This window comes from Cebidichthys violaceus, unplaced genomic scaffold, assembly GCF_023349555.1.
Source record: "Cebidichthys violaceus isolate CVI_PGR_0920_01 unplaced genomic scaffold, fCebVio1.0.p SCAF_11, whole genome shotgun sequence".
Lineage (NCBI taxonomy): Eukaryota > Metazoa > Chordata > Actinopteri > Perciformes > Stichaeidae > Cebidichthys > Cebidichthys violaceus.
In genome coordinates this window covers 6,454,166-6,526,254 of record NW_027176274.1, presented here as the reverse complement: position 1 = coordinate 6,526,254, position 72,089 = coordinate 6,454,166, and the positions used below count along the sequence as shown (strand labels likewise).

At 41.7% G+C, this 72,089-nt stretch overlaps 2 protein-coding genes across 2 annotated transcripts; both read left to right on the top strand.

Moving 5' to 3' along the window:
* Positions 1 to 15,279: 15,279 nt before the first annotated feature.
* LOC137866327 (SH3 domain-binding protein 4) lies at positions 15,280 to 47,975 on the top strand. Its single transcript, XM_068702146.1, has 5 exons — positions 15,280 to 15,446; positions 31,754 to 31,980; positions 32,808 to 35,161; positions 45,841 to 46,029; positions 46,307 to 47,975. Exons 2-5 carry the CDS (start codon positions 31,857 to 31,859, stop codon positions 46,529 to 46,531), a joined length of 2,892 nt encoding a protein of 963 aa, XP_068558247.1. The 5' UTR covers positions 15,280 to 15,446; positions 31,754 to 31,856; the 3' UTR covers positions 46,532 to 47,975.
* Positions 47,976 to 66,869: 18,894 nt separating this feature from the next.
* Positions 66,870 to 68,754, top strand: LOC137866316 (ADP-ribosylation factor-like protein 4C). The gene has a single exon (XM_068702136.1). It carries the CDS (start codon positions 67,431 to 67,433, stop codon positions 68,007 to 68,009), a length of 579 nt encoding a protein of 192 aa, XP_068558237.1. The 5' UTR covers positions 66,870 to 67,430; the 3' UTR covers positions 68,010 to 68,754.
* The last annotated feature ends 3,335 nt before the right edge of the window (positions 68,755 to 72,089 follow it).

Genomic DNA, 72,089 nt, shown 5'->3' with positions numbered 1-72,089 from the left:
CGTTTGCCAGCAGATGCAGGCCTTTGTCAGCAGCTGGACAAGGCTTCACCTTCGCCAACTTAATTAATTCAAAGTGGCCTGGCCCTGATCAAAGGCTGAGCCTCTGATCACGTTTTATTTAAATCGTCTGACGTGTTGATTGATTTTATTGATCTCTGTGAGGACGTTTAGATTTGCAGCAGCATAAAGGTATTAAACAGCTTGAAATAAAAACACAATACACAGCATGTATTCAGTTGCCGCTTTATAAGGTACAGCTAGCTGAAGTGAAGGCTGTCTAATACAGCACTCACAGAATAAATCCACCTTCATGGCGGTTAAAATGTTACGTTAATAACTGTTTCAAAAGGTTTTGATTCAAGAGTATCCACAACACCCATCAGCTTCGTCTAAACCTAACTTCCTGTGAAGGAGGTATATTTTGAAAAGACACTATGCATGTAATGAGTGGAAACTGACACTACGTCACTGCAACATCTAAAGTCTATCGTATGAAGAGCTCCATAGCATGAAGCTTAGAACCACTGACCGAGCATTGGTATTTGAAGATTTGGGAGTGTTTGAGGAGGCACAGCAGACATCTGATCGGGAGAACATTCCCTCTGAAAAGACAGACCAACAGGTCAACAGACCAGAAAGCTCTATTAGACTTGAAATGACTCTTTCTTTGCCACCAAGATTGGAAATAAAAAAAAAGGTCATAAAGGATGTCAGATTCATAAGGTGCGATCAAAGAGAAATGCCCCCGAAGCCATGTTCAACCAGCAGGCTGAATATCGACTGAGGTAACGCCTGAACAGTCATGTTGAGAAAAAAAAGGAGGTTTTTGCGGCTCGTTCAGCTCCAGTGAGCAAACGTCTTTTCCCTCTCTAGTCTGTGATTCAATGGTCGAGCAGAGAAGCAAGGTTAGAAAAATCCTTTTGTCAACCCGGGAATCTCTTTATTTATATGAAGGCTGTGAAGCAGCTGGAGCACAAAGGCAGCGCATCACAAGGAGTTTGTGCAACAAGACATGAAGATGTACCTGCAGCACTGTTTGATATTCCCCTCATGAACGTGGTGAGTGAGTGGCCACCTTCAGAACTGTTTAATTTTCTTGTTGTCGAACATTTACCGGCATTTGACTGGATAAAGAAAATCCATATTTTTTTACTCTGTGCACAAAGTCAGTAAAAGTGAAGTTTTCATCAGACAGATGACATTTGGTCAAATGTTTCACAAAAAAAATTCAATAATCCAGCAATTTTTCACAAAAATCACATTAAATAGAAATTAATGATTAAAATGTAGCTATAATATTAAATTATATACACAATATTATAGGGATGTCAGTTGTCCCTCAGTCCACCACTGTGGTATTTAAATATCTAATGCAACTATTAGAGGGATTGCCATGTTTTGTTATTTACAAGCGTTCACGGTTCCCAGAGGATGATTCCTTATATCTTTGATTAACTTTTCCTCTAGCGTTCTCAGTGAAACTATTGGATGGATTGAAATTTATTTCAGACATGTATGTTCCCCTCAGGGTGAATTGTATGAACTTTGGCAATTCTCTGACTTTTCATCAGGTCAAACTGTACTGAGGCGTTGTTGTATTGGACTGCATTGCTCTGAGGCGGTTGCTGCCCTCTCTCTGCCTCCAAACAACAACAATCAGATCCCTCACAATCATAAACCAACTGTTCCACAATCGAAATGAAGCCACTTCTCTGCTCCATTTGTTGACCTCCATTATTACTGTGCTGCTGCAGGGTGGTGGTTCTGAAATGGGAGAGGGTAATCATTTGGTGCTGGAGGAAACTAAAAATACCTGCCAGCGTAGAAAACAACTGATGGCCAATATGTTAAGAAAATATTTTTTAATGAAAAAGACCACTGGCCTTCAAAAAATCATCAAAGTGCCGCCTGTTGCTCATTTGTGTGTCTGTTCAGATGTGAATGAAGCGTCTGTCTCACTGTCGACACTCAGTGTGTCAGCTCTTTATTTGGGTCGATGGCGTGGCAAATGCCATCAAACTGAGAGGGAGGAAGGGACCTCGCCACACTGGGGATCATAATAATTGGATTGTGAATACAGTCATTTAGTTTGGGAACGTCATTAACTGTGCTTGTTTCATCACCCAAACCTAAACCCTGTTGGTGGTGAGGAAGAGGTGCAGCTGCATAAATTACACCCATCAGGGTTTTTGTCACCAAAGACAAACCAACCCTTCTTCATCTTGTCCTTTATTTAACTGGATACAAGTATAAAATAAATAACTTTTTAGACCAGGGCAACATAAAAACAATCTTGCAACAATAAAGACAATACAGACATCATAAACAGGCAAAAAAAACCACAACACTACACAAAAGAGCATAATCTCAATTTTAACCTCAACCCAAACGGAGACTAGGCTTTACTGTCATTGACTGATGGAAACGGACATGCTTCTCCGAGCACGTAAGCGAATGTGCACGGGGGTCACTCGGAGACATTTGAGTGGTTTACTCTTTTCCGACTCGAACCCGACTTGACGAACACACTGTGAAGCATGAGCCAATGGTGAGATTTGGAGGTGTGCCTACCCACAATACCCTTCACTGCGTAGCTCTGCAGAGAAGTTTACATTTGTCTTTGCAAAACTGTAATTCCAGCCTGACATTTGTGACAATGTCAAGCGATGTCTGAAGAAGTTAAACGTCAAATTGAGAGAGAAAAATTGTCTTTTGTTGAACTTTCTAGTGGAATCTGTCCTCCATCTCTGCCAGAAATGATGTGTTTGGAGATGACCGTTATCTGGTGGGAAACACTTCCCTAGTTTTGCTGATTCACATTTGTTTATGGCACAAGTGGTGGCCGAGAGAGCTCAACAGTCAGAAAACACAAGCAAATAATAGAATCTTCACCACTCTGACAACACGCACAGAATACAGATATTCACTGTAAATACAGAAATGCTGCAAGTTGTGCACAACAGGAGGCTCTGACCACACGCCTGGATACGCTGCTCCTTGAAGTAAGTGTCATTTCAAAATGAAGTGACTTGCTGATATGCTAGTATTTAGTAAACGCCTGTTTTTGAGCATGTTCACAGTTTTTAGTGTCAAATGGTGTCTTGATTTCCTTTATTTGTCCATTAAAAGAAGGGTTGGTAATCTTCAACAACATTTCTTATATTTTGTATGAATTGTCATTACATCCTTACATTAGATTAATCAAATGCACTGACAAAAAAAACAAAAAAACATCTACCTCTGTCGTCGAAATAAACGAAAATAAAAAGATAAAAAATAAAAAAATAATAATAAAATAAATAAACCAGTTCAACCAATTAATTCAGCCCGATTGAAATGATTGGAGGGGTGACCTGGCTGTTGGACGTATTCTGCCTGTAATCGGAGTCTTCTACAAGCTGCTAGCTTGACAGCTGTGAGTACTAACAACAGCCATGTTTGTTGTTTACATTCATCATGATCTAATTATTCATTTTGGTGGAGTGGTGTGGAGTGGTTTTAAAGGACTTTCTGATGATTGAACAACTTCTGGAGCTAGTGCTTGCTAGCTACTCTCATTGGAAAACCGTTGGCAACACTTGGCTGGGTTTTTCTGTTAAATGATTTTTAAAATCTAGCGTACTCTTTTGAGTTGCTCAAGATTACAAACCCTGCCTTTAAACGTTCTACAGCTAGTAGATGGTTACCCACAAAATTATGTTTTTACTTTTTAGCTTTGTACAGAAAAAATATAATGTGTTAATAGCTCTAGAGGTGCTGGAAGACAGGTTTCATCATTTTACCAGACTGGAAATATTGGAGTGTGATATCAATCTTCTCATTTAATGTAACTGATCAAACTATTCCTTTAGGTTGATGTGTAGCTGTAACAGAAGCTTCCATCGCTGCAGAGCTTTAGTGGCAATTTGACAAAAACTGTGATTTGCATTGTTACATAAAATACATTCCCGTGGGAACATGATGGCAGGATTTTTAGAGACTGAATGTGTTCTTGCCAGCATGCATTCGTCAATGTGCCCAGCAAGCAAGCAGAAATGCATATGTGCATGCATGCTAATGAGTGTGTGTGTGTGTGTGTGTGTGTGTGTGTGTGTGTGTGTGTGAATGATGTTTCTGGGCGTGTCTGTTCTGTTCGGAGGAGTGAAGAAAAAAGTTATCTCTTTCACCAGAGAGAACACCTGAGCTCCGGCTCCCTGTGAGACTTTCTGCAGTTCTTCATCTTCACCTGTGAGCTGAATTCTAATGCGTAGCCTGCCTGAGCTCCCAGACGTGTGTCATATCACCATTCACCTTGGCTTATGAGTAGACAATGAAGAGCTGCTTGGGGAGTAGTGGACTGTAATGATGATGTGATAGACACAGAAAAACGTGGAAGCACTTCATTTCAAAGCAGATTGAGATTTTACATTGCAGCCGCCGCCCGAAAATGCATTTGTGATGGGGGATCGATGGCAGCACATCTTCACGACAGAGGACAGTCTCTGTGACGTTAAAATGCCTCTAACTCATCTGTTTTATACTGTGACACTATGAGAATACACTGGATCTTCTCATCAAATCTTCCATCAAATATTTATTATCTTTCTGTTATGTGCTGAAGTCCCACATGATATGCAGAGAAGGAGAGTTATAACCAAAGCTGATTGAATTTGTAATTTAGTTTCTATCTGGTGTAGATTCGATAAGCCAGTGCAGTAAGTTGGACTGCGTACGTGTAATGAGCTCAGCTCCCAGAGTGTGTACTCCATCCTTCACATAGATGATCTGTTGTTTCCTTTATACGTCTGGGAAGGAAATCATGAAACAGACGCGTTGTTCTGATACTAAGGTGAGATATGCAGTCTCTCCGTCCACTGCTTTCACACCTGCCACCAATGAATGTGATTTGATTTTTGTTTTAACATTCTATCATTTTATGAATTCCCCATTCTCGCACAGAAGCTTTAAGATATGAAAATGTAATTTTTTCCCAACCAGGGGAAAGAGCAGTAGATTGAGGCAAAAGAAAAACAGTTGACAGAAAGGTTTACATGTCCTTAACATGGGATTATATTGGTAAAAGCACATCTGATTGAATAAGGAAAGAAGTTATAATGTAGTACATATTAGATTATTTAGCCCAGAATCATGGCAGGTCGTGAAATAGTCTTGAAATGTAATCTATTGGTTTCATGTACACAAATAGTTTTTTTTTTTCTTTTCGTGAAAACAATGCAATGGAAAGTTAATTAAGAACAAATTAAACACATCCACGTGACAACGGTCAGAGCTACGTAGTATGTGATCTCGGAGGGGATTTGTTGCGTAAACATAACTTTTGTTTTGTAACGTAATGTCGTACTGGAAAAAAAGTTGTTAGAGTGACACAAAAAAAATTGACAATTTGTGTAAAAGAAACCAACAGATTGCATTTTTTTTTACTATTTCACAAACTGCGGTGAGACTGTGTTGATTAATGCACTTTAATTTATTGTAGCAGCTGGCTGCAAACAAACATTGTTCAAACTCACAGAACTTTATTCAAAATGTGAGTGGAGCTCGTTGTTACGGTTCTGAAAAGTGAAGCCAATGTTGAAGTCCTCTTTAGAGTCAAATAGACCATAGAGCAGAGCATGCTTCAGGGCGGGGCTACCTTGTGATTGACAGGTCGCTACCACAGCCGTTTGGGTCGTCTCTACGTCATTCCTCCGCAGTCCAAATATGGTCAATAACATTTACTGATTGCAAAAAAAAAGATGGCGACGGCCAAAATACAAAATGTGGATGGCCAACATGTCAAATTCGAGGCTTCAAAACGACATCACGACAACTACGTCTACTACTTATATACAGTTTGTGCAAAAACATTGACATTTTACATTTAACGTATCTCGTTGTTGGAGAAATGTCTGGAGACTGAAATACCAAATCAAAAAGACAAAAAACATAGTCAGTGAAGAGGAACAAGTCTATGTATCAATTTTTATTTAATTTTTTTACTAGAAGCTACTTAATTGTAAAGCAAACAAAAGGGATGAACTGGATGTTGTGAGCTGTGTTCTCGACAAATATAAAAGGAGCTCTTAATGTGCCGCCATTGCTGAAAGATGATGGCTTGAACTGGATGACAAGCAGGAGAAATGGTTGCTCCTTCCTCAGGTGGGCGTTTGTTTGTAAGCAGCGGGTGTTTTCTGTCTACTGTCTGATGATGAGAAGAGAATATCAATCACTGGGTTGAGGAGCAAAGCAGCACATTTGATAAGCCACAGCAGAGGTGAGTTCATGTTGTATGTATGAGTTCCAAACAAGTGAGAATTTTTTGAAAAAAAACCCACACAAGTGCAAGACTTCAAAGAGGACAAGGTGAGAGAGAGAGGGTTGTAAATAATCGTCCTCAGAGGAGCAGCTTCTATTGTAACTTGAACAAAGTACTGCTTTGTGACGAACCAGAGCTCTGACTTTCTGAAGAAAAAAAAATGAAAAAATCAAACATATCCATATTCTTTCTATTCCAGTGTTTCAAGACAGATTCACCAAACTGAAATGCACATACGTGTCATAAATTCAAAAAAATACACCAGAAGCGTAAAAAGAAGAATTTCCTCTCCTGCTGTCATAAATCTGCAAATGAAGAAATGAACCGTTAATATTGTGAGTTACGCCTGCGTTTGACCAACCCTTTCTCTTACAAAACTACGCTCCCATACAGCTAAACTGAATCTTAATTAAGTTTCTCCCACAACAAAACAAAAAAATGCTTCAAAACGACTTGGTTGTGTTTAAGCAACAACATAACTTGGTTGTGTTTAGGCAACAGTACTTCACACAGGACACAACCAGTCTCCTGGGTCCATCCACCACCCTGACCCTCCTCTCTACGCAGATCTCCAGGGACTCATTGGAAAATTATTTGTGATACGTCAAAAGCAAAGATAATCCACGACAAAATACGTTTACCTCAATGTAATTCATAATTCAGTTTCATTGTAAGAGAACGCCATCTTTTGCTTAAATCTCTCAAGAACAAATTTGTTGGTACGAGTGTTTTTTTGCCAGAGGCCCTAATGTGTGTTAAGCAAGAACACAGGTGTGTTGTGCTCAGTGTGTACATTATAATGGATTTGTGTGCGGTATCAACCCCCTAACAGGAAGAAATGAACATTGTATGTGTGTTTGTATCCGTCCCTGACACAAACTGAAGGTTAAGACTGATTTGCCTTTGAGGAGGGATGATTTCACCATTTTTCAGAACCATTATCAGTGTTTTTAAAAATATTAAGCCCTCGCCCTTATCTCTGACTTTCACAACCACTTGGCAGCTGCATGTGCATTCATAATTATGCCTCATATGTCACAGGAATCTTTAAAGCAACAGAACACTCAGCTAATGCCAAATTCACTCCAAAAGAGCTGGACTGAGACAACGACACGGCCGGACCTTTAAAAACCGTGTAATCATAATTATCATAATAATGTGAGGCTGTAATTTTACGCCTGATGAACTCTGACAACAGAGGCGACATTTTGTGCACGCTGACCTTTTGAGAGACAATCTGACGTGGTGGAAACTCTCATCTCATTATTTTGTACAACATGGTTCACCAGAGCGCACAGAAACAGCAAATCTGGAGCATGACTCGAGGTCTGTCATGACTGAGGGAAACCCTCCAGACTCTTTTTAAATTCCTTTCTCACAGCAGACATTTTTGACTTGGTGTCAGTGATATCACTAATAATAAATATCCACATTTCACTCAGGTGCAAGCGACATGTTTTGTACCTGTAGGCTCACAAGTTATTATTAATCTGCTAAATCAAAATGTCAAAGTTGGGAGAGAGTGAGATGATTGGCCGTGTTAATGCTCAACTTCTGTCGTATTGTAATTTAACGTCCTCCAGAATGTATTAGTAAGGAAAAAGGAACCACCATTTGCAATCTGTGTGTAAGCAGCTCTCCCAAATCAATCTTTTTGAGACAGACCATTATTTTTAATGTCTCACTGTTATTCGGAGAAAATTAATTTGTTCATTTATTAAGGCTCTCGACAAGCCATTAGCCTAACAATGAGGCTGACTTGTCACTTTGTTTCACTTCATTATTCAGTCTGACGTCATGTTGCTGTTGGCTATTTTCTTTTGTTTTGTTGTGCTTTGACCAATCGATGTCAGTCAACACAGACAGTGTTAGTGTTACACTGTTCAAATCACCAGATTCTCATCTGGTCAAAACATTTCTGTTTTATTGCAAACAATACAGACATTTCCTGCAGCAGACATTTTGACTCGTCACAGATGCTACGACCAACACTGCTGGCAGTGTAACTGTTAATGCTATTATTCACAACCCTGTTTCCTACAAAATTATATTTCGATAAAACTAAACTTCATTCTCAGTTACGTTTCGAGGGACATGTTTAGGTCTCACTTATGTTTAGGCAACAAAATGACTTGCTTTGATTGAATCAGCATGTTTGTTACGTTGTTTAAGTTACAGACATAAAATAAGTGAATGTGGACTTTTGGTTTCACAATTTATTATTTGTCACTATAATGTAATCCGGGAAAATAAATTTCCCTACAAAAAATTGAAAATGCAGTTTTGTTGTATGGAAACGTGATTTTTAGGACTCCAGTCCGGTTTGAGTCATAATGTCGTCCGTGAGAAAGCTGTGTTGATCGATCCTTTAAAGAGCTTAATCCAAGATATTAGGGTTTTAGTTTGATTTCTATGATACATATTTGTTTGCCTGCTGTTTAGCGAGCTGTGAACGACCAGGATGCTCAAAGTGTGTTTACATTTCCTCTTTCCAACAACAACGCGACTGATTGCTGAGGGATTGCTTGTTAAATATTTAAAGTTGTTTTCCGCAGATTTCCTTTCATGCAGACACAGATGAGAAGTTCTCCAGTGGAGTCCTGTGTCAATTAAACTTCTTACACAGCGTCCCAACCGCAGGGTTACTGTCGAAGTCTTTCCACAGCGCAATCCTCACTTTGATCCAGCAGAATATTTACTTGCACTCTGTCCTGCAGCTGTGGTAAAAACAATCATTTCTATTCATCAGGACTTTCTCAGTTATCATTATCTGTTCACACCAAGACTGATTTGGTGCTTCAGCAGATTGATTCTTGAGTCGGCCCCGAATCTTTCAGGTTTTTAAAATACCTTCAACTTTCCGTCATTTCCCCCTCAGTCTGTCAGAGGGCCTGATCAGACAGACCGTGTCTTCAGTCTTTTTTATTGTTGCAACACAACCACCGCAATGAACTGTACATGACAGTTAATGGTACAGTTTAGATTAATTGAAACAACTTTCCCAAAAAGCTGTCCCTGGCTGCTGAAACTCTGTCTGATCAGGGCCTGACTGAGTCTTCTTCGCCATATTGAACTTCAAATTCACATTCTTTAATCCTGATGACTGTTCTGACAGCTGAGCCAGAAGCAAAATCATTAACTTGACTGATATTGACAACGTTTGAAAGTCACAGAGCTCTACAGATTAAATGATAGTGCAACGATAACGTATTTGATGTCTAATGTGCTTTTGTTTTTCTGAATTTACCTCTTTGTATCGTGAACATTTGTGGAGATGATACTTTTTATTCTGAAGGATTTGGGTTGGAAGTGTTGTTGCTGCAGGGGGAAGCAAAACACTTCAGGACAATAATACAGAAATATTCCTGAGACAAGAGTGTTGAAGTAGGTCCTTTTCTTCCTTCATGTCCCTGCAGGGATCTGCCCCAGAATACTTTCATGTATGTTTTTGTGAGGGAATTTTCAAAGTAACTGTATTTCACACTACTATGTTACGGGGAAAATCATTGTGTCGCACCCAGATACCATACATGTCATCTACAAATCATGTTCATATGATATCATATTTGATAGCAAAGCATTTTCGATCAGTCGTTTGGTTTCTACTTGTTTAGTCCAGACTGAGCTATCTCAACCATTGGATGGACAGCCATGACATTTTCATTCATGATCCCAGAGGATGAACCCTAATTACGTTGGTGATCCCCTGGCGTTTCCTGAAGTGTCAACAGGTTGTCATTTGTGGTTTCTTATGAAATATCTCAACAACTTTAAGCCGCCATGAAATGTGGTTCCTGCTCCCCTGAGGATGAATAAAATAACTTTGTTGATCCTCTGACTTTTCATCTCGCGACATCACCAGGTGAATTTTTTTTATTTGTCCAATACTTTGGTTTACACCAAACTAAAATGATAAACATAGCAAAAAAAAGTACAACTACTTTCATGTTAGCATGCTGGTGTTAGCATTTAGCTCAAAGCAGCCTCACAGAGCTGCTAGCATGACTGTAGAATCTTAATCTTTTTCAAATCAATCTGCACCTGACCTGCTCTATTATTAATAACAACATGACCAAAATAATGCAGACTTGAAAAAGGAAAAAGGAACTCAAGCAAGTTTTTAAGTGTCTACTAATACATGTTCATACATAAATGAGTGGAAACCAACAGCTGCCTGGAACTAAGAAAAGAGTTAAAGAGCTAAAAACAGCCGACACGCTGGTAATGTTGTTGAGGGCAGCTGTGCCCATTTGAGTAATTTTAGTGGAAGACGGTAGTCATGGTTACATTATAAACTGTCAACACAGACTATTATGATGAGACAGGATGTGAATGTGGGATGTCAAGTTTATAGGCAAACACTTCCACACCCATCCATCATACACAAACATTAATTCCTGGCTAAACACTGAGATACACACACCTCACAGTAAATATAAATTACAATAGTTTATGATATGAAGAAAACACTTGTAACGCTCTGTACTGGTGACACCTTTGGAAAAGGTGAACATAAGTAAACTTCTCCTGAGAAAAAGTAGAATGATTTAATGAAACTATAGTGGGAAGTTAAGGAAAACAAAGTGTCAAAAGCTGCTCAGAGGCTGGAGTTCCCTCCTTTGTTTGGTTACTTCCAGCATTTCTTTCCAAGGAACAGCTGGAACTGACATCTCCTGCAGACCGGGAGCTGAGTCATGCTTTATTATGCTCAACCGGGTTAAATACTGGTTTATTTGCTCACGGTGCATAGTGTGTTTCTACTGTCTGAGACACACTGTGGATTACAGAATGTTCTCACTGACTCTGCACATTTTCCATCCAGCTCATTTTGTTTTTTAAAGATAACACTGAGATCATCCTGTTAACAAGTGCAGCCACAGCCCCACACAGTTTAGGTGAGGACATTGTGTTTCCGTATACTTACACACAATCATACAAATCCTCTTTCAGATTGTTATCGTGGCATTTACGGTTCTGGAAAGATTTAGATTGCGACACAGTTCATTACTGAGCTATTTCATTGGTGTTGATTGGGGAAGCCAATCAGAGGCAGAGTAGGGCGGGTCTTTGTGGAAAGGATAAAAAAATATATTCAAATTCCTGCAAATAACAGGCAAACAACAAATTAATGTTTGGTTGAACTGGAAATAAGTCAGAAATTCCAGTCTTACCTCTCTAGGTTTTTGTCTGTGAAGTCATCGTTCACACTGACACTCAGTCCACCCAGAAGCCATTTGCCTAAAGACGGAGTTTCACAGGATCTATACGTGCTTGAATATTCTGCCATAATGGCTTCATTTGTTCGACGTGCAAACACGTATTTTGAAACCACATGAATTTGACGCATTTGCAATCTGTCTCCAATCTACCCGCGAGCCTTAATATTACACCGCGCGTCTTTTATTTTATATAGAAAGAGCCAAAGCATTTTATCATGTCGATGGCTTCCACTGAATGTAAATGAAGAGATTTCTATTCAGGCTGCTCACTGTTAGTACGCCTGTGGAGATGGAAGCTTTAAGGCTTTGGAACATAAAACCATTTGTTAGGTGTCCTGAGTGATTATACAGTGTAGCTGTCTGCTCTGTGGTTTGAGTGTAATTTAATTTAGTTGCATGGATGTGATGTGGCAGCCTGTTTGTGCGTCAGATATGAACCCACACTCAGATTTATTGTAGACAGGCGCCTCGGAGTCAATCAATTCCTACATCGCCAGCATATCATTCATCACATCGATTGAAAGGCTTAATAATGACGATTCATAAGCAAATGAATCATTCAAATTCAAATATTTTTTCTTTTGTTTTTGGCCACAAGCATAGTGGTGTGGCTCGCAGGATGGTCATCACTTTGGTCCAGACTGAAGTATCCCAACCGCTTTTTGGATGGATTACGTATTTTGTTCCCAACCAGACAATCAATGGCAGCACAGAAATAGACGCAGGGCACCCATCCATCGTTTACTCACCAACACAACACAAAGCAGAGTCAAGGGTTGCTTAACCAACCAGTTTCAGTGGCGTCTCAGTGAGCTCAGTCACATTAGCATGCTGATGTTAGCATTAAGCTCAAAGCACTGCTGTAACTTAGTCGTTAGCATGGATGTAAATTCGTACACATGCGTAATTTTTTGCGCCCTCAAATCCGCTGTTGTCGTTGTAGCGGGAGGCGTGCAAGCTTCCCCAAGCGCCAGTTTTTCAGTCTGCATTTCATGTAACGAGGAACAGCCAATCACAGCCAGCAGATATCTTGTCTTTCTTCCGTGAATGTCAGCCAACTGAAGTATATGTAGAAGTTGATCATTTTAGTTCAGGACTGGAGCTCTAACATCGTGCCACAGACTTTTTTTACTTGCTTCACCATTTTTGTCCAAGGACGACACATCAGTTGAAATGTCAAAGGCCAAATTGACAACAGACAAATCGAGTAGTAAAACTACTGTGAGGGATTTAAAGTGTTGGAGATACATTTATCTTTGTTTTGACTTTGTGTAGTTTTAGGTTTTGCTCGCTTGTTAGCGGCAGTCGCGACATGTACGCAAGCTCCCATGCCCTTTGAAGGATGAAAGCAGCATGACTGGCGTCTTCAGAAAGGGTCTTCAGACGCAACATGTGAACGTTCCCTTAGTCTTGTTGGATGGTGATGTCGGTTCAACACTTTGGCCCATGAAGTACCTGCAAAATGATGAATCCTAATCATTTTGTTGCCACTCTTATTTTTCCTCCACTGCCACAATAAGGCAAAATGTTCCTTTTGTGCTGTATAAGAGCCCTGGCCAGATTATCATTAAATCTATTGAGCATATTCCTGCTCCGCACAGAGAGTGAAGCCTTTTGATTTGAATGACCTCACAATGCAGGGCACTGGTTTTTCGAGTTGCCGTGAAGGAGGTAGCATCAGGTAAAATCCCTTAATCCAAAGGAAAGACGTGTTCTATCTGTTGTAGTGGGATGTAATGAACGTTATAGCCTTGAGTAGCTGCTCATGGGGCTATTTGTTCAGCTCTTGCTTAAAATAATCACAACAGTAACTAGAAGGGTACTTAGAGAGCACAGATCTCCTCCAAGGTTGTTTCCATTAGTGAAAATAATGCATTTATCCACCTCGTGATTTGGAGTTGCTCCAAAATGTAATGGGTTTCCCTACACCCTTCAACCAAGTATCATGAAAATCGGGGCCAGTAGTTTTTCCGTAATCCTGCAGAACCAACAAATTGCAAACATAACCTCCTTGGCGGAGCTAGCTCAAAGTAAATTGTGTCTGTACTTTGGACAAACAGCAGTTATTATTCTTGTATTCATCATAAATGATTTGCTTGTGGGAACAAACAATGTAAGTTAATGTGACATGCTACAACTCATTTATAGACAGTATAAAATAATTCAGCAAAAGAGACAAAAAAGTTTGATCTAGTCCAACAGATTATAACAGACTATTAGGAACATTTCTGCCATCGTGGAGGGATGAAGTAACTTAACTGCGTCTCTGGAGTTTAAATCAAAGTGTAACCCTCTGTCTCTGAACTTTTTACTGCAGATCATAAATTATTCTGTCAGACACTTTACTGAACCTCAGTCATTCACACGTCTCCACTCATATCAACTTCTTTTTACTGCCAGACTTCCTTTAAATTTTGTGAAAATTAATTTCACAATATTTCCCATTCAGTGGTTAACATGAGAGGTCTGCTCATGCCCATTGTGTTCCTAATAACAATCATAAAAGGAGACATTTCCATGACCCCTCCCTCCTCTAGAAGAATGGGCTACACAGGTGGTTGTTCAAACATTGTAAAAATAGATTTAGCTTAAAATGTTAAAGAGCTGCTGTTGTTTAATTAAACGAATATATTCCCCAGTGAAGACGTGTTGTTTGAGATTCATAGCTGATGTCGTTTTATCAGCATGTCAGTTTTATTATAGTGCGTAAAACAATAAACTGCAAAATGACGAGTAATTGTAATTATGTTTGTTTGATATGTAAATATTCCCTCTAAATTGAAAGGGAAAAAAATGATATCTTGAAATGGAAGTACTCAAATAAAGTACCTCATAGTGGACTTGAGTACTATATTATTTTCTACCTCCGATGGCCTCGGATATTATAATTGTTATAATCATATTAGTGGTTACATATTGTCATATATACAAACAGTGCAACTAATGATTGAAGAAGTTTTCTTTACCTCAGTAAATCAAAAAATACATTAATATGAAAAATACTCCATTACAAGTAAAAGTCCTCAATTTAAATTATAGAAGTACAGAAGAAGTTTCAGTACAGTAAAAGAACTGAAAAGTAAAAGTACTCCTTCAGCAGCAGGCATTTTACGGTTGCAGCTGCTCAAGGTGGAGCTAGTTTTAACTAGCATACTTCACTTAGTATGGTCCAGTGGGTCCCAACCTAGGGGTCGGGCCCCTCCAAAGGGTCACCAGAGATCATGAGACGATCAATAGGAGAGAGAAGACGAAGCTAAGTTGCGATACACATCTGTATTCACTTTAATATGTCAAATATCGGACAACAGTACCTGTTTGAAGCTTGTTCCTATGTTTAAATGAAACCATGTGAGAAGTTTAGAGGAGGAATATCTCAAGAAACATTGAGTGTTCTATTCAAACGCGGTGGTTTTTTTTTGCAACGGGCGAACAAATCATTGAACTTTTGGAACAATAGTTTAACAATGTAATTATAAATCTATCATATGTTTTTTTTAATGTTAAATCTCAATATGAATTGTAACTAACTTGACCTATGGGCCATCTGTCGAATGTGGAGTAAAACAGTAGAAGCATGAAGTAGCCTAATATAAGAATACTCAATAAAGTGCAAGTACTTTAAAACTGTTGTAAACATTTTCACTGTTAATAAAATACATGTTATTGTCTATATGCTATTAGTCCATGCGTGGAACCAGTGAAGTGACATCATGTCCTTATGGAAATGTGGCCCCGGTGAGGCCCCTCCCTGTCCCGGTGACATCAGCCGGAGCTCTGCCGCTTCCCTCCAGGAGAACACGGTGGATCCGCACACACACACACACACATACACACACTCGTCCAACAGCTCCGGGAGAGCTCGACGGAAACTGCGCCTGCTCGGCCGTTATCGCTTTCTCCAATGGGGCAAAACGAGGCTTCCTCTCCGCCAGGTAAGCTGCCATTTCTCCTCGTCCTCATCTTCCTCTTTGTCGGGTTTGTTCCCTCCTTTACGCACACATGAAAAGTGAGAAAATGTTTCAGCCGCTCCAGCTGGGAGCGACTGTTTGTCATCCTAAAGCTGAAGAAGGAGCTGCAACTTTTCACTGCGCGAGCTCCAGCTAAAGTGGCTGTTATGTTTGTGATATTTAGTTGAGAAAACGACGGGTTAAGCGACAACAAACTGGTCTGGTTGTGATTTCCGACAGTGTTTTTCAAGTCCGGAATGTTTCCAGGTCTTCTTTTTTCTCCGTCTCTCCGTTTTTTTGGGACCGTTTTAAGTCCCAGAAAGCCTTTCTGCGGGTGTAACTGTATCGTACCTGCTCTACAACAACAGTAACGACTGTTGCAGCGGCTTTGTTACATTAAAGAAACATTGTTTCAAGTTGAAACCCAGACCGAAAGAAAACCAAAGCCGCGCAAAAGCTGCGCCAAATGTCAGATAACCAGCTGAATATCTTTGTTATAACGTGATGATGAACACGGTGGTCTGTCTGTCTGTCTGTCTGTGACTGTGGGGTGACACAGGTTGCCATGGCATTAAACGGCTAACACAACTGATTCCACGAGAGGATTTGACATCATCATCTTTATCGTCTTAAAACACTACCGGCTCGTGTTTGCACGAATCCCGGTTTTCAGAATGCGAGACCCGTTTTCAGTCTGAACCCGTGAGAGCCAGCAGCCAAAACATTAACACATAGAGGAAGGCGGGGACGGTGTGACGGGAATAAGAGACAGGAGACATTATGTTTGAATCGGTTAGTGGTTTAAACAGACCACTAACCGATTCTTTACTGGGCATCTTTTCATTGTTTTTTTGAATTATTTTTATTTTACATTTTATGGATGAATTTAATCGGGAAACTAATCTGTAAATTATTGGATAACGACAACAATACTTTGCTGCAGCCCTGATAAAATGGTTGACTATCTCATATTTTTGGTTTATATCGCCCCAAACAATACAGGGTTTTTAGACTCTCATATATCAACAGAGAGTAAAAAATATATTGTGTGCATCTTCCAAACTGTTCCTTTAACTGGTACCATAAGGCATCATCTTGAAACAACATTACTTCTAAATCATAATTTAGATTTACAATGTCATGATTGTGAGATTAGTGAGAATACTTATTCTTCATCTTTTCTTCTCCTTCACCGTGTGTTTCCTGGCAGTAGTGGACAGAAAAACTGTTAACACGCTGAGGTTGAGTCTCCGGATTTCTTTCTTCTTCTTCTCTAAGCCGACCTGCTGCTCTCCACACACACACACACACACACACACACACACACACACACACACACACACACACACACACACACACACACACACACACACACACCACGTTAAGTGGTTTAGTCAATAGCTCACAGCATCATGCTGGACTTTCTCCTTTCTTTTAAGTTGCCACTTACCAGCCCACTCTAAAAGAAAACAGTTTTTACTGATCCTGACTCGTATCGTCGTTTTGACCATCATTTCTATTCATTATGATGATGTTTCACAGATCTGAGGATCCTTCAACACAAAGTTGCAGACAATGCGGTTGTAAACAGGATCCAATCCAGTCATTTCATCTAAATTATTTGTAAGAGAAAACAAAGGCAAAAGTAAATATTAATTCTTATCTGAACTGTCTTTTGTAAGCACAGACTTCCTGCCTCGACTTTGTTTCCCTGTGCATTGAGGGTTTATTGTGCACATTTCAGGTGAGCAGTGAGCACGGTTGAAATATAGCAGTTTTAGATAACATGGCTGAACTGGGTAGTTTGTTAACATCCTGTTTGAGCTCCTGCTTTGTTGGAGTCCTGCTGCCTTTTACCCAATACTCAAGTCATATCTGTAGCCACGCTAAGAGCTGTGATGTTGGGACGATGATCTCGGTCAGTCCACCAGACTGAAATAACTATTTGATCGATTAGCATGACGTTCGGTTCAGACATGTCCTCGTAAGGAAGAACTCCTATAACTTTGGTGATCCTCTGACTTTTCATTTAGCGACTTAACTTGTACTTTGGAATGATCTACAATGCTAAATCAAAGGCGGATTTCATATATTTCCTTCAGTGGCACAAAAAAACAAGTAAACAAGGCAATTTCCCAACAGTCGTCACTCGTAGGTCTGATTTGAACTCATAACCACAGACTGTTATTGACTCTTGATATCATTTTCCTTTTGAATGATACATGCAGTGTCTCACACTGCTCCACCAGCAGACAGTGAAATATGTGCACATTTCCAGAGGGCTGTGTGAACATGACTCACACAGTCTACATGTTCACATGCAAGAAGCCAATTTTCCTCTCAACACAAACACTGGCTGTTGAGGAATGCAGAAATGAGGAACGGTGGATATAATAAGAAAACAGAGATAAACCTCAATGTAGGCAGTCTCATCTAATGATTCATTTATATTTTCATTAAAAAACAATTACATGAGCGGTGATTACATATGCAGGGCTCTCTTGTTTCATAAATAAAATAAATAATGTAGCTTGAAGTAATGAACGGCACCAGAGACTACATAGGCTTTGTGATGGCCTAGATTGATTAAACACTGCTGTCTCTATTATGTTGCAGTCTTATGACCTGTGCTATACATTAATGAGTGCTACAGCATCCACGGCTAGCTTTTCTCATTTCCCTCCAGAGCTTTCAGCCACATCTCATGGTCTTTGTGGGAGCTATTTATTCAATGTTAGTATTTCATTTTATTCATAAATTGTATTGTGTAACTATTCTATATGTTTGTTTATTTTGAAGGATTAGCTTTTTCTTGTGTTAGGTATTTGTTTAGTGTCATTTTTGTTGTTGTTTAGTATACTTAGTTCTTTGGTTTGTTCATTTGTTTATGAATTGAGAAACTCTGTGGCCACCTGTGGTTATATATATATATGAGTAGGCAGGAATAGGACCAGCATGCACTGGGGTGGGGCTATGCCTAAGAGGCAGCCAAAGGCAAGATTTCTTTGTTCTTTCGTTTGCTTGCTTGTTTTTTTTTTTGTAAATAAATCATAAGAAACACAGAAATGTTACATGGACAATGAACTCTTTCGCCTGCGTACACCACATACTGTACCCATGGTGCGTCAGTGGCCCTTTGATTTAAGTTTGATTTAGATTTTTCAGACAAATGGCCACTACAGTCTGAGAAGAATTTGCTCAGTTGTCATGAAGACTGCGTAGAGTTTAAGCCCTCTTTAAGCTTACGCCTCCTGGCTCCAGCTTCATGTTTAAAGAGCAGCCATGAGAGCCGTATTAATCTTCTCATCTAACTCTCAGCAAGAAAAGCAAATAAGCATATTTAACAAAATGTTGAACTATGCCTTTAAGAAATAGGTTCAACTGAAAAGCTAAAGCTGGTGTTTGTCTATTTTATTCTTGCTATCAAAAGATGTAACACCCAACAATGCGTTAATCTGTCTCTCGATACTGTCTGACTTCCTGTCTCAGCCCATTGGTTCCTTCTGAAGATGTATCTTTAAAGAACACACATTCATAGTTTTGTTTTCAAAAAGTCTCAGTGATTTTCAAAATGTCTTTTTAAAGACAGAAAAAAACGGAGGAAATACTACATTTGTTAGGGACTATTTTCAGCAGCGGATAAATACACATTTGTTGTCTATTAATTATGTGAGTATTTGTGGCAGCAGGATGGTGTATGAGAGATTGAGTAAGAGTAAACTACAGTGTGTGTGTGTGTGTGTGTTGTTATGAAGCAACATGTCCACCAGTGTGACAGTGTGGCTCACTGATGTGTTTTTAGTAGTTTTTGGACAACAATGGAGCTCCTAAGCACAGAGGAAGAAGATATATCAGGGTTTTAGACACACAATATGTGCTAGTAGATGCATTCATTGTTGATTAACACACTCAAATACTAAAGGCTGCGTCCTTAAAATCATTTTAAGGCTTTAAGTATTCCAACGCCCAAACAAGCAACAGAAATAAGAAAACAGCAACCCTCTCGATTAACGATGAGTTATTGTAAAGATCTTATCTTGTTCATAATTTCTACAATATTTGTTGATTCACTACATGATACTCTGAGATCATATTTACTTTTCCATTGGCAGATTGTTCTCTTTCTCAGACCAGATTGCAACATTTCCCAGACATTTCTAATAACCGCTCTCTAAATACACCGACAGCAGCACCATGGTTGATTGCAATAATGACGACTTGATTATCTCGAGCATGAATGGTGTTAATGTTGCAACTGTAATCGCAGGTCTGTGCGAAGTGACTTCAGCGAGTGACTTCAGCGTATCAATCTGTTTGTGGAAAACGGTTCCTAGAGGTTTGTATCACTCTGAACAAAACCTACTTCATCCCTGCATCGCCGAGGACCCGATGTTGGGTTACAGTTGGACTTGAATGAACTTCATTGTTTGAATGAATGCATGTGATTCCAGATAAGCCCCGACCTCCTCCCCTCCAGGGACGAACGTGCATCTTCTGGTGTCGCTGAAGCTCAGTTCCAGCTGATTACGACAGAGTTGTTATGACGGGGAGGGCACGGCTGTAGGTGGCATCAGACAGGCAGCTGGTACGCCCCCCCCCCCCCCCCCCCCCCACACCCTCTCTCGTCCCGCCCCTTGTCAGCTTTACTCGTCAGGGACTGAAGCCAGCCATTATACCAAACGTGAGTCATCCTGGAGTTCGGTCTTTCCTTGAAAACCCCCACCGCCCCCCCCCTTCCTTCATGCCCAGTATCAGCTGGAGCCCAGAGTGAGTTCACTGCTGCCTCCGAGTCGTCTCCACCTGTCATCAGAGACGAAGCGTCCCTTCTATCAGTTTGTTGTGCATCTGCTGTTGAACTGATTGCTCCATTATGAGAAGCAGTGATGACGATGTGAACGTCACTCTCGCTGTGTTTGTTTACGGCAACATCAACGGCACGCTAGCTGTATGTCAGTCAGACTGGGTTTTGGTCCACAGTAGGAGTTTGAGGTTTCTGGCACAACATATTTGCAAGATGCACGGAGAAAAGAGAACTGGTCTCAACAGGTCAAAACAGCAGAGAGGAACTGAAACATTGCACAAAGTATTTTGAGGGATTGCCACTCTTTTTTTTCTTTTTCAGACATTTGTGGTCCCACGAGGATGAACACTACCACTAAGATGATCTGCAGACATTTCATTAAGCAGCAGGTCATAATTTTCACTTTAGTTCAAACTTCAGTTCATGACAGGATCCCTCGAAAGCTGAATTCCAGTCAGCCTCAGCTGTACTGTGAGAATAATACTAATTTAGTTTGCTAATATGAACTTCTAAGCTCTCTCTGGCAGGCAAACTATGTAATTGATATTCTGTTTCTTAATTACCTCAAACACCACGCCGACTGTTCTCTACTCACTCACTTATTGGCTGACAATACGACAATACCCGCCGTGCCGAATCATTGATTTGGCTATAAAAAAATGCAGCTAAATCCATCGTTGGCAGTGTTGTCGCCATTAGGGATGTCAACGGTTAAGAACATTTTTGACCCGTCACACATATGTTTGTGTCCAGCTGTGTCGCAACGTCACTTTCCCAGTCAAGAACAGCAACGCTCCACTCGTCCATCAGTTCTGTTGTGTGACTGGTAGCATGACTGCTGACCATAGACCAGTCTCGTTAAAGAAAGCAGAGAGAGTGAAGTGTGTGTGTGTGTGTGTGTGTGTGTGTGTGTGTGTGTGTCTGGGATGTGTGATGGGGTGGATAGGGGTGTGAGTGTAATGCCATTGTTCGTGACAAGACTGACAACAAGGAAAGCAGCCCAATGAATTGTCTGATAAAAAGTCAGAGTGACAGTTGAACATGATCTCTAACCTCCACTCTGCAGTCAAAAGAACGATACGGTTTCCTAGTTCGCTCCTCCCTCCCTTGAATAATGCACGGTTTCATTTGGAGCTCAGCATTCCTCACATTCCTGCTCACTTCATCCCTGCAGCCATTCCACCTTGGTGTGTTTATATTATCAAGCAGTGGAATGAACGATGGCTGCAGCCACTGCCGCACTGACAGAATCACACGAGGCATTTGTGGTCCGGAAGAAGAAAACAAAACTGCAGAACATCTATCGGTCAATATATATCGAATCAAATGCTTCATCTGACTGACAGAGCCAAAGGTGTTGGCAGCCCAAATGTTGTAACATGCAGTTTACTGCCCCAGTCAGCAGCACAGTAGAGGTTGTTAGTCAACGAACACAGCGCATCGTATTAATAATAGAAGAATACAGCATTTTTAAAACTCTGTGTCTGTGGGTTTATCTCAGATCAAACAGTTGGACCTCAGGCTGTATAGACTTCAGGCCGTCAGGAGTTCTGGCTGCAGACTCCTGACAGCTCCGACAAAAGACAGAAATAATAATTAAAAAAATGAGCTCAGCTGGGATATGATGCATCCACTCACTGCAGCTGGCAGATCACACAGGGTTAGCTCTTTGGTTTGTTGCTACACCATTAAGAAGTTAGGGAGTATTTCATATTCTGTACGGCAAACTCTGTGTAGAGAAACTACAGCGCTGATGAGTCAACTAATCGGTTGCTTGATTAAGTGAAACTTTATAAACTGAGTCAAACACAAAAGACAAACATGAGCAGGTCTCAGCTTCTCAAAAGTGAATATAATTAGCTTATTTCTAACCAAAATGTCCCAGGAACTATTGAGCGACCGAAACCACGCTGAGGAAACTAAAAGCCTAATATCTCGTGACTGTTTCCATTTCCGTCGCATCTGGAGACCTGCAGGCAAATTAGACAGATGATGGAATAAAAGCGTTGGCGCCGTTTGAGACGCAGCTTTCACTGGCGAGGAAACAACAACGCAGTCGCCCTGTTGTTCTTTGTATTTGCATGTCTCTGATGTTTGAATGAATGTCATGTTAGAAAGCAGCCATGCAGAGGTGGCAAAGGAGACTGAAACCTCCAGAGCACCTGTCTCCACAGGTGATTTATTTACCCTTCAGAATGTAACTGCAGTGAAAAGAAACAGCACATTTTTCATCAGTTTCACTCGCTTTGTTGTCTCGAATGCCGCTCTCGTCCTTTTAGTTTGTTTTTAAAGTCAATAAACATGAAGAGAAATGTCCGTGTCTCATTTAAATATTTGTTCTAGTAGCAGCCATCGCTGCTTACTGTGTGACTGACGCTGTAGTGCACAAGTTGTAGCAGTGACTTTTCTTTTCAAATGTGTGCTCTGCAGCGCTGCTCTGCCTGGCTCCAGGACAGGAGATACTGGAGCTTTGTTCCCGAACACTTAAGGCCTCAACAGTGTTGACTCAGTATGAGTCTCTCGCCGAGCGGCCGCCTGAGAACGCGGCGTCTGGGCTTCTCTCATTATCTGATGAATTCATAAGCTAATTCCAGGCCCGCGAGCGCGTTCAGCCGGCGCTCGTCAGCTGATAAATCCTCCCTCTCGCTGGAGACGGAACCTGTCGACTCTGCATGTTTCTGAATGTGAGGCAGTAACAGTCTCTTCCTTATGTGGTTAGAAAACTGATAATGACAGTTTGCTTGTTTTAATTTCTAAATCTTAAACGCTTTAACAGAAAACAACCAGATATTAATCTGAGTGTTGCAGCAGGTCACCTTAATTACATACCTTTTGTTTTTATATCTGCTCCGTTTTATTAGAAAATAAATAAATAATATGCGGTTTAAAAAAATAACACTGAGCATAACTCGTGCCTCTTTCTCCCTCTGCTGTGATGATCTACAGTAGTTGTATAATATAAGGTGCATCTATAGAAATATTCTGCTGCGGTGGTTTATGTTGTCACAGCAGTATGAATAGTGCTGTTTATTAAAGAAGTTTTCTCTGAAACAAACAGCTCTATTTATAGAGCTTCTCACCTGAAAACTTACAAGGTATCCATTCTTTGAAACCACTTTCTTTTAGCGCTTCTCACCACTATTAGCTAAGGCCTATGGCATTTTACACTGCATAAATTAGCCTGCATTTCCAACCTTGTTGTAACAGAGCAGCTAATACTGGTAGTGAGAGCAACAAATGAGCAGATTGTTAAGTGTTTGGGCGTCCTGGGTGGGATCAAAGGTCGGCAATGGAAAGGGAAACGCTGCGTCGTACTGATGGCGTGGTACGTTTTGATTTACAGTTCATCGCCAGATGTCACCCGTCGATACTAAACTGGTGTATCGCATGTGATCAGACTATATGATGGTTTAATTATAGTCCAAACAGACTTTTATTCACGTTGTGATACGAGCGACTGTGGGCAGGTCTGCCTTTCATTGCTGAATTTGAGACTAATCAGTGCAGTTGCTTTCTTTATGTTCTTCTATTCACAGTTATAGAGTCAGTGAACTTCTGTACCATAAGTAGACCAAGAAAAGCGGCAGCAGAAAAACCCACAATTGAACTGAGCAAGCGTTGGTTTTGTTGTTTATGAATTCATCTTTTCATTTGTAAAAGGAGGAATTTGTTATTTCCTCTTTAAAATGTTACATTGTGTCTCTCAGTGATTACTATAGTTCATGTTAATCCGTCCTCCCTGTTGCAAAGTGCATGCAGAGCTACAGTAAAAGCTTTCTTGATTGCAGGTTGAATACACGTGAATGTTTCTGGTGCATTTAATTAAGAAAATAGGGAGCAGGTAAAAAAGGCATCGCTGTGCTCAACCTGAACTGCTCCAGCATAATTCAGAATGTAATGTTATTGTTATTGGATGCTGAGGAGGCAGATTACATTTTATTCTTTAGGTTTTGTCACTTCCTGTGTGGAGATGATACCCTATAGGTGTCATGAAACACGAAACATGAAATCTGATCGTCTTTTTCACCGTTGAGTCCGAAGCATCCTTCTGAACTGTGAGTGAGCAGATGAGAACAATGCGTGGAAGGCGGTGCTTTGAGGGAAGTGGGGCAGGCAGGGAGAGTCAGAGATCTGGCCGCCTCTCATCACAAAGGCATTTCCTCCTTAGCCACTTCCTGCTCAGGAGCAGTCATCCTTAAACTCACAGCAGAGACTCGGCCTGCACTGAGGGGTGATACGGGGGGGTGGGGGGTGGTTACTGCTGCAGTGTGAACGTCGATGCGTCTTTCACCTTGTACGGTGACCAGTTTTATAGCCCGGGCCTCATTAATGTTCTTCCTGCGCAGTCATTTTCCCCCATACAGATACACACAAAATATATTGTCCTTTTAATGTAAGCAACAGCATAAACTGAACATGATGAGTAAGCAGGAAGGCAGCTCCTGTTTAAAGTCACAATCCGTGATCCAAGCGACATCAGAACAGGAACCTGATTTCAGATTATGGTCTGGTACAAGAGCATGTTCATGCTCCTGCAGGATTTTGGGGGTTCCTCGTGCTACGTTTACACTCCGATTGTCGCTCGTAGTGTGAAAACAGCATTAGCTGCATAACTGTAGCTGTAGTTTAACTATAGCTCGGTATGTCGTCCTCAGTATTTACTTTCTGACTGCCAACACTAAAAACCTTTTGTGCATGTTGGTACAAAACGAGTAGTCGTGTTTGGTGTCTGGTTTTACTCATCTTCAGATCTGTTACCAGCTTCACCGACATATGTAAAGCAAACAAACCAACAGATTAATTTAATAACCAAAGCCATAAGGAGGACCCATAACTTCTAAAGGTTCGATCCGTCCTCTTAGAAGAAAGCGATCTCTCGCTGTGCCTGATCAGCTGATCAAAGACGCTTTGTGTTTTCACTTATGAATCTCTAATAAAAAACACTTGGCAACAGGCTGTTCCATGGGGACATCCACCCCACAGGAAGTGCACTGCTGAATAAAAGGAGTGGGATGGTTGACAGCTTCATAGAGCACTTCCTCCATGGGGACCGTGAAGGAAAGGCTGAGACGGTTCTGGTCTCCCACGGTCGCTGCTGTGAATTGAAGCGGAGAAATGGGCTTACTGCGCCTCAGCGGGGTCAACGCGCCGCCGCTCCTGATGCCCGCCGACAGTGACCACCTCGCTGCCCAGACAGGAAGTGAGAGCAGAGGTTGGAGAAGGGCAGACGTGATTCTAATTTCATATTCATAGCTTTGGTTTGCGTTGAGAGGGTTCTATCAGTCGGAGGCAGCCAGCTAACACAACAGAGCTCCTCCTCCTCTTCCTGCTGCGGACAGTCTGAAGGACGAACCAGCAGGCAGCCTGAGGCCTTTCAGCTTCAACAGGGCTGACAGCGGATCTGTACCGTTACACTACTGCAGAGAAGGGCAGCACACAGCCTGCAGAACAGACCACTGCACCCGAGTTTACTGGACGGTCCTGTTAAATGTTCAATGTAAATAATTTAGGGTTTTATTGCTTCTTTATCCAACTGTTAAGATGTAGGATGTGTGGTGGGTTTAAAGTCAGATTGCAAAGAGTATTTAAAGAGTTAGCTTTAAATTAGTCATTTCTTTGATCATGGTGCTGGAAATATAAAGAGTTGTTATATTTACTTTCAGCTGAAAAACGAAATAGTTCGAAAACATCTGCCTTTACTGAAACCTGGACTGATCTTCTTTTTAGAAGTATCACATTCTTCAAACTTGATTTCATTGAAGCCACAGATGTTTACGCTGAGTGAAATATTGAAACCCAAGATGTTTTGCACCATATAAATACTAAATGTATTGTGCATCCTTTTTGACAAATTTAACAAAAAATCAACTAAAATATTTGTGGTTTTTAGGAACCTTTGGGATCTACACTCAAATTTTAAATATAGTTCTTTGGGTTCAAACAAAATAGCCAGATTTTCCATTGTGATGACAAATCCCTTTTCTAGGCTCTTGGAAAGTTTGACAAATACAAAATCTTCATGGATTAAAATAAATCACGATACTAAGAGTAATATTCTGCCCTGTTTGCAGTTCAAACTGTCCTGTCTCTATGAAACTGTCTCTTTCATAATTTTTTATTTTTTTTTGCAGTACCTCAGTTGAACACATATTGAACATATTGGCAGCAATACAGAGTGGTGGCGCCATATCTGGCTCTCTTAATACAACAATGTCCAAATAGTTTAACAATAGCATTTAACGTACATCAATATGAATGCTTGTTGAGATGAAGGCTAGTAAAGACTTTGTGTTGATTGTGGCTATAAGTGACGGCTAGTTTTCAACGTAAATCAATATGGTGGCTAGTTGTGATGTCCTTAGATTAGCTACGTTTTGCCTCAAAACTCAAAGCTATCCAAGAAGACGGTAAAGACGTAACGTTATGCCTGAGCTGTAATTAGGTTGAAACTTGTAGTTCTGAAAGTTTATTTGCACAGCTTAAAGGCAATGTTTATGTAATAATATTCCAATCTATGCCTTAGTTTACCGCTGTGCTCCAATAATGAGCAGTGACTATCCGGCGCACACCAGTCTCATCCATCTGCTGTATTTTGTTTCTTCGGTTTAGTGAAGCCAGTGACCTCAGAGAGTCCGATCAAGCTGTACTGTCTCCATGACCGGGCTCCAGGTCTGTACGTATAAACTAATATAACAGATAAGAGTACAGATGGAATTCATGTAATGACGTCTAATTACTCTTTCAGCCTCACAGTGTGAGATTCCACCCAAACATCCTCAAAGGCTCACGCTCTTACATTAGCAATGTAAACTATTAGATCTGTTTTTTTTATGTCGTTGAGGTTCTGAGGAAAGCACCGGCCTTAAAGCCAAGGACTTTCCATCTGGACACAAACCCCCGATGAGACGCATGAAATAGTGTTAGCTGTTAGCACCGCGCATAATGAAAGTCTGTGTGAAAGGCCGAGCAGTTAAACTCTGCAGAAATGTTATTAGAGAAGTCCAGTGGGAGTTTTTTTTTTTTGACATGCCGTTTGCAGAGAAGCTGGCTGAGCCTCATTATGGCCTCTCCGAGCGCCTTATTACCAGGCAACATGTGGTGATTTGCATGACAGTGTTCTCTTGCGGTTCTTTCTCAGATTTACATGCCAACAGCCCCCACCCACCATTGTTCTGTGGTGGGAGTTAAACAGTGCAGTATGTTCAGGGTGAGGTTTGGATAGCTGCTGCTGCAGACCACCCAGTGTTTACCTCTAACCTGACCTCACTCCCCTCTCTTCTCTCACACCTCCCCCCCTTCAAAGAGATGAGATCCAGACGTCATGCCGCTGGGGAAGCAGAGCATGCTAACATTTGGACGGAATTAACAGAGTGACAGAATTTCCCTCGGTATCTGACCGGCGTGGATTGTTGAACGTAACGTTGATATGTTTGGATCAAAGCCGCAGGTATCAGATCACACTGCTGGATCAAACTATCAGTATCTCTTATGGGGGCAAGTGCAGTTCACAGTGCTTTTGCGGGTGACTGAAAAACTTCCAGGACAGTTGAAATATAAATGACAGTCCAAATAAAACAATAAAAAGATAAAAGCCAAGAATAAAACACAAAAATCAAATAAGAGCCACAAAACATTCAAAGCAAAAGCCAGGCTAAATGGTAGGTTTTACATTTATGTATAAAGCTGTCAACACGGAGTCGTTCCAACGACAAAGAGCATAAAAGCTCAACTGTTTTGGTGTTCTCTACTTTGGAACAGCTAAAGGGCTCATGCAGAGGCCTGTCTTGTTACTTGTATACAAAATACTGACAGGCAACCAGTACAAAAGACTGAAAATCTATAATGTAATATTTATTCCACATTAAACTGTGCGGTTATTGAGAAATAACCTGCCTCCATGGAGTGTGTTATTTTTCATTATGGCATGTGTCAGAGTGAATTATTCCACTCTTACCACAGCCACTTTCATTCAAAATGTGGGTGGTGGTTTACCTGTGCTGAAATAATTGGTTGAATCACCAGTGATTGATTAATCGTTTCAGGAATTTACTAAGCAAAAACACCAAATAATGTTTAAAAACACTATTTAAACTGCACTTTATCTAAATTATGTTGACATTATCCTGTTTGACCTGTTTGGCATTATCCTGATTTTGAATTACAGGCTAATATAATTCTAGACGTTTTTTGTATTGAACCATTTCTTCTTTATTTTAATGACTGTACGACCCAAAGATTACACGGCATTAACAACACTCTTATTGTTCCCCATTCTTTGTTTTTGCATATTATTTCTAAAAATGATCCACTTTGTGGATCTCTAAAAACAGGACTTCAATATAGGAAATATAGGCTCCACCCAAACATCATCAAAGACTTATACGCTGGTCATTGTCACTGTTATCTGAAGTAAGAAGCGCTGACTCTGATGTTTCACACTCTTATGAACCCACCGTTCAGAAAAGTAAAAGAAAGTTAAGATAAGAATATGAAAATGTTCTTGCATGAGGTCCATTGAAACAGATTCATCGTGAGTTTTACATCAGCCAAAGATGTCGTCTTGTTGTGTCCGGTGTGATGAGGCTGTACATGTGTTGATGCAGCTGTAAGGTTTATGCAGTCACAAACTGCAAAGTAGCTGACCCTGCAGGCTTTATGCATTAAAATAACAATTCAGCATCAGTGAATGTGCTATTAACGGTTTTTAAATAATACTTCCTCTGAAGACCTAAATGTCAGCGGGAAGTTGGTACACGGTGACTTCTTGTTTGCTGAACACAAACTCTTAAAAGCAGAACACAAAGCAGAGCAGCAGCTTGATGGCTTGTTTGTGTCTCAGCCAACCTCTGAATGTTTCATATGCAGCAGCAGAAACACCAATATTAGCTAACTGTGGTGAGACTGCAGCAGAAAATTTTTATCTTTTAGATGTTGGAACAAACTGGTTCAGTGAGCGTGAACATGAATGTCATTTATTTGACATTTCATTTGTTGTGCCGACTTCTCTGGACTTCTCCGCTGGCGATCTTCTGTTCATTTGTGGAAAGCGTCTTCCAAGCGGTCAATAAGCAGAACTCCCACGCTTCCGTGATGTCTGCAGCTTTCTGCTTACGGACCCGTTTGGGAGTGTAACTGAGGTTTAAGCATAATTGACATTTGGGAAACCGCTGAGTCGGTTGAATCATTGACTTTTAAGCTGTGTCATTGGACACAGAGATAACAGGAGAACAGCATGGTCGGAGATCAACTTTTGAAAGCCTGTCTCAGAATCACATAACCACAAAACTAACTGTAAAGAATATTCAGTCTGAAGTGGTGACTCTGAATCTCTCAATGTAACTGTTCTCTTCACATGTGCAGACCAACATCACCGTCCCTAGAAAGGTGTTTTTTTTACTACTAGATCTGAACAATAGAACTTTGTGAAAAGATAACATGAGATCATATCACAAGACAAAAGGACTCTTTCACCAAAAACATTTTGACATAACACAAATAGAAGAATTAGTGACGATTGAATTGTAATTATCTGCCTCAGTTTTACGGTCCTGGTGTTGTTCACGCTGGCTCACTGTCACCTCACTCATTTAAATACAACAGAGCCATTGTTAATGTGATTAGCACTGCAACACCTGTGCTTCTCCTAATATGACGAGTAAAAATGTCAGCTGTGATAAAGGCCTATTTGCCTCCCACTCGATACCTGGAGTGTTTGAGGAGGCAGTGAATGATAAACAAAATAAATGACATTAGTGCATTCATGAACTGGCTAAACAAATCCAACAGTGGATTATCCCTCCAACGTTTCCTGTATGTGTCCAATGAAAGATGTTTGTCTATATAATGTTGGTGACGCAGATTTCATGGCAGGTTTTTACAGACTGACCAAGATATTTATGCCAAGATATTGTGCAAAATAAAACTATAAAATAATCTGAATTGATTGAAGCAGTTGTGGCCCTTGTTGTGACAGTTTGGCAGAACTGTTCCAGTTTATGGTCTTGTGCGTCAGCAGTAAACTATCATCAGCATCGTCCTCTCTGTCGTCCCCGAGCTGACACTGTTATGAATTATGGATTGAAGTAAAAAGCCTGTGTCTCTCAAACCACCGTGTTCCACTGACCCACATCTACTGTTTGCAGCCCTTTATTTTTTATTTAATTCATCGTGTTTACATTGTTAACAGGGGTTTTTAATATTTGTGTATAATGCCATTTAAAAGCAGCAGTTCCACCTTAAACTGGGAGAGACTGGAAGAGCAGACACACTGTTAGGGATGACACAAAACAACTGGCATGAAGGTGTTTCACTTCTTTCTCTACAATCCTCTTCAGGGTTTAATTTCTCCCTCTTCAATCTCCAGAAATTTGCTACATATCTGTGTATGCTAACTGAAAACCAAAATGATTCTGATGTTCCTATGGAGGATGACTGGAATAGAAACAGAGCAGGCTTACCGTGGGACATTGCACAATTTATTACAATGGCATCTAGAGCAGCTAAACATTTTCACAACACTATTTAATACAGCAAATCTGGGCGTTCTTTCTGCATCAAGTTCAACTTTCGCTCGTGAACTTGTGCTGTTGAGTAGCAGCATTGACTTTCATTTAGTCTCCTCTGTCCGAGTACAAACTGCTGCACAAAAGAGGAATGCTTCGCAGACAGTTAGGAGAGGGGAGTCGCTGGTACAAATATGTCCTAAATAAACTGTGAACTTGTTTTTCCTTCTTCAATAACTCATTTTTACTGATAAGTGTAAGCAGTTATTCTGCCAGCCACAGTAGTCCACCAGCTTTCCCTTGGAGTCGTCTGAAGGTCACCTGGCCTCTAGAACCGCAATTTAAGACAAGCCGATACATTTAATGTTCTTATCATATCATATCATATCAGACAGTTCTTCCTATTGAGTATGAAAACTGATTGAATAATGGAATTAATTGAAGACTTTGAAATATACATTTTCACTCAGCATCAGTGTGCTAATGGTCATAGAAGTCACGTATCAGTAAGAGCTTAATTGCTATAAATAAATAATCAGATATATGAACGTTTATCAGATGTCTGCATTTAGGAGCGAGCCAGCCGAAATAATTTGTAATTCTATTTCTATTGATTTTCTAACTCTCCTGTTGGTCTGTTTCTGTACACGGAGATTCAAACTCCCGAGAGGAGGCTCGAGGATCAAAGTTATTTAGAAGACTTCAATCACACACATATTTATGCACATCCACTTTGTACTGGCGTTTACTGCTTAGTTTGTGTTGATTTATAGCGTGCTCATGAGCCGAGAACTGAAAAAAAACATTCTGAATTAAAAGAGAGCGTGATGAGCATGATCAACATCAACAAGACACATTTCAGAAGACGAGAGGACGGAGAGTCTGGATGTTTCACACGGAAAACTGAATAAATAACAAGCAAAGAAAAACTTAAAAGGTAGATTTTCTTTATTCATGTTACATAATCCAATATTTTCTGTGTCTTTCAGAGATCATGGGAGGCTGTTGACATCCATCGTGGCCAGCACCAAATTTATCAAGACATTAGAGTAGCCCGAACACACCGGTTGGGGCACAGTGACATCTCCGAACATGGCCGCCCATCGAATCAGAGCCACCACCACCAACAACACCTCTCTCCCACGCTGCAAGTCCGAGGGGACGCTCATCGATCTCAGTGAAGGAGTGTCAGAAGCCAGTCTCAATGATGTCAAAGGTCAGCTGCAAACTAAAGAGAGCAATTAACAGGAAGAGTAGTAGAGTAATGACATTCAAACTGGGGGTTACATTGAATTAAATAGATTTGTTTGAGTTATTGTATGATGTGTAAAATGTCCAAAGCACAGGAATGTATTTACTACAAAGTTCATAAAATGTCAGTCAAAATAGTGACATTGACTGTTAAATGTGTAGATGGCTGGCAGGGACAAACTGAGAAAAGACTCTGCTGTCTTTGTTTGTGTTTGTTGAAGAGCCATTGAGCCGTGTCTGATTAGAGAGGTGAAACTGAACAGTAAGTAGATTGTACTTTGTTAAATCTGTCCCTTCAAGAAACACAAACAGCAGTAGCAGAAGAATTAGTGAGCAGACTTTCAGTCCCCCCCCGACTGAGCTGAAACAGACTAAGTGCATGTCTGTGCTCTACTTAGTTGAAGCATCTGGTAGTGACAGTCCATCGCTGCATGGGACGACATGTGTTTTTTTAAAAGATGCATAAGGTTGGCATCCTTTGCAAGCGGTGCAGTTCTTTTGCTGTTTTGCACATGTAGGCCTTAGAAATATGTGTTTTGACCATGTTTTTGTCCTTTCAATATTTGTGCAGGAAATAAATATCTATTAAACCCCCATGTCTAGGATTTGAAAAGTTAAAAAAGACACTGGTAAGAGCAGTGTATACTGATGCGCCCCTTCACCCCATGGATCAGATCCAGGGACAATAAAATGAACCAACTAAATGCAACCGCACCCACAACCCACACATTGCAACTCGTATTAAACTCAAGGCCTTGTGGCCACTTGACCTTGTTTTTTTTTTTTTTCCAGTGCCTTCTCCCAGTGCCTTACGACTGGATGCTACTGCCTCCTTTGGTGCTGCCAGGGAAGTTGTTGCCATTAAGGACTATTGCCCATCCAGCTTCACCACCCTGAAGTTCTCCAAAGGGGACCGCCTCTACGTTCTGGACTCGTCAGGAGGAGAGTGGTGGTATGCTCACAACAACACAGAGATGGGTTACATCCCTGCAGCTTATGTGGAGCCCATCAACTTCAGAGACTCGTCCTTCAGCGACAGCGGGATGATTGACACTGTGGGAGACTGTAACGAAGAGGCAGCCAAAGAAATGGACCTTCTAGGAGAGTGGGCAGGGGTGATTCTGAAACCAACCCTCCTCCAAAACGGAAATCCTTTTGCAACAACCCATACCTCTACAAACCCTTTCCTAAACAGGGGTCCTCCGAGCTCACTTGATCAGAACAGTAATGAGAAATCAGTTGACCTCCTTCTGTTTGATACGCTCACTACATCAGTGCCCAACTCTACCAGCAGCACTGCCGTCAATGGTTTTGGCATTGGTGTTTTTAACCCTCTTAGTCCCACTGTAGGGGTGGGGCAAACGTTGCGCAGGGACAACCCGTTTTTTCGAAGCAAACGGTCCTACAGTCTGTCTGAGCTGTCCATTCTGCAGGCTCAGTCTGACGCCCCTCAGGCCTCCTCCGGTTTCTTCGGGGGCCTGAAAGCACCGGCACCAGAGCAGTTCCAGAGCAGGGAGGACTTCCGAACAGCGTGGCTCAGCCACCGCAAGCTTGCCAGGTCCTGCCATGACTTGGACTCGCTGGGTCAGAACCCAGGCTGGGGTCAGACGCAGCCGGTGGAGACCAACATTGTCTGTCGGCTGGACAGCTCAGGAGGGGCTGTCCAGCTTCCGGACACCAACATCAGTATCCACATACCCGAAGGCCACGTGGCCCCGGGGGACACCCAGCAGATCTCGATCAAAGCTCTGCTCGACCCCCCTCTAGAGCTGAACAACGACCGCTGCACCACCGTCAGCCCTGTGGTGGAGATCAAACTCAGCAACATGGAGACCAAAACCTTCATAACCCTGGACATGAAAGTGTCTGTCGTGGTGAAAATGGAGAGCAGGGAGACGACAGAAGTCTTGTGTGTCAGGAGTGATTGTAAAGAGGGACCTTACACCCCCATTCCTCAGGCGTACATGTATGGGGACACAGTCCAGGTGTGTCTGGATAACCTGGAACCATGCATGTACGTGTGTGTTGTGGCTCAGTCCCAGTCCCTATCTCCAGACTCCACAGTTTGGGAGCATGTGGTTAAAAAAATCACCTTAGGAGTATATGGTCCTAAACATATTCACCCGTCCTTCAAGACAGTTGTGGCTATGTTTGGCCACGACTGTGCCCCAAAGACATTATTGGTGAGTGAGGTAGGCAAACAGGCACAGTCTGCTCCATCAGTTGTGCTGCAGCTCTGGGGTAAACACCAGTTTGTCCTGTCCAAACCCCAGGACCTCCGCGTTGGAGTTTACTCCAACATGGCCAACTATGAGGTAAAGGCTAGTGACCAGGCCAGAGTGGTCCGGGGCTTCCAGGTTAAACTAGGCAAGGTCAGCAGGATTGTCTACATCATTGCATCGCGCAACACGGATGATGTTTCTGATTTCACCATAAGGATCCAGGTCAAAGACGACCAAGATTGTATACTGGCTCAGTTTTGTGTCCAGACACCAACACCGCCACCCAAAGCAGGCCCAAAGACATCGGTGCAAAGGCGCTTCCTGAAGAAGAAGGAAGTGGGCAAGATAGTCTTGTCTCCTCTCGCCATCGCCACCAAGTACCCTGTTTTTCAGGACCGGAGAATAAATAACCTGAAGTTCGGAAAATTAATCAAAACTGTCATTCGACAGACGAAAAATCAGTACTTGCTCGAGTACAGAAAAGGAGACTTTGTAGCTCTGTTGAGTGAGGAGAGGATCAGGCTGAAGGGTCAGCTGTGGACAAAAGAGTGGTACATTGGATATTATCAGGGCAAAATGGGATTTGTTCATGCAAAGAATGTGCTGGTGGTTGGCAAGGTTAAGCCCATTTACTTCAGCGGGCCCGACCTTACGACTTCATTGTTACTGGAACAGATACTGAAGCCCTGCAAATTCCTCACGTACATCTACGCCTCCGTAAGAACTATACTGATGGAGAACATCGGCAGCTGGCGAGCGTTCGCGGATGCCCTCGGATACGGCAACCTGCCCTTGACCCATTTCTGCCGTGCAGAGCTGGACAGCGAACCAGAGAGGGTCGCGTCGGTGCTGGAGAAGCTGAAGGAGGACTGCAACAATGCAGAGAGCAAAGAGCGAAAGTCCTTCCAGAAGGAACTCCTGACGGTAAGTTACAACCTTGGCATCTTCCTCTGTTGCAGTGACTAAGCATTTTCTCCGAGTCATTGATTTGAGAAAATGCAAATTCTCCTTTCCTGTTGTTCCTTGAGTCTCAGTTGAGTCTTTTGTTTCTCATGCGTCAAATTAAATAGTCATGTGTTTCTGTCTGTATCCTCCTGGTTGGGGATTTCGCTCTCAGAGAACAGTTCTTCCTTTCTCTTGTTATCTGCCCACAGCTGCTTTAGGCTTTTGGCTTTAGGCTGTGGTTCAGTCTGTTAATTCTGCTGGGAGTGCAGTCGATAACTGCTGTGTAGGCATCGACGTCTAATCGGGACCTGAGGAGCTGTGGAGTGCAAAAGAATACTTTGTAACTCAACTTTGCAACTGTGTGTGCATAGTATGCTGATCTTATAAATCGAATTGATCGCTCAGGCTACTTTAATTTTCTATCTTTATGTGCATATGAATCAAAGCCCTCGGGGCCGGGTCGGGGACGAATGAAACAACTTAAAGAAACAGACCCATACTCTTGTGTTTAAAGTATAAAATACTATGCTCTGTTACAGAATATCTTTAAAACACAACCAGACTTCATGTATAGATTGACAGTAAATTCACAGCATAACCTTTTTCTTGTACAACAATGATAGAGTATTGTTTTTTCCACAAAGTGTTCTGCTTTAACTAGGGATTCACCCATCAAACTTTTTCAGTCCCGGTACCGATACCTGGAACCAGTATCGGTCGATACGGAGCACAGATGCCATACCAGTGATTAATATGGTGTTTGCCTCAATGTGGGGAAGTGACTGGGAGCATTCTTTGGTGTGTAAAGCAACATCAAGCTCGACTTAAACATTGCCTTTCTAACTTTGTAAAGCAAAATGTAACAAATGAAGACATAGCTATACATTTATTAAATTGTTATTTATTTATTTTTTATAATTAAATGTTAAACCCTACACCAGCAACTTGGAAAGAATCTTCAAAATGAACAGTAATTACAATTCCAGTGTTAACAGTTTTAATGCAGCAACAATTTGGTCAGAACAGGAATTCAACTTTTATTATATTGTGTATATAGTATATAAAGTGTAATTGAATAGATTGGCTCCATTTTCGGCTCGATATCGGTATCAGTGCGTCCCTAGTTTTAATTAGAATATCAGACGGTTATTTTTCAGCCAACGTAGACATTAGTTGGGATTTTGCTCGTGGCTTTATAATAAAAGAACAAATGTGTCTGCAGCAGATGAAGAGACCTGTTCATGCCTCATGCTTTTCTTTTTGTATATTCAGCTTTTCTTTAAAGTGGACAAAGTGCTGAAGCTGTGTTAGCTGCAAGTGTACAACAACCAACTCTCTCAGGCACTTTGTTGTGCATCTTCTGTCATGGAAATGTGGATTTTCATTGTCGCTTCAGGCAGTACGGGTAGCGATTCTCATCCTGAGATGTCTATACGCACTGAAATTCCTCATCATATCCTGTCTGATTCATGCCTATGGCTTAATGCTACATAAACCTTATCATTTTATTTTTTTTATGTTATGTGTCTGTGCCTGGTTGAAATACTACAACATTTTGGTTGAGTGGAATCCAGCTTCCCTGTTGCCTTTATATCACTGTTCCTGGACGTAGTTTCTCCATCAGTATATCATCCTACTGAGAGTCACTGTCAGAGGTCATGGACGTACTACAGCTGAAGTAACACAGAGCAGATACACTGTAATTTACGCGAGGTTGTAAACACTAGTTAGAACCATTTATAGACAGAGAAACTGCAGTATGGAAAAGAACATAATAAAAGGTGGTGGCTGAAAATATGGCCCTTGAGGGAGTTCCGTACAATTCCTTTCTGAATATAGGTCTGTTTTTCGGTTTTCTTCTGTCAGGATTACACCTAAACTACTGGTTACTGTGGGGACAAAGCACGCAGCAATCCAGCAAATTTGAGATTGCGAGGACTCTTTGTTTAACCGACACAAATATGCTGTTTGTTCCATTTGCAAACATCTGATGTTTGTTTTTTGTCCTCTGAAAAAGTGGATTTTGTTGCGTGTGTGGGCCTCCGAGTAAAGAGAGTCTAAAGACTGTCAGATGAAATCCTCATCCTCCTCTCCTCTTGCCAATTTTCTATGTCACAGAAGAAAATGTCCTGTGATTTGCCTGTGTGTCATTTGACATGGACGGAAGTCTATATTTAGAAGAAAGAAAGCCAAATCAAAAGCACTGTGGTTGCTTTCTTTGTGCTAGAATGTCTGAATCCACTGTGGTCTGCTTTGATTGCTGCGCATGTCCTCACATACAGGGTATTTGTTACAAATATAGATTTTTCATTTCCATCGGTTCTGTATTCTGCTTCTCAGGCTGGTCGGTGTCGCCTGTGTATTTGTATAGAACGATAGATATTAGCTTGTTGAATATATCAAAAGACGTGTCCGATAAGCCACAGAGACAGAAATGTGAGGTGAATGTGGGGGATTTGCAGCTTTGGATACACTTTGGTTACATTGTGATGAAACCTAGAGTTTGTGCTTTTAGCTTTAGGCGATTATTAATTATGTTTGGAAATGATAATTACTAGTTCACAGGAATAACATACACCAACAGATTAAAACAGGTTACTAGCAGCAAGCAGTGACAAGCCCAAGGTCTCAGTGGGGATCTCAGCAGCACAGCTTGAGATTTATCATCGTGTGTCTCTGGGCTGACTGCCTGATGGCTCGATGCCTTTCACAGTTATTATTTCAAACAGAAGAAGAAGAAAAACACTGCATGGTTGTGCTTTTAGAATTATTCTTATTTTAGATTTGTAAACAACAGTTACATCTATTTATGTCATTTAAATTCACACATTTTTAGGATTTTGGAAGGTTGGACTAATATATTGTCAAGTGTGTCCCTGAGTAAGAATTTACATAGTCAAATCTGATTGGTCAAGTCTTGCCTCATCAAATTGAATCTATCACTCAGATCTTGCTGCGTTCTTATGCGAGTGCTCTAACAAATAACTGTAATCTTTGATTCTGAAACAGCATTCTTATGTTGTTGTTGTTATTTGACTTTTTGGAGGCCATGATCAAGATGCTGCTCTGATGGTCCCACAGATTTGGATCTTTGTGTTTTCTAGTCTAGTAGTATAAGTCTTAAGGCTGACGTGTGTACAGAAGAATTCAAACCAGTGCAGCAGGGACTGAAGCAGACTGGGAATTGATTTTCTTTATTCGTTTCTGGATGTTCACAGTTTATAATATCTATGTGAATGAAGCCGCTATCGCATATCTCGTTGTGTTGTTGTTGTCAGCGGGTGATGGAAAGCATCCAGGTTGTGTCTATTGGATCTCAGGCCTGCAGATGTTTCCTGCCTCATTGTTCAGAAACTAAACAGAAGCTCCAGTTGTGGACCGGCAGGCGCCTGCAGTCGGTACGACTTCCCATAATCCTCCTTGACCCAGACCCCCTCTGCACAGATGACCATTCACAGCTAACTGTCACACTGACAGTTCTGTGTTGGATAATGATAATGATTTCTGTTAAATGTCAGCGTACGGATGCACTACACGTAGACATTTTACACAATTAATTTGATTGATTCATACCCATTATAACTAATGGGTGATTAATAATTCAGGTGCATTTCACTGAAGCAGTCGTTTTGTTATGTGGTTTTCAGCTTTTAAACATCGGAGCTGAACACAGAACTGTTACAGAACAGCCTCGGACCTCAGTTCCCTCTGAACTCCATGTACACGTAGTCCTGGACCGCGTGAAAGATCCTCCGGACCACAACCAGCATTAGGAACAACTACACAGAAATAACCAAATATTCTCACTGATGGTTTTGTTTAAGGCATCAGTAATATTTTGAGACTGTTTCATAACCAGTTAAAAGTTCTGTGTAGTCACTTTAAAGAGGGGTTTAGTTTATCATGGTCTGCTAGAAGATCACTTACTGTTTGATGGTGGATCAACCAATCAGCTCGCTCGACATGCAAATCCACACTAAACCTTGTTTAGACTAGTCAGCAGAGCCCTGAAGGCTCGCTCCCACTGCCGTACAGAGTGCTGTTTATTCAAAGGTTATTTATATTGAACAAGACAAACTTGCACATAATTCCACAATGCACACGTCCTTAGGTCCCCAGCAAAAAGTGTGAAGTAGATCGGATGAACGGTTCTTGAGATATGTGAAGGACATACAGACACTCACAGATACAGACAGAGATCCCTTGCTTTATAGTTGGATTCGGGAGGTGTTCACTGTGAGCTTCAGTGACCCATAGTTACCCTTAACACTGTTCTCCTGCTCACAAAGACGTTAGTTTGTATCTCAGCAGAAGCGTAATTGCAGCTTCAGTCTCATTAAGTTATTGATTGCGATTGCTTTGAGTTATTATTTATGGATTTAGAAAGTTTACGTTGTTTCTGGATGAAATCCTCAACTTGATTGTATTAGAAATTCAATCCATAGTTTCATTATGGCATTTGTGCTTAAATATGATTTTTTTGCATAAGTTGTTTTATGTTGTGAGTCCCCCAATATTTTGGCTGCCTTTCTCGGTCAGGACACCTTTGAAGAAGAGACGCTTAATTCATCTTCCCAGATTAATGGCTGCGACTGCAAAAAATATTTCTAATGGATCAAATGACTCTTTGTAATGTGAAAGCTGTCGAACTCACAGAAAATGATCGCTCATCTCTGCAGTCCCCCGCAACTCTAGGGAGCGTTACAGTGTCTTAACTCATGGTTTGGGTTTTGCAGCTGCCAGCCGTACTGTTCTGACTCACTCCCTGGTCTCTACAGCACTTTGGTCAACATGTGTTGTTTTCACATGTAGACATGAATTGGATACTTACATTTTGACTTTGACTTTGGCACTTTCACGGCTCTCATAGCGTCACTTCAGAGAAGAAGCTGTAAAAACCCACAGTACAAGACCAGCAGTGAACAGCACACAGACACAGTTTAAGACTATCTGGTCAACAAAGTGGAGCATTTAGCAGCTAAACAGACAGAGATTTCCCTCAGGAGCTGGTAGAAACAAAAGCAGAGCTAGAACAGGGTGAATATTGGACACAAACACTCTCCTACTGATTCATGTTGCTCTGTAACAGCTGGTTGTGGAATGAAGCAACTGATTGCTCACAAGTTCAACATGTCGGCTATAGAGCTGATGATAGTTCAGTGTTGTGTTCACAGCCTGCTGAAAACAAGTGGCCAAAAAAAATCAGTCATTGCGGGTTTGAATAAAGATTAAACAATTTAAAGTGATGGTTAAATATTGTGTGTACAGACTTGGGGAGATCAGAGATGTGATTTCAGGGCAGTTGACCCATGGCGCTGGTTCTCCTCAGTGTTTCCTCATTTCTTTACTGAATGGATCCTAATTATTGTATTTTGTCCCTTGTTATTTTATTTGTTTATTTTTTATCTTTATTTGATTCTCTTTTGGTGGCGTTGTGTTGTGACATCATCGTATTGCCGTGTTTGTTGTGTGTATTTTTTTGTATTAAAAGAACAAAATACTGCGATGAAATGAACAGATTTCATCTCTCAAAGCTTTGTGAAATGAGCGTCACTGGGCCGGCCTGCACAGGTCCTCACTCCCTCTGTCTGTCTTAAGCTGCAGCAGATATCTTTTGGGATTTACACAGAAATTGAACGTGCAGAACAAAAAGTAATCCGCTCCATATCTCTCTCTTTCTCTGTCTGCTCTTGTCCTGCTGTAACCGGCCGACTCTATCGGCTCGGAAACACTTTTCCTCCAGTGCCACCGTGGCGTTGACGGTTGTGGTTTTGGGTGAAATTTCTCGACAGCTATTTGATGAGAGAACATGAACGTCTGAATCTTATTTCATGGCAATCCATCCAAGAGGTGGACCGACTGACCGAGACACAACTGAGACTGAAAACTGACAGCAACAGTAATATAACACAAATCGTTTTGTGTGTTTTCTTTGTGTTTTCACTGTTGTTAATGGAACAGACGCTGGAAAAAAAATGTCACTTATTTAAGACTTTCTCTCTCACATGACAAGAATATAACTGAGTGTGAGCTTCTCTCTTGCTCCATCTGTTTACCTTCCCCCAGAGCTTCTGTGAGTGAAGAAGGAGAGTTACCCGGGAAAACCTTCCTCCTCTTGCTGCCGACAGACAGTGAACCGCCAGGCCGATTTAATAAGAACCTACAGCATGAGCCCACAGAGGTGGAACCTTTGTTGTGTCTTGGTGCTAAAAGGAGGATTTTCATTTCAAAGCTCTCGCTCGGCTCTGCAGCCGAGCATCTGACCCTCCTGAATTATTTGCGGTGAGATCAGTGTGGCAGGTTAGAGCCTGGGAATAATAATAACATCCTATTCCTGGAGGAGGACTCTGGAAACTGGAGCAGCAACCAGGCCTCCTGTGTGTGATTGGCTCTCTGCCTCGCCATTCTCGTACACAAATCTAGATTTGAGTTTTTCCACCATCTCCAGCCTCCTTCCTCTGTTCCTCTCCTCTCCTTCACTGACTGGGTGTGGCAAGCTGCTGCCTTTGGAGTAATTAACTGAACAACAGATCACTCGCTCTCTGGAGATTATGGCCTTGTTTGTTTGCGAGTTACTTCGGAGCCAGTTTATGAAGAATAAAGGGAGTTCACTTGTGGGTAAAATGCCCAAAACCAGCACCTACAGTCTGTAATCTCTCCCAGCATCCCCAGGTTGAGGTTTGTTTGCAAAAAACAGAAAGGTAAAGAGACGAAAACGCAGGTTTGAAATTGCAACAGGAATGGAATTGCAAAGCCACAGTGCAGCTAAGATGGAGTGTAGAGGCTGTAAATGGGAAACGTGGAGGAAGTCAGATGGAAAATGAAGATGGGATTGAAAAATATTAAAGAGGAGATTGAAGTGGAGAGATTGAGTGTCAGTTTTGTAGCTGAGAGGAAAACCTGAAACAAGATGACGGAAGAAACAGATCATTTATCAAAAAGCTCACTGTTGCGTATACCAAGGGTTCACTTTTGCTGTTTACTTTGAATGTGAAAGCAGGGAGGGTGTGTGTGTGTGTGTGTGTGTGTGTGTGTGTTTTGGTGTGCAGCGACAGACATGATTGAAGCGCCCGCTTGGTTTCCACCGTCAACGTTATCTCTGAAAATATGTCTGCAGGAATTTTCTTCTCATTTTGACAAGCAGATGATTTATGCAGCGGGGGAGCTGCAGGGCTTCAGAGAGCTGATTGGTTAACGTGTGAAACAAACTCTGTGGCATTTAACTAAAGCACACACACACACACACACACACACACACACACACACACACACACGCTCAGAGTCCCATAGACCAGCTGACATTTAAAAAGAAACCCAGCACAGCATTTAATTCCTCCACTGTCTCGGCGTATTGTTGCGGTGCAAAGAAGCTGTTTGAATTGCTGTAACGGCGGTGCACCCGGCTCCGTCTACTGCAGTGCAATTATTAGTTTAATATTGGGCTGGAGACTCACAGGGCACGACGCTCAGTGATAAATACTTAACAACACGCCATCAAAGATTTACAGCAGCCAGAATGTTTCTCACCAGTGAGACGTATCAGGGAGAGACCAAAGTGCAGCATCACAAAACGTCTTCTTAATGCTCTGAACTGGACTCCATTACATATAAAATATTCAACACACACTGCTTTCATAAGGCGGTGTGTTAATTACAATCTATTCCCCCGGGTGTGATCGTTCATTCTCAACCTTGGGAATATTAGTATAATAGCATAATAATCTCCAAGATCCAAGGGAAAACTCCCTCTGCTAATGAAGACCAGGAGATGCACTTGAGAGCTCTGCAAAAACCCAGTAAGTGGTCAAGTACAGTAGCTGAGTTAAGATTTCCTCAATGTTCCATCTTGGGTTTTAACCCTTTGAGCACCTTGAGGGGTTTTGCTCAGTTTAGAGCTGAAACAATTAGTTGATTAATCACCTCCAGAAAATTAATGAGCAACTATTTTGATAGTCATACATTTTTGTTTCATTCAGTTTCTCAAAAAAAATAGTGAAACACTTCCAAACACGAAGTGTAATGTAGTGAGTCAGTCAGTTAGGGGTGGACTACACGTAGTGCTGGGCTCATAATATATTTTCAGGACCATTTCTATGAAGGGTAGGGATCAGGTTTTTTCTATAGACCAGCAATTAAACTGGATCTGTAGGGAATTAATAGGCTGCTAAGACCCAAAAGAAAGGCACCAGGGAGGAGTTATTGATCAAGTCCCTCTTTAATTCACAGTAGCTCTTTTTATAATGGAGAGGTTTGATACTTAAATGCCTTCACTAAGTTAAAGTAATCACCATGAACTCTTAAGAGGACACTTTCCGACACATCACACCTGGTTCACAACCTTTCAGACAAATGCAAAAGGTGGTGGAGGAAACCAGTGAGCAGTGTGATGGATAAAGATCTCACTCCACCAGGTTTGCATACGAAGAATACAAACTACAACAATAGAATACAAAGGAAGGATCCTCAGGACCATGGATCTGCTCTTAAATCATAAACTGTTATTATTATTAATGAACTGCCTTATGCTATGCTAAGCTAACAGTCTCCTGGCTCCAGTTCCATATTTACAGCACAGACATGAGATTGAAATCGATCTTCTCACGGAAGTCGCTGCAAGAAAGTGAATGAATACGTTCCCCCCACTAAAACTAAGCTGATGTAACAAAGGTTGTGATTTGTAAAAACTATGAATGACTACAGACACATTCGTATTCTTTATTCAAATGTTTGCTTGACTTGTACTAAATAAACAACGCAGACTATTGTTACTACGCAGCACTCCTGTGCAGTGACTGAAACCTGTAGTAAGACAGGAAGTGATCCCCTTTTATTTTGGGAGGGATTTCCTGTCGTTATCCAGCGAGGAAACAGGTGCTTGTCAAAGGGTTTATCTCCCTGACAGCCTCTTCCCCTCGACTTCCACAAAGACCCAGAAACAAACAAGTGTTGTGTGATTCCAGCGCTGTCGGTTGCTAAGAGTTAAAGAATTAAAGTAACAACAAAATTGTTCCTGAACTTACTTTGAGTAATGTGATTTTGGCAGCTAAGTGATCTCTGAGAACAGCGGGCAGCGTCTGATTGGCACAGACCTGCTCTCCTCTGGTCTCCTCTCAGAGTGAGAGGGGCTGCTGGAGCATGGCATCTGCATTCCTCACCCCCTCACCCCCCTTCATATCCTGCCGTTCCACACATTCCTGCACATGGAGCTGAAGCCCAAACTGGAGCTTTAAATTCACCTTCGCTCTGTTGAGTCTGCAAATCAAAGGCTGTGTCCCAGTGCGTCAAGCCATCTGTGTGTGTGTGTGTGTGTGTGTGTGTGTGTGTGTGTGTGTGTGTGTGTGTGTGTGTGTGTGTGTGTGTGTGTGTGTGTGTGTGCGTGCGTGTGCGTGTGTGTACTTCTGTCTTTGTGAGGACCATGAGTTTTAGACCTGCATAACGAGGACATGTGGAAAGTGTGGACACTCTAAAAAGTTTAGATTTTTTCGGAAAGTGAAGCCATTTTTAGAAAGCGGTCCTGGTCTGGTTGAATATATTTAATCTGCGTTTTTCTTGGCGCTTATATCGTCATTGTTAGTTTTGACTTTTTTTTGACTTTTGAACTTCTTAGACTCATAATCATGATTATTACTTAAAATATTTTTATGGCCTATGGGATGTATTATATTTGTATGGACATACAAGTGTGTGTGTGTGTCTGCAAATGTGTTGCATGAATACATACATGTGTATCCGTCAGTGCAAACTCACTTTGTATTTGCATTTGTGACATTTGTATTTGCAAATCCCCAGTGACGCGCTGCAGGTTGTGTCAGCTATAGAGCAGACTTGAGTCTCCACAGTGTTTTCTGTTCCCACTAACACCAGCAGTCTGGACATAACTGATGGAGACAGGCAGGTTACGGAGGCTGATGGGAGGAGCTGGGCTGCTGTCCAGACCAGTTAAAGCCAAACAAACAGGAGCCACGTCGGCACATTGCATTTTGCTTTGCCTCAACAACAGCGGGACCTGAAGATGGAGATGATGCTGAGCTGTCTAAACTTTGGTGCAGAGCAAGAAAGCTAGACGATTAGTGTTCGTTAGTGACCCTGGTGCTTCTCAAACGCCACCCTCAGGACAAACCACAGCTAAATCATCAGTATGTTGCCTTTAGGAGATGCTGGAAAGGGCTTTAGACTTTAATCTTGTATCAGCATTGGTCACCAGGCATTTTTTCCTCCCCTCGGTTCAGATGTGACATAAATCCTGAATGTTGTTGTGGAAGCAACATGAGGCTCTTATTTCTATTTCCACCAGAAAGCATTTGAAAAATGCACAAAGCTGAGATTTACAGGGGGATTGGAGAGGCAGGCTGTGGAAAATAACAGAGGATCAAGTCAGTGGAATGAAACCTGTAGATGTTCATTTATTAGTCTCTATGTAGAGGTTGGTCTTAGTAAAACTTCACTGACTTCTGCTCAGTTCCCATCTTCACTAGACTCCTTGTTAACAATTCAATGTTGTCCTCTCTCTTACCCCGCCGTCGACTGATTCCCAGTCAGAGCTCATATCTAAAATTCAGGCCCCACATTCCTCCAGATTCCACTTCAGCCATTTCAGGCTGTACTTTTCTCTGTTACGTATTCACTCACAAAGTCCTCTTTATTTCCTTTCATTGCAGGCTCTTTTGAAGATGGACTGTCAGGGTCTCGTGGCCAGACTGGTCATGGACTTTGTCCTCCTGACCACGGCCGTGGAGGTGGCAGGACGCTGGAGGGAGCTCGCCGAGAAGCTCGTCAAGGTTTCGCGCCAGCAGATGGATGCTTATGAGGCGCCGCATCGCGACAAGAACGGGGTGGTGGACAGCGAGGTACGTCCGTCTCACAGGGGATTTCTGTTGTCTTATGGCGGTAACACTGAACGCAAAGCAAACATTTGTTTGATTACACACAAAGTCAAAGATTGACAGTCCAAGATCAACACCCCAACACGACCATCATGTTCAGGTCAATGCATCTTTTTCTAAAAGCGTGTTAACCATTAGAACCGTATAACAGGCAGGGAAAGGACACAATCAGCTCTGTCAGTGTTCAGACGCGTCGGTGAATCAGCAGATCACGGGATGTTTTGTTCTCTCCTGTCTGCAGGCCATGTGGAAGCCGGCGTATGACTTCCTGGTCACGTGGGCCGCTCAGATCGGCGACAGCTACAGGGACGTGATCCAGGAGCTGCACATGGGCTTAGACAAGATGAAGAACCCCATCACCAAACGCTGGAAGCACCTGACCGGCACGCTCATCCTCGTCAACTGCCTGGACGCCCTGCGGAGCTCCGCCTTCAGCCCCGCCGCTCAGGACGACTACGCCATCTGAACTCTCCCCTTCATGACTCGTGATGTTAACCCTGCCGGTGTGTGTGTCGTGTGTCGTTCCCCCCCCCCCCCGCGCACAGGCCCACCTCGCTCTTCTGGAGCACTCGAAAAGTCACACAGTTTAAAATGTTGCATATCAGCTGTCTTGCTCACTCTGAATGCCACTACTGCTGTCGTATGTTGTTTTGTTCCTGCGGCGCTGCCTTTAGACCGCCCCCCCCCCCCCCGTCCGTCCGTCCGTCCGTCCGTCTCTGCCGCCGGCCAAACAACACAGTGCTGTATGGAGCTCGCAGTATTCACAAAGACTCTTTTAATAGTTCCTGTCTTGCATAGTCATGTATTTTTGTACTCTTATTATGGCACAGCATTTTTTAAAGCAACACTATGAACCTTTTGGTTAAGAACTGTGGATTGAACGCCAAGAAAGTCACTTTTTAAAGAAAAAGACACTTTTAGATATCGTATTCTCGTTACTGTAGCCTTGTCACGTGTCAAATCTGTTCTATTTATTTTGTCACTTTTTCTTCTCTACTTCAGGTTCTCTCTCTCACCGTGGTCCTGCTCATTTCAGAGATCCAAATATTCGTCTGTCAGTCGGTATTTCACCTAACACCGAAAAAACTGAATAATTTATTAATCTTGCACAAGTTTCAATCAAGCTCTCCACTAATGCCAAAATATTATGTCAACTAATTGAATAGTTTAACGGTCTAAATTGATAGAATTTAAATCATTCTCTGGTTCTAACTTCTCAGATATGAGAAATTCGTTGTTAATTTAATAATTAACTGATGTTCGTACAAAACAAGTAATACAATTACGACGGACATTCTTATCGTTTTTCTGACTAAACTGTTATTGTATCAAGCTGGACAGTTCATCCTCCACTTTGTAAACATCTGTTGTCAAAACAAACTCAAATTTAGGTCCACTTACTGACTTTTTCTCATCTCATGGTCTTCATCATCAGATTCAGTTTGCTCAGTTGTCATTTACGCTCACTTACATCAGCATGGATGAGAAGTCTGAGGCATGCCCAATCTGTCGATGAGACTAAAAGCTCCAGAACAAGTGAGAAAGTAGACTAAGTTGAGGAATAAACGGTTGATTATTCTTTTTAGATAAAAAAAAAAAAAACAGCCTTACCTTTCATATAACAATCAAACTGTAGCCACTCATTTCTCAACTCTTTGTCTCTTACCTGTATTTCTTTTGTCCCACGGAAGTAAGTGTTACCAAAGCTTGCCAAAAATGAATACAGCTCTACACAGATGACCTTGTACAATGTTCAGACCACTGTTATGATGACACTGTCTGTCAATGCTTCTGGTTCGGTTTTGTCTCAGTGCTGCATACTGTATAATGTGGTGAGTTTGAAAACATTTTTGTGACTGCATACTTTTGTGGAAAAGACTAAATAAAAAATGTAAATATTTGGACACAATGTTTCTTAGATTGTACCTAATCTCTATAAACAGAATTCAGAATTTGTAGGCAACGGGACAAGATTTTGGTTTGTATTGCAATTAGTATTGACCTGTCACATCTGAGCGAGCTTGGAGGAATCCATCGGCTATCGTCTGATGACGATTTAGCTTTTTATTGATCTCTTTAAACAGATATTTGCACATGCATGCAGGTGCGGCCCAACTCCATTCTGGTGCCTCATGTTGCTAATTGAACTGAAAACAATGACCGGCACACAGAGGAGGAAGTCCCAGATATCTGTTATCCGGATATCCGCTGGCTACACCAGAACCCCCCAAAATACTGCACGTTGCCCCCAGAAGCTGAATCGCTGTCAGGCCCATAGCCAATGAGTTCTGAGACTGGATCGTACCTGTTTCTGGCTGCGGTCTGTTGTGATAGTTTCCCTTTAAAAACACACGGCAACTATAACGTCACTGTCAGGAGGTTTCCTTATCTGGAACAGGAGCGACAGGCTGCCATGTTTTGTGTGTTATCAGCGTTTCTGTTTGTGGAAAACACCCTGACAGTACACCATCTGAGAACATGTACAGTGGAAGGTAAACGGGACAGTGCAGGTGGGAGGACGGGCCGGCCTCGGGACGCAGACAGAGCCAGGGCAATACAGAGAGGCGAGAAAAAGTGAAGGAGAAAGATAATAGAAGAAGAGGATTCAGAGAAGTCTTGATGACCTCCAGCAGCATGCCCGCTTATCTTTCTGCTGCCCTCATCATTTCTCATGTCTTATGTTTAACAGATCTGAGAACTGCTGCAGCTTCACATTTTCCAACATTTCAAATTGAAGCTCAACTTACGGTTACATTAACCAGCAGCAGAGCTCTCCTGGTGGTAGAAATAATCAGGTTCTTGCTAGAACAAAAACAAAAGCATACAAGCACGCTAGCATCCTTTGTGATACTTTCACACAGAACGCGTTGGATGGATGAAATAGATGTTTCAAGCTCTGTGACTGGATGTCTCTTACTGAAATGCACTTTGGGTGTTTCACTTTACTAGTCAGCACAGTTGTTCATCTTTTGTAATGATGTTTCAGTCGCAGAAGAGACGTAACATTGTCAGTGGGTAAAATGAATGGCACTTTTACTTCTGCAACACGTTAAAACTCTATAACAGGAGGTTTACCTGTGTTTCTGCCAACATGGAATAAAAGGAACTTTAGCATGTTAACATAACGTGTTAGTTCACCAAGCTAACAGCACAGCTGAGGCTGACATAGGAATACAGTCAGTCTGTGAACTGAAATGTTGGAATTTGATGGTGGTGGATGAAAATTCACGGTGGATAAACCCAATTGCAACAGCTCTTAGAGGGCGACACATATTCTTATAGAATCTGGAGGCACAATATATAGCGTTATTTGAATTCATCCTCTGGGGATGAATGTCTGTACAAAATGTCGAGGCACAGTCCAACAGTCTTCAATACATTTCATTCTGGACTAACCAACATTTATCTTACACTTAATGAACCCTCAACCCTTTTGTGTGTTCCCTTACGAATGTCCAACAATACGCGTTAGTTTCTGCTAGAATCAGAAGAATAAAACATGATTTTCTGATTGTTTCCCGGCACATACAGTGGCTTGCAAAGTATTCATACCCCTTGAACTTTTCCACATTTTGTCACATTACACGCCACAAACATAAATATATTTTATTGGAATTTTATTTGAAAGACCAACACAAAGTGTCACACAATTGTGAAGTACAAAGAAAATTATACATGATTTTAAATTTTTTTCACAAATAAAAAACTGAAAAGTGCAGTGTGCAAAATTATTCAGCCCCCTTTTCTCTGAGTGCAACCAATTGCCTTCAGAAGTTGCCTGATGACTGCTGAATGATTGAATGTTGACCTAATGACTAAATAGAGTCCACCTGTGTGTAATCTAATCTCAGTACAAATACAGCTGTTCTGTGATGGCCTCAGAGGTTTGTTAAGAGAATATTGGGGAGCAAACAGGACCATGAAGTCCAAGGAACACACCAGACAGGTCAGAGATGAAGTTGTGGAGAAGTTTAAAGCAGGGTTAGGCTATAAAAAGATTTCCCAAGCTTTGAACATCTCACGGAGCACTGTTCAATCCATTATCCGGAAATGGAAAGAGTATGGCACAACTGCAAACCTACCAAGACACGGCCGTCCACCTAAACTTACAGGCCGAACAAGGAGAGCACTGACAAGAGATGCAGCCAAGAGGCCCATGGTGACTCTGGACGAACTGCAGAGATCCACAGCTCAGGTGGGGGAATCTGTCCACAGGACAACTATTGGGCGTGCACTCCACAAATCTGGCCTTTATGGAAGAGTGGCAAGAAGAAAGTCATTGTTAAAAGAAAACCATAAGAAGTCCCGTTTGCAGTTTGCCAGAAACCATGTGGGGGACACAGCAAACATGTGGAAGAAGATGCTCTGGTCAGATGAGACCAAAATTGAACTTTTTGGCCTAAATGCGAAACGTTATGTGTGGCGGAAACCTAACACTGCACATCACCCTGAACACACCATCCCCACTGTCAAACATGGTGGTGGTAGCATTATGCTCTGGGGGTGCTTCTCTTCAGCAGGGACAGGGAAGTTGGTCACAGTTGATGGGAAGATGGATGGAGCCAAATACAGGGCAATCTTGGAAGAAAACCTGTTGGAGTCTGCAAAAGACTTGAGACTGGGGCGGAGGTTCACCTTCCAGCAGGACAACGACCCTAAACATAAAGCCAGGGCTACAATGGAATGGTTTAAAACAAAACATATTCATGTGTTAGAATGGCCCAGTCAAAGTCCAGACCTAAATCCCATCGAGAATCTGGGGCAAGATCTGAAAACCGCCGTTCACAAACGCTCTCCATCTAATCTGACTGAGCTTGAGCTGTTTTGCAAAGAAGAATGGGCACAAATCTCAGTCTCTAGATGTGCAAAGCTGGTAGAGACATACCCCAAAAGACTTGCAGCTGTAATTGCAGCAAAAGGCAGTTCCACAAAGTATTGACTCCGGGGAGCTGAATACTTTTGCACACTGCACTTTTCAGTTTTTTTATTTGTGAAATTTTTTTTAAATCATGTATAATTTTCTTTGTACTTCACAATTGTGTGACACTTTGTGTTGGTCTTTCACATAATATTCCAATAAAATATATTTATGTTTGTGGCGTGTAATGTGACAAAATGTGGAAAAGTTCAAGGGGTATGAATACTTTTGCAAGCCACTGTATAAACACAACCACACCTCACAAATCTGAAGGAAGGTCAGAGGTCTCTGCAGACACCGCCACACACTTCTCGTGGGTCATAAGTGATGATTGAGAGGGATTACTTCTGTATCAATCTATACATTGTGTTTTAGGAAATTGTGGCATATTTAAGTGACAAATAAATCCACACCGACATCTGGTTTCACACGGGACTCAAACAGTGCTCTCCTGGGTGAAAGTCTGGTGTTTTTTGATATCATACATGGGTTACATGACCACACCTAGAGCTTGGTTGAAGACGTTTTGGTTGCATCACATTGCTGGACATCTTATTAGCGTCTTGACGGGATGAAGAAGATATTTGGTCATCGATCATGTGACTACTGTGACATGAGATACAGTGTCTCAATCAGAGGGGACAGGGGAAGACCTGCTCCTTCACTGAGATAATTAAAAGGATTCCTACAATAAACCGTCTGTAACTGTGAGGTTCATTCTCTCCTCCCATTCCTCTCCGTCCTTTGTACGCCTCTCGCTCTCTGTGCCGTCAAAGCAAGCAGACTTTAATTAAATATACAGATTAATGGAGGAGAAAAAAAGAACCAGAAGGAGTGGAATTAAATACAGCAGAGTATGGGCCGACATGCTTCAAATCCCAGCCAGGAGTGCTGGTAATGAGCTCCCCCAGGGTGACAGGGCTCACAGAACAGCACACGGCTCTGTACTCAGCTTCAAAATCCAGGGATAATCTGTACAAAGAGGGGACTCGGGGGCGGCTCATTCAATATGTTGACTTTTCATTGTCATGTCCAACATGTCCGGGTTGTTAGACTCCCTCCGATTTATCCCTCCGCTCATTTGGCTTACGGCTTTAGTTTTCAAACAAATATTTTAAACATTATACTTGCAAATGACGCTGTATCATAAATGAGTGGATTATTGTTTAATCCTCATACATACCCAAAGGTTTCACTTTGTAGTCAGAATGGAAAATTGGAAATTAGTTTTTTTGTGCTAAATTACATTGGTTGCACATGCCCAACCTTTTTTATAAAGGGTAAAGTCTCGATGTGTCTGGCTCCAGCTCACTGAATGATAGATTTCAATAATGCTGTTTCTAAATTTGGCCCTTCGTGATGACCAAGCATGAAGCAGGAAATCAAAGAGTTCCCCAGAAATGCAGGGAGGCCATGCAGAAGGACACACGTTGCTTTTCATCTTCCTCAAAACAGAAACTCATGATGGTTATCTTCCTTTTTTGTTTTTACTCCCCACCAGTTACATTATCAGAGGCAATACATTTATATTTTGCTCCTTTAATGATGGAGTGGAATGTGGGAATGTTATTTATGAATTCTGTATTCCAAGTCCAGGTCCAAGCAGTTTCAAGGTTGATTCAAGAGTCTTAATGGTGCCCATTTGATTTTCTACACTGTTGGCTTACTGTCGTTCAAAGTTTAAACTGAGAGTGAACTGTGATCTAACTTCAGTTTGAAATGAGAAACAGGAGACAACATAAATTTAGCTAAAATCATAATTACAACCTTGAGAAAAAATATATGAATATATGATATTAGATACTATTGTTCATAGCCAAGGACCCTCATATATGTCTCTTGAAACAATATGGCGCTGCTCATTTTTTACACATATAGTCTCAGTCATGTGAAAAGCAAGAGAACTAAATTAGCAATATATATAAGACATGTTTTAAACATATAACACGTGTTCTAAGAGTTATAGATCTGTTGGATTATGTCATATTATATGAAGTATTATATAACAAACATACTTCTGACCACATATTGTACATCAAAATATTCAATGAAGACTGCATGAAATGTCACCAAACCCATTTTCTAATACAACGACAACTTAGTCAAAACTAATTGATAATAGCAGACTTGACATTCCAGTGTTCAGAGAGTCTTCATCATATTTGCATTTTATCTTTTTATCTTTTCTACAATGTTCTTCCCGGTTGAATGTAAAGGCTAAGACACCAACCGTACCATCATTTAAAATCTGTGATCATAAAATTTAAAGACTTTTTGAGACAAAATTCCTTCGGGTTGTGATCGATCATAAAATAACATGGAGACAATATATTAACTGGTACAATTTGAAAGTCAATAGCAATACTGCATAAATCTAGAGATGTATTAACTTCTAAGGCCTTGCACATCATCTATTGCTCACTTATACTTCCTTACATATCGCATTGTGTGGAGGTGTGGGGGGGGTCAACCTATAAAACATTCATGAATTCAACTGTCTTGTTACAAAAACGAGCTTTACATATTATGAATAAGGCTGGTTACTATGATCACACTAATCTATTGTTTGTAAAATCTCACATTATGAAATTTAATGATTTGGTGTATTGTAAAATAATGTAAACAATGTTCAGAGCTCAAGCAAAGTCACTGACAGATTGTGTCCAAAAGTTGTTTTCAATACACGAGTGTAAATATGATCATATATAAGCATTATGCTTCTACCTATGCCTTTTCAGTCATTGTATACTAGATTGTGTATAGGCTTCATTTATTGTATTGTGTGTGATGGCTAAATAAAACACTACTACTACTAAACAACGTGGTGAAAGAACGAAACCCGGCCGTCTTCTGACACGATGATTGTGGTTTTTTATTTTTCCATGAAGAGTGAGGGCTCCTTCTGTCAACAACATTGGCCAAATGTCAGTTTAACTACATCTGAGACTGGCAAAAGCTTTTACAACGCTGCCAGCTGAAGGGGAGCTCGGTGTAATTTAAGTCATTTTTTATCATTGTGCTGTCATTTCACTGTGGCAGCTATCAGCAGCTCCAAGAAAAGGTCAACATCCAGATGAACCACTCAGCCCGAGAGCCTTGGAGACGCTTAATGGAACCATTTTCTTCTGACTCTAAAAATCTATTTGAACCTCTGCTCTCTTTTCGCCGTCTTTTGGGGGTGAGTTCAATAGGTTTTGGCAATATCCTCATCTCAACGAAAACTTGATTAAACTTGTTTATGCTGTTCGGACCGAGGAACCTCTACAGTATGGAAGCAAAGTAAGAACAAACACATAGAGGCCATCTGTCATTTTATAAAGCAAAAGGATCAGTCCATCATCTATAGCTAATAACATGCAAACAATGTTTTCTGTTGGGCTGTAACACAGCTGCCTCCATTCACGTCATCTGAGAGTTGACTTGCGCATGTTCATCCATCTGGCTCAAATGGGTTATTAATGACAATGAGAGTGAGACAGCGATGCTGCAGCTCATGCTGGGACATTTTTCCGGTGAACTCTCACCAACTCTGCAGCTCTACTGAACGTTTTAGCCTCTACCTACTCATCAGTAAACAGAAAACAGACACTGTTAGAGTCTACCTGCTGAACATAATACTTGGAAGCTTAATGGACAGACTTTTCTGCCAACACTCAAACACATTAATGAGGTGAGTTGCTGCGCAAATGGGCAAATCATATCAATGTGACATTCTGCTTGTCCAGCCACATCCCGATCCTCTGAAGCCATTTAGATCCCAATGTTCCCCCTAAGGCCTTAAACCCTGAACCATCAGGGACTTACTGACGTCACCTGGTAAATGGTTGAGTGTGAGGGCTTGAAATGATGTAAATACAAATAAGACAGCACTTTGCTGCAACCTAAAAAATATTATGTACAATTGTAAGTATTTATTTTATACTTTTTACTCCCTGATTTGAACATCTTCCAGGCTCTTTGCTCACAAGATGAGAAGGTAAATTCAAATAATCTATTTACTCATTTTTGCCAAAACAGCTTCAATGACAACATTTTATGTTTGATGAATAAATCTGTGTAATCTGTGCTTCCATTCCTCTAACTGCATCTGTTTTTATGCTCCATCTTTAATCCTTAATGTTTCTGAGTACATTTTATTTGACAGGCTGAACACACGTGCATGTCCTCTTTGTTTATCTTTTTTTACGTCTCCATGCTTCCACTGGTAACCCCACGTTTAACGTCACATAGCAATGAATTGTGGGTAATTAACTTGGGCAAAGTCTGCAGAAATGCGGACTTAGGGAAAGGTTTCACAAAGGGCTCAAAATGTCTGCGAGAGAGCCCCCTAACACTCGATGATTTGACAGTGGGACAGCAGTACATGAGTATGGAGATTGGGATTGGGCCTTACCCTCAGACTTTTCTGCAGTCATTCCAGATCCTGCAACTTCCATCTGCCCTACAATCACCTCATTCCCCGTCACCTGAGCTTCCCCGCACATCTCCCCACCTGCACCTCATTCCCTCGTCAGCCGCTCACTACACATACCTTCCTCGTTGCTTATCTCAGAGATCGTCAAAGTAGCCGTGTGCCTCATGCCTTAGCGGTCTCGGTGACCTGTAGCCTGAAAACCTGCAATCTGAAATTTGTAACCTGCCGGTTTTGAACCTGCCTAATCTGTTGGACCATGGATTTGTTTGCCTGATTTGGACTGCCTCTCTGGTTTTGACCCTTCTGACTCTCAAGTTTAAATCATGGAACTGATCCTGTCTGCCTTCTTTTGTCTGCTTCTAAATCCTTCCTTTGTTACCTGTGTTCACTGGCCGTGACAAATGTCCTGTATTCTCTCTTTACCATAAGTTGGTCAACAACCTCAAAATATCTCAACAACCACTGATCAAATTGAAACACGTTCCCCAGAGGATGAACACTAAGTACTTCGGTCACCACCTGGTTTTTTTCTCTAGCGTCATCATCAGGAAGAAATACATTTTTTCCTAAAGGCAGATTGATGTTATATTTACATTGCTGCTCCTCAGAGGGTAAACTTTAATGACCCCATGATGTTTACTCTTATAAACAAATGTTTATCCTCTGGAAACCGTAAAATATAATCTGGGAATTTGAGATGGGAGAGAAAAGATGACAATGTTGCTTATTTCAAACGGTGGAAGTGAGATGGAGAAACAATCAATATTGCAACTCTCAGGGTGAAAGCCTAACTTTTATGAATACCATTTCCAGTCCAGACATTTCACTATAAAACAATTAAAATAACTCTGAGAAACTCAGAAGCTCTGATGCTTCTCTTCACTTTCTATCAATCTGTCAAAGAATATTTTGATCTGTCTTCAGCACCAGAGGAGTAAACTGTCTTCTAGTAGCAACACACAAACTAAAACTCTCTGTCTGATTGGAAGCATGAAATCAAGCTGAAAATACAGTCTTTTCTTTTCTGTTTAATTTGATCGATATGCACATGAATTAACAGGTGAATAAAACCGGATACAGCATCCTGCAGCAGGAGTTTGCTGACATGAGCCGAACAGAAGTCTGTTTGTTCTCAGAGCAGCTCTCTGACGAGAAAGGTGAGTGAGATCGAAACCTGGCAGGGAGGCCGACTCTCTCTGTGTACTCAGCACCGTCAGCCCCCTCCCCAAATCAAACCCTCCTCTGTGTTGCTACTGTGTGTGTGTGTGTGTGTGTGTGTGTGTGTGTGTGTGTGTGTGTGTGTGTGTGTGTGTGTGTGTGTGAGTGAGAGACCACAGTCCACTCACTTAACTCTTTGTGGGTCTGTGTGCAGCGAACACACTCAGGTATGAGGGTCCGTGGGGAGATAAGGAGCGCTAACAAACAGGAGCCAGAGCAAAAAGGAGAGACGTTGATGGATGGAGGTCGAGGCCACAGACAGCTCCGTGTTTACATGACACACAGGTGCAACTGAAGGCCAGACTAGCACAATATGTTCAGCTGACATTATAAATATCCGTGAACTCATAATGCATTTTTGTCACAGTGTTTTTATTAAATCATTTCAGATTTGGGGAATGGGCAAATATGTTAAAGTCGTGCAGTTTAAATACCTAGACAAAAAGACCAAACATGCTTATACGTGCACAGATACATACACCTGTATAGACGTACACATTTTGCCTTTCCGTCCTTCTCTCCAGTCACATCCTCACTTGCTCAAACACGTTTATTTTTCCAATCTCTACTTCCCCAACAGATGTCTTATTCTCCTGTCACCTCACTCCCACACCCAGCCACTCCCCCATCCCATTCACCTGACCCTCCCCGCCCAACATGCTCACCTGTTACCACTCTACTCATCAGACCTGCACACACATATATAAACCCCCTTTACTCAGTTTGTCATTGATGCTTTGTTACCGCCACCAGGAAGGTTGTTTTTTAGTTTGGTTTGTTTGTCAGACAGATTAGGGAAAAACTATTGGCCTGACTGTCGTGAAACATGGCGTAAGAGTGTAGCATGGGCCAAGGGAGAGGTCGTTACATTTTGGAGCAGGTTGGCGTTGGTAGAGGTCTGTGCTGTCCGACTGCCCTTCTGGTTGCTCATGTTTTTTGCTTTCAAGCCTCATTCCCTTCAATCTGTGCCTAGATGCCTTCCTTTTCCCCGTTGCCTCTCTCCCTCAGCCCTGTGGCAACATATTATCGTTAATGGAAAAACAGGACTAAAAGCAGTCTCACACCGAGCACGGAAATCTATGAAAAAAAAGATTTGCATGCACACCCATGTGCAACATTTATGCGAGGGGGGTAACATTCATACTGTCGTTGGAAATGTCATATCTCGAAGTATAGGTCCAGGTAGCTTGCTGCAAAAATGGGGCAATAAGGGCATTAACTTAAAAAATTCTATCTACCAAATATTGTACGAGAAACACAGCGACTACCTCAACAACGAAATAAGGAACAATATATGGCTTCAGGTCACATATGAGATGAGACCAGAGAAGAACACAGTCAGCCTTGTTGAAGTCCGACATTTTGTTGTTCCATCCACGACCACCTCCTTCTGTGGACTTTGTGGTTCAATAACGAGCCAAATTACTTCCACCTTTGCTCCCGACGGACGTGAATTATAATTATGGCTGCTTCAATTATTGCAGCGAGCATTTATTATATTGTATCCTTCTAGCTGGATGCAGTCAGAATGTTAAATGGTTTTGGTAGTATTTAAGTCACTGACTACCAAGACTTTACAAAGAAGTGCTTTTCAGTGCTGGAGGAAATGCAGAGCATTGATTAGCTGCAGGAGTCCCCAGACAGAGACAAGTGGTTTGGACTTTTGTTGGATTTGCTGTTGAGCACAGGCTTTGAAGGTAAAACTGGAAAGAAGCCAAACGACTGTTCCAGCCTTCAAAGTGCCAGGATGATGGACAGAATACATCCTTTTTTACTGGCGACTGGGGTCCAACAGATACCAGCTCACTAATGATGGCCTTACTCCCCCCCACCCCCCCTCCTCTTATTTCTCTCTCTTCAACAGCAGACCATGGGTGACGTTAGCCGTTTGTCTCCTAGGAAACCTCATCGGCTTGAAACCTACTTGGTTTCAAGGAGGATGGGTTTGCCAGAGATAAGGACATTTCATCAGCATTACACTGGAGACCAGCTTAAGAAAACTCTGCCTTTTATCAGCAGAGAGCAACAGAACTGAACGTTTCACCATCAATCTTGATTTCTTATATCAAACCCAATCTCAGTGTGGCATTATAATTTAGAAATCACATACAATTTGCTGCACTGATTTAAGCCTTGAGTCTATTCATAGTATTTTCCTTCAGTATGAACAGCAGCTACGCTCACTCTGTGCTAAAGTAACAAACAGAATCAAATATTACAGAGTTTCTTCATGGTGTTATCTAAAAACATGAACTAATGTCCTGCTGGATGTTCTGCAGGCTCCCCTGACTCTTTTTTTAATGTACACCAACACAGAGGGAGGTTTTCCATTTTTAATGCTTTCCAGCTTTTAAGACTGATAGCAAAGGTTTTATGGTAAAAACAGCATGACTGCATTATAATAGGTAGTATTTTTATTTCTATTTGCAGCTGAAGTGAAGCTCTCACTCAGCACATTGCTGCTTCTTTTCCTTCAATTCATCCTGAGCGTTGTTCTCGGCACTCGCATCCACTTCAGGGTTGTTTTTCAATCATCAGATAATAGATCATCTCTGGTGCACACCCCTTTTCCTCCACTTTCTGTCTCGCCCACATCCTCCTCTTCCTCCATCTCAGTCATTATGATCCATTTCAGGAGTCGGTAAACACCCGGCGCTGCGTTCAACAGGCACGAACAAAACTGTTTTATTAATTTGAGCTGCTGGAGGAGGCGGAGCGACCGCCGCGCCAACAAAACACTTGAGTAAAAAAAAAAACGGTGCCATGGCAACCTCAGGAGCACAGTATGCAAATCTCCATGGCAACCTTTGTGCGCTTGTGTGTGAAAGAGAGACGGTAGGGGAGAGAGAGGTAATGACTGAGACACATCAAGACAAATGACCGTCAGAAGTGCAACAAAACAACAAATATATTTACAGTCCGTCAGCTCACACTTCATCTCTCTGACTGCAGCTTCCAGGAGATGAATAATGTGGGAGCTGAGGGGCAACAAAGGGAAACAACAACAGTTTCCTCTCTCAAAGGCATCGTGTCTCTTTGCGTTTTTTTTTTCCTCCTCTGCTCCAGTTTTACTATAGTTACCTCTTTCAGGATCAGTTCACCCGAATTACAAGTCTGCAACGGAAATGTTTCGCAACTCTGTAAAATGTCAGAGCGACACGGTTTCTGGTAGGAGTTCTTGCAGCTCTGGCAGCATGGCTCTGCCACTTCTTACTCAAATATATCAACAACTATTTGATGAATTGTCATGACGTTTTGTACAGACATCTGTGGTCTCGAGACAATGAAGCAGACAGACTGGCAGAAGTCTCAGCACACCCCACCCCCCCTCAAAAAAAAACTATCTGCGTGGGTATCACTAGAGAGAAATGAGAAAACAAATCATTCTAAATGTTGGGTGAATTACTCCTTTAACTTATGTTAATACTTGACAGTTACAGAACAAGCGATTAAAACAACTAATCTGTGCATCAAAGCCTGATATATATTCTTCCTCTTTGCCACAGAAATCCATTGTTGTCCAAAAAACAATTAAAAACACATCAGTGGGCCTCAGTGTTGCACCGGGTGATATATTACATCATTACCATGAATATACTCACTGCAGTTAATTTTGACTCAATCCCACACACAGTCCTGCTGACACAAATACTCACTACACTCTAGTGAGTATTAATCACCAAAAGTGGATTAATCCACCACTGAAAATAGTCCCTAAAAAGAAAATGTGTTTGTTGGTCTTTGTTGACAGTAAGGAAAGTATAGAACACCAAACTGTTCCTTAAAGGTGTTCTTGTGCTCGTAACACTCGTCTTACGTGTTCCTCTTTGGACATGTCATCAAGTAAGATTTGACAAATGTGGTTTACCAAAATAAAACTGTGAATTCACCATTTTACTGAGTTGACAGATTGTCCCTTCAGACTCCCAGAGACACTGCTGTAACCTGCAGCTATGAATTTTTCAATCAGAGTTTCTCATTTGCATCCGACGGAAGGTGCTAATGAACGGAGCTCGCTGCTGTGCGAGCGAGGCTGCCCACTGGGTCTCCATCTCTGCAAACAATCACAGACTTTGACCTCGTTCTGCAGTAATACGACTCGGTGACGTCGGTGCTGTGTTTCAAAACAGGCCATTTCTCCTCGTAGAGGTGATGAATTCCTGCCCTGTGCAGCGTGCAGAAGTTTGTCGAACGGGTTCAGAGGACAACAGGTGGTGTTCTGTCCAAACAGCAGCGCATAGACTTCACCTTCCTCTGCTGCTTAAAGCTTCACAGGATCCACCTAAAGGCTGAAATGCAATCTGAAAAATTGTTTCCCAACATGGTGAGAATTACACATTAGCTTGTTGGGTTTGCCGATTTAAAAGCATGTAGTCCACATTAAATTAAAGGTAATTTCAGTACTTTTACCACCTGGATTTATCTTGTTTTAAAAGCACACTTTGATAGACAACCTAATTGCGGAGATCTGGGACATTACTAGACAATTTCAGAGGATTCATTCAAATAACTTTGGTGAGCCCCTCAGTTTTCATTTGGTGCAAAAAGCAGGGCACAGATTTCACTTTTTAAATCTCAACACCTAATGGATGGAGTGGCAATTTTGTTCAGACAGTCGTGGTCCCCAGAAGATGAATCCTAATGACTTTGCCGATCCCCTGACGTTTCCTCTAGTGCCACCATGAGCTTGACGTTTGTGGTTCTTGTAAAATAGCAGGCTGCTCTCATACAGTCGCTATACCTACAAAAATGTATGCGCTGTAGTTCGTAGATATCCCATGAAATCAATTGGGCTCTCTTACACAATCCGTTGTATGAGGACACATTGGAAATAGTATATCATTTTGTCTCCTCGGGGCTCTGGTCCGTCTAAAATACAACCCTGTATGATATACTACATTTAATTGTATATTCCTGGTAGTCCTGGTAGTTGCAAACATACAGAAAAACAACACTCCACCAGCATCAAAAGCACTCGAGTTGAGATGTGAAGCATGAAAATGCAATTCCAGCCATCTTTCTATCCCTTTGATACTGCCACATCACTCTCTCTTTTTATCTGAAGGGCTTCTAGTCTGGATGCTTTCTTTAGGGAAGGGAACCAGTCCTGTGAGCTTCCATTATACCTCAACACAGGCTGTTGGAGGCACATGTGAAATGCAGAGTGATGCTTTTATTTCCTAAAAGCAGGCTGAAGGAGCCATTAAGACGGAGTTCAGTGGTCTATCGGGCTTGATAACACAAGACCTGCAGTACACCTCCAGCAGCAGCAGCAATCAAAAACCTCCTGCAGGCAGAGCCATGTCCATTCAGCTGAGGATGGAAATAATGTGTTGGTCTTCATCACCAGGTGATCCTTTATTTATTTAGTTTGACACCAAGAATATATTTACAAATGGATTTTCTCTGCAGTCATGTTTCATGTTCAAGCCACAATCAGATTTTTTTTCTGAGGTTTCCTGGTCCTTTCTGTGTGGAGTTTGCATTTTCTCTCTCTAACTTTTTAGGTAAAATGTCTGGACTTGAACTGGTGTGTCCTCAGACCCGAGCACCTACGGCTGTCAGACGCTACACCAGTTCTATGCAGAATTTCAAGAGGACAAAGAAACCGAATGTGTCTACAGTGTTTTTGACTCGTGCCTGTGACCTTGCTGGGAAAAGCCTCCCCTTCCCCGACTGTTCATGGTTAGCTTAGGGACGATAACGCCTCCTGATATTTTTTTCATTGGCAGAGTTTTTAGTGAAATCTGAGTTCCTGATTGAAGTGTGAGCGCAGCCCTGAAAACCACAGGCCCTCGAGTCATCTGACATGATTTCACAGGCAAAGACCTCAGTTGCATCACTCATCTTTCATGGCTGCTGCAGTCCAATTTTCTATGGCCTTCCTGTCAGAATTAGAAAAAGAAAAAAATATCCAGAAAACACTTGAAAGTCATGAGGGATGTCTGAATGTGATATCAGGATTGCGATAAGCTGCAGATCAGACTTCACAGTCTTCATTAGCCAACAGCTCAGACAGACCAGACGGTTCTGAAATGAACTCCGTTTTCTCGTTGTCCTTGAGAATAACGCCAACATTCATTTTTGCTTCTTCCATTATTGGTTCATAAACAACGCAGCGTCCCGGCTACACTTTTATTAACGGTCAGCGCTGTTTGTTGATAGGTGCGGCGCTCTTCGTACTCGTTTTCAGAGAGAGATTTAGAGCCCTGCTAATGCTACGTTATGTGCTACGTTCGGATTAATAAACGCACTCTTCCATTTTGAAACAGTAGCCTCATGTTGTTGTGCGTGATTAAATTAATCATTTTTATTTTATGAATAAAAAAAGTGGCCCCTGGTAATTTTTGACAGTCACCTCAGTCCCTTCATCCTGGCGCCTGGTCTGAGTGTCGGAACATCATACATCAGCAATAAAGGCCTATGTCTGTTTCAATGCATCATTCATTTGAAAACAGCCATCCTTTCATGGCTATTTGTGACCCACTTTGAGCTTTGTATGTGAATGTTAACTATCTTCAGACAACACTGAATGACGACTAGCGCAAACGAGAGCAGAGAATTTACTGTTCATGGAGCGGCAGCTGGTTTCCAGAGGAGAGGGATTTAGACACACACAGGCTTCTGAAGCTGAGAGATCATCAGATAAACGTGCCCACACAGATGCAACCCACCTCCACCAACAGATTAAAAAACTCCCGCATGAAGGTGCTTCTGGGAAAACCTGCCTAATGAATCATTTATGATTTTGAATATTTGGTTAACACACATGTGGGCCCTTTGGCAGCAGGCAGTTTTAGACCTACAAATGTTCCTCAGTAGTGGAGCCATCGTGATGATAGAAACAATCTCTTTGATTGAAACAAATCTCATTGAGTGGAGCCATGTTTGTAGCTCAGCACCCTTGTAAGGAATATACTTTTTTTGTCATTTCTGCTGCAAAATTTCACCAAAAATGGTCACATTAGAAGCTTGCAAATTGTACTAATCACTGTCCTTTTCAGGCTAAACATTACATATAATTAGCATGCTAACGGTAATATTAGCATGATGATGTTTGATCTATAGACTAACAATTAATTTCATTTTATTTGATAGTTTAAAACTTTTTTATCACGTTTTAATATTTTTTGGATATCAAACATTTGTTGGATATTTTACTGATACTTTTTAGGATCATTTTACTATTTACTATTGTTTGTTGGATATTTTAATAAAATGTATTTAATGTTTAACTTTTTTTCAGATGTTTTTACAGGCCTACAGTAAAGACCGAATGTGCATTTTCTTTCTGAATGCTTTCAATTAAGTCCTCTCCCATTTTGCATAGCTAGCTGCTATTCCAACAAAAGATAATGATAGGCCTCATGACCTATCCCAAATGTTTCCAACAGATGACATGCTGAACTGTACAATATGAATTCTGATTAGAGAGGGGTGGTTCTCAGCCAAACCAGTATCATGGTAGAAGAACAGTTTGGACTCATGAGGGTGAAATACCAGACACAAATGTAGCCTCACCGTATAGATAGGCATTTACCTGCTTGCATTTTGATTAAAAGGATATTATATGATATAGATGTTATCTGTCTGTATGGCCCATGAGAATAGACACCGGTCACAGGAGGGTTAGTTTGTTTTTACCTCCACCTCACGTGTGTGTGGGTGGTTGGTGAATGGCTCCTCTGTGCCATTGTAAAGATTGCAATATCCAACAATAACAATATGAGAAAAGAGAGATCTACAATAATATTTCAGGGTAAATGGAGTTTATTTATGTCCATCCTCCAGTACAGCCCTGGTAATGACATCTCTGGAAAAGAATCAGGCTTCAGGGAATGGACGCAGTCAGAGGAGGGCTCTCACATCTACCGTAAAATGTGTGTGTGTGTGTGTGTGTGTGTGTGTGTGTGTGTGTGTGTGTGTGTGTGTGTGTGTGTGTGTGTGTGTGTGTGTGTGTGTGTGTGTGTGTGTGTGTGTGTGTGTGTGCGTGTGTGTGAAGAAGAGAGAGATTTATATGTGTAAGCTGTGTGTGTGCGCATTTATTTAGAGAGAAGAGGAGGTTGGTGGAGAGGTGCTCCTGCAGGTATCCACACTTGGAATAGTGATGAAGGAGAAATTGAAGAGACTGAAGACGTGTGTGCACATGTACACTGACTGTTTGTAGCAGGTAACAGCTACTTCCTGGAACTGTGTGTGTGTGTGTGTGTGTGTGTGTGTTATGAACATGTTCAGACCTCTCTCCTTATTTATGTAGATTATATCACTGCACTGAGCTGCTGAACTCCCTGCTGTCTGGACGGACTTTCCTTTGGTGCACATAAAGGAGGGAATGTGCAGAAAGTCAAGATTAAAAATCACATTTTATCTCAGCTAACTGTTGTGGTGAAATAAAAACATCTGACTGTTGACGTGAGAGATAAACACAGTTTGCCATCTGGTGGATGAAAGTTGTACAGCATATCATAAACTATCATGTTAATCAGATGGCAGATGTGTTTTGTTTTTTTCTGTCTACATGTGTGGACCAATCATAATTGAGGAGTGATTGTGTGTTATTAGAATACAAGATTTTGACCTGTATTTTCCTTGCTTTGCTAAAAGCCATTACCAGTGGAGGAAAGTTCAATGAGTACTGTGCTTACACATGCTAAATTAGATGTTCAGAGCACTGATGAAGCACAAAACAAATAATGTCCACCTGAGCAGAGAAAGAAGTCTCTCTCACTGTGCTCGTTACAGCTGATAACGCCATTTATATTTACTGCACTACATGTATTTGACAACTTACTACTTCGTTCAGGTACAGATTTGACATGTAAAACATATGACGCACTAATGGTTTCGATTACCTCGCAGTATAGCCTATAGATAGAGTTTTTAGAATTTGCTTTGGCAACATGAAGATGCTGTTGACATACTAGTGTACCTCTTATAATATTTCAAGTATGTATTTTAAATGCTTCTTATATTGGAGTATTTCTACATGTGATATTGATTCTTTTACTTGAGTAAAATACTTAGCTCTATTTCTTTCCACCACCAACCAAAATTACTGAGGTTCAACTTCAACTAACTCTTATTTCCATTATTGATTACTTGGTGACATTTGTTTTCAATGAATTGATATAATCATTGATCATTGTTGTCCCTGATTCTAGTTGTATTTCTATTTATGTTTAAGTATAATGAGAGCAACAAAAAATTTAGGAATGTTTGTGGTATGTGAACTAACATCTGGTCAATAAAGCAGATCTTGATCCTGATTAAATCTTTTGGTCTAAAATGAGTTCTCACAGCTGTGCTCTTAGTTTAGTGTGTTTGTATGCCAACATCTGATACGTAGCTAAACACTAGAGTTATGATATTCATTCTGAGGGGAACATGAATGTCTGAACTACATTCCAACCAATCGTTGACGAGACATTTCACTACAACTTCATGATGAGGAAAACCCCCACTAGTGGGTGTGCAGGGCCTCTAAAATGGTGTATGTCAGTATATGTAGAGCTCCTCTAAAATACAATAAATAGCCTAATGAGATCCTGCATGTGATCCATCAGTGTGCAGTCGGTTTGTGTGTAAAGTTGTGATGCAAAAATACCAGAGTATTTTAGAAGAGTTTATATAGTTTGGAATGAAGTGTTTGCTTTTGCATGAGATGCAAGATATTTTTTTATGTTTTGGGTTTTTTTCTTTGAGTTTTGACAAAGAGGAGTCTAGTTTCAAACATTGTCCTTAGAGATTGAAAAAAAAAAACAGAGCCTCTGCATCCTTCATGTTCTTGCATATTTGTACCAGCAGGGGGCGCAGTTGGCCGTGGTTTTTCCAAGACGATCACCATGAACAGATAATAACACAACGGTGTATTTACGACGTAGAAAAAAAGGGTGTAACTGCATCATGTTTTATTACATTCATACATGTTTCTCTTTGTTTTATTTTGTGACGGAAATGAAATCAAACCTAGAGAATTAAGAAAATAATATACTTAAATTAGCTTGAAGCTTCAACTATTTATGACGCAGTTTACGTTAATTTTATTCAAGACGAAGATCTCCGACAATATGTTATTATGAACCCAAACGCTGCACGTGAAGTTTGTACCAGCGGTGTTTGTGCGTCTGTAGGAACCGGATCACCACAGCAGCTCGTGAGGACGCGCGCTGCCTCATTGGCACATGTCCCAGGCGGGGTGGAGCGTAGCGGGGCCGCCTCTTGTTTTGCGGTCTTGTTTTGTCAGCCTCTCAACAGACAGAGCAGCCGCAGCAGGTCGTCAGGAGTGCAGCGCCCGACACGAACCGGTGAACGAATCGGTGGACGTTATTTCCCCCGGTTCGACCCTCAGGAGCAGGGCGCAGTCACGAGCCTGAGAGGTGAAACTGTTCGTGCGCAGCTTCCAGAGGGTGTGTTTTGATCCTGCGGAGGACTGAATCAGAGGACACAGAAGGTGTTTTTAAGGCTGGACAAAGGTTTGTGATCATCGTTGTCCTTCACGGCGCTGACACCGTCCACGCTGTCCTGAAGGAGACGTTTAACTGTGGAGCGTCTTCGTGGCCGAATGGATGCGAGTGCGTGAGGAGAATACTAATGAACGGCGCGCTGCGTCCTGCCGAGGCGCACCGCGTCCCCCGCTGCTGCTGAGGGCCACAGCAGAGCCGATCAGTCATCCGGAGCGCACCGGGGCCTGCGCACCTCCTCAGTCTCCCCACGGGAATTAATGAGCGGGATCTGAGCACCCGGAGCCGTTTTATCTCCTGGATAAAAAAAACCACAACAACCTCCAGCAGCTGCAGAAAGAAAAAAAAAGCCAAAATGGGCAACAGCTTCTCCAACATCTCTGCCTTCCAGTCTCTTCACATCGTCATGCTGGGCTTGGACTCTGCGGGGAAGACCACAGTCCTCTACAGACTCAAATTCAACGAGTTTGTCAACACGGTTCCCACCATCGGGTTCAACACGGAGAAGATCAAGCTGAGTAACGGCACCGCGAAGGGCATCAGTTGTCATTTCTGGGACGTGGGGGGACAAGAGAAGCTGAGGCCCCTGTGGAAGTCCTACAGTCGGTGCACCGATGGGATCATCTATGTCGTGGACTCTGTGGACGTTGACAGGCTGGAAGAGGCCAAGACTGAACTGCACAAAGTCACCAAGTTCGCGGAGAACCAGGGCACGCCGCTGCTGGTCATCGCCAACAAGCAGGACCTGCCCAAATCTCTTCCAGTTGCGGACATTGAGAAGCAGCTGGCTCTGCACGAGCTCAGCCCCTCCACCACCTATCACATCCAACCTGCATGTGCTATAATAGGCGAGGGGCTTCACGAGGGTATGGACAAGCTGTACGAAATGATACTGAAGAGGAGGAAATCACTGAAACAAAAGAAGAAGCGATAACAGCTGCTGATTCTGTGGACAGTGTTTTAGTCTAATTAACTGTAAGGAATCCGGGTTCTGCCAGTGTTGCCCTAAACAAGTTTACTTTGCAGTGTTGTTTTTTTTTAAGCTTTTGTTTTTCACATCCTCAGTTTGGATTAAAGCTGTTCGACGCTGTGAAGCCCTGCTGAGTGCATCATTCAGCACACAGGAGGCTGCATCAGAGGCTGCAGGATATAGAATACATAATAACCAAAAAGACAAATATAGAAAAGAAACTTGAAATGACTCTCTGGATCTACAGCATGGAGGGAGAGACGCGGGCTGGCCCGTTCTTCTGCTGCTTTGTCGTGGACTTTGAACACAGTTTGACCCTGAAGAAGGAGCTCCTCTGCTGTAGCTCACTGAGGACTGTTATGGAACAGTAGTTTTTCCACCCACAGGAGGTCTACTGTGGGGACACACGTTTGATTTTGCACGTGGCTCGGGTCACTTGTGCCCCCTGCTCTTTTTTTTGTATTATTTGGAGGACAGACATCTGTAGTTTCAGTCTGGATGTCATGCTGACTGTTTCTTTGGGAGCATTGAAGTAGCCTTTCCTTTGCGTGGTGGACTGAGGACAGAGTGTCCACTACTTTGCACTTTTCATTTCCTAACAAAACAGTAGAGAACTACACTGTATTAATAGAGAAGCCAATCCAGGTGGTTTATGTACTAAGAAGCCAAAATTGAAGTATTTTTTGAATATTAAAAGATTTAAAATCCATGATTTGGGTGACTGTTTTTCATTCACGTGTTACAGGTTACACTGTCAGGAGCAAGTGGGATAACAGACAGCTTGGCATGATAAAAAAAAAACCTGTGAACTGCTGACCTGATTCATTTCTCTAGCCAGATGCTCACAGGTGTGGATCAAAGGGAAAAGGGTCAACGGCCACAGAGTTCAGAGAGCCTGCAGACGGTTAAATGAGAGAAAAGCCTTCTGAAGTTTAAGATGTTAACGCACAGATTCCTGTTTCAATCTACTGCACACGAGGTGAACATTTAGAGCAAAGCCGGAGCTCGTTTGTGAAATTTATGGATCTGCATTGCGGTGCAGAATTTTCTGCTTCACAACAGTGTTTACAGCAGCAACCAGTGCTCCAATGGGACCAGTACTCACCAGTATGTCCGACCATTTGTGGACAAGATGCCCGTTTCTTTGTACGGCTGCTGTGTGAAGTACAATATGTGGTCTACTTCAGTCGGAAAGCTGCTGAATAAGAGCTTTTGCTGTCTTGTTTAGCAGCAACAATCCAAAACTCAAAATGATATTCAGTTCAATATCATAGAAGTTGAAGGAAACCAGCAAATATTCACATTTGAAGAAGCTGAGCTTGATGGCTTCAGTGATTGAGTTCTTATTGTGTGTTACTAGTTAACATGAGTTAAAGTCTGTGGCAGTATTGTTTTTTGTGGAGTAGACTGGTTCTCTCATGTGGTGGGATGTGATTAAGTACATATAATACGGTACTAAAGTACATTTGGAGGTAATTTTCCATTCTGTTTTACTTTATACTTATACTCTGATATGTACTCCACTGCATTTAAGAGTGTCATGGCTTCTTGTCATGTTTCAGATGTCTCTGGTTTATTGTCAGTTCAACCAAAGAGACATTTCTACTCTGAAAAGAGATTATTTAATGTTTCACAAAAAGCAACGGTTAAAGAAAAGTCCAAACTGATTATAAATAGTTATTCTTTCCTCTCCCATTAATGACAGAAACAACTGTTTCATGGACACCCTCAACGTCGAGGAACGTTGTGAGTTTGATGCCCGTTTTTTTGTGACAGCAGGCTCAGAGAAACTGAGAGGTTTCCCCCGAAAAAAACAAAAACAAGAACAGAGAGAGCCCTGTCATCTCGGGACTACCCGTTGCTATGGCAACAGCATAGCAGAACCAACCCAGTGATTTAAGAAAACAGGTTTCCCTTCTTGCAGTCGTCTGCAGTGTTAACAACTGTGTTTACGCTGACAAGAGTCACAAACATCAATGCCTTTGTCCCATGATTTAGCCCTCGTGGTGACAATTCTACTTCTTACAGCTTCTGTTCTGCATTATCTTTATGCAGCTTTGAAGCTAAATGTTACACGGTATGCCCGCACCATCCCATCAAATGTTATAGCTATTTTCTGCATCATTTCACACCAAAATTCAGTCTCATATATGTGACATCTTTGGAAGTTATAAGGCTCAGTTTATGATAAAAGAGTCAGAGTGGTTCTGTGTCTGTGGGTATTTATAACATTTTCTCATTTGTTTCTTCAAATGAGCCAAATTTCCGGCTCGGTTTCCAGCTCTGGTTACTCATTATTGTGTCATTATTGATCTTCAGTCTCAGTTTGTGTTTAGCCAGCGGGGTTTAACTGAAGTTCAAACTGTTGGAAGTCTGTGTGGGAAGTAAAAGCCACCACATACCTGAAGGACTTAATGCTGAATTTAAGAAATCTCCCTAAGCAAACAAAAAAAACATTACACATTTTTTTTAATGCAAAAGTCAACAATAATTGTTTTTATAATGCTATCCGGTAAACCTAACCTTGTTAGAATATTCTTCTCTTGTATTTGAGTATAAAGTGAGGTCAGAAGTGATGCCTGGTTGTCTCCTTTGATTTGATTCCAGTAAAGTAGCAGAAGAGCTTCTCTGCATTTGACCCATTTGTCAAAATCTAGGAAGGCCACATGTGTGCAGCACAGTTAGCTGCATGAGTGGCCTATAAAACCAACGGCCTCCAAATATACACCGCCTCCAGAGAAGCTTGTCCTTGTTTATGTTGAAGGAACGGTTTCACTGTCAACAGAAACGCGGCCTGACTTTTGTCAACTCAACACAGTAGCTGTGCTTTTACAACCTGGAGCACAAAACTTTGGTTTATGCACATAAATGACTTGGTAAAGGTTGTCTGGATCCGACTACACATTTTTTACAGTGACTTGGAAAAGAGACCTGAAGACTACACGCTGGACTCAAAGCACTCACACGTTGCCATCTTTCACTTGCGTAGACGACCGGTGAGGTGCCACAGAAACTCTTAACTATTAGGGCTGGGTGTAGTTAAAAAATGACCATGCCAGTACCAATACCAGTACCTTTAAGGTGACACTGATACCTGTAGAGGTACCCATCATGTTAATGGAAGCTGGGTGTGTCCCACTGGCAAAGTATCACCGCATTGTTGTGGAAGCATTACAACCACCCTCCCCCCGGGTTAAAACTTTTAGCTCTGTCAGCGCTGTTTGCACCGTTAGCTGCTAGTTGCCGAATCGGACATCTGTGAGGATGTGATTCAGAGCAATGTGCAGGCGGGCATGGATTATAGCATTAAATCAACCACAATTATTAAAACAAGAATTGGGGGGCAGTCGAGTTGGTCTTTAAATCTGGTTGGATCTGAAAAGTGTCTGCTTGGTTTTAGAGGTTTTTGCGGTGCTTCTACAACGTCATGCTACTCTGTCTTTGCTCCCAAATGACAAAAAGACTGTTTTTCTGGTAAAAATCTCAAAAAGACTTGACTTGATTATAATATTTTGGACCAAGTTCATGTTGATTTCACAACTTTCTACACATGTGACTTTTGAGTACATCTTTTATCTTAAGATTAGTTGCGGAATGTGTTTAGGTCAGGCTATTCCTATCAGCAGCCAATGATAAGATGGTACATACCATGACTGAAGACGAACCAAACATAAAGTGGTTCTTGTAGTGCTCAAGATGTTGCAGACTGCATTTCTGAAATCCCCACCACCTCCCACATATCCTCCTCCTCCTGTGGTCTTTGTTGGTGTCTCCCTCAGCTCTCCAATTATCTACTTAAAGCAGGAGCATAGCTGTCTCTGCTGGAGCAAAACAAACTGCTGATTACAGAGCAGTGTGTCTTTGTGCTGCTACAATCACAGCAGAAATTAAAAGATAATAAGCTGACACTGTAAATGCTTTCAACCCAAACAGCCAGCTCTGTTTCGGGAGTCTTTTTAATGTCTCCCGGGGCTCCTGTGTTTGTGGAAACATAATGCTAGACTGGTGCGTCTGTAAACCTACATGTACTATATTTTAGTCCGA

Bases quoted from the DNA above. Each gene is read 5' to 3' on its own strand.
- LOC137866327 (XM_068702146.1), top strand. From the start codon at position 31,857: ATGGCCGCCCATCGAATCAGAGCCACCACCACCAACAACACCTCTCTC. The intron at 31,981-32,807 runs GTCAGCTGCAAA...TTTTTTTTCCAG, and splicing joins CAGTCTCAATGATGTCAAAG to TGCCTTCTCCCAGTGCCTTA. The intron at 46,030-46,306 runs GTACGTCCGTCT...TCCTGTCTGCAG, and splicing joins ACGGGGTGGTGGACAGCGAG to GCCATGTGGAAGCCGGCGTA.
- LOC137866316 (XM_068702136.1), top strand. From the start codon at position 67,431: ATGGGCAACAGCTTCTCCAACATCTCTGCCTTCCAGTCTCTTCACATC.